Here is a 72,089-nt window from a genome sequence, read left to right on the forward strand (position 1 = left end):
AATGTATAATACCACAAAAAAAAAAGAAAGATTTTCATATTGTAAATATCCAAAGTAAGCTCTGGCAGTATGTACATTGTTACATCATGCGGATAGAGAGAGAGAGAGAGATGTATTATATATATATGCAGGAGAGAAAGAGAACAGAGGACAGACTGCATGAGAGAAAGAGAACAGAGGACAGGCTGCAGGAGAGAAAGAGGACAGACTGCAGGAGATACAGAGAACAGAGGACAGGCTGCAGGAGAGAAAGAGAACAGAGGACAGGCTGCATGAGAGAAAGAGAACAGAGGACAGGCTGCAGGAGAGAAAGAGGACAGGCTGCAGGAGAGAAAGAGAACAGAGGACAGGCTGCAGGAGAGAGAGAACAGAGGACAGGCTGCAGGAGAGAGAGAACAGAGGACAGGCTGCAGGAGAGAAAGAGAACAGAGGACAGGCTGCAGGAGAGAAAGAGGACAGGCAGCAGGAGAGAAAGAGAACAGAGGACAGGCTGCAGGAGAGAGAGAACAGAGGACAGGCTGCAGGAGAGAGAGAACAGAGGACAGGCTGCAGGAGAGAAAGAGAACAGAGGACAGGCTGCAGGAGAGAAAGAGAACAGAGGACAGGCTGCAGGAGAGAAAGAGAACAGAGGACAGGCTGCAGGAGAGAAAGAGAACAGATGACAGGCTGCATGAGAGAAAGAGAACAGAGGACAGGCTGCATGAGAGAAAGAGAACAGAGGACAGGCTGCATGAGAGAAAGAGAACAGAGGACAGGCTGCATGAGAGAAAGAGAACAGAGGACAGGCTGCAGGAGAGAAAGAGGACAGGCTGCAGGAGAGAAAGAGAACAGAGGACAGGCTGCAGGAGAGAGAGAACAGAGGACAGGCTGCAGGAGAGAGAGAACAGAGGACAGGCTGCAGGAGAGAAAGAGGACAGGCTGCAGGAGAGAAAGAGAACAGAGGACAGGCTGCAGGAGAGAGAGAACAGAGGACAGGCTGCAGGAGAGAGAGAACAGAGGACAGGCTGCAGGAGAGAAAGAGAACAGAGGACAGGCTGCAGGAGAGAAAGAGGACAGGCTGCAGGAGAGAAAGAGAACAGAGGACAGGCTGCAGGAGAGAAAGAGAACAGATGACAGGCTGCAGGAGAGAAAGAGAACAGAGGACAGGCTGCAGGAGAGAAAGAGAACAGAGGACAGGCTGCAGGAGAGAAAGAGAACAGATGACAGGCTGCAGGAGAGAAAGAGAACAGAGGACAGGCTGCAGGAGAGAAAGAGAACAGATGACAGGCTGCAGGAGAGAAAGAGAACAGATGACAGGCTGCAGGAGAGAAAGAGGACAGGCTGCAGGAGAGAAAGAGAACAGAGGACAGACTGCAGGAGAGAAAGAGAACAGAGGACAGGCTGCAGGAGAGAAAGAGGACAGACTGCAGGAGAGACAGAGAACAGAGGACAGACTGCAGGAGATACAGAGAACAGAGGACAGGCTGCAGGAGCAGGTAGATCATCACTCAATGACCTGGCCTCACACAGCAGAGGAGCCCACCTCAACCAGCCAGACCTCCCCAGCCCTGCCTGCTGCTCACCTCTCCCCCAGCCCACAGAACAACCTCCCACTGACAGCGGCACCAGCACAGACCAGCCACACCCACCAGCCCCCCACCAGCCCCAGCCCCCCACTCTACCCCCTCCAGTCCAGAAGACTGTCTTTGAACTGGTGAGACAACAACAGCTAATCAGCTGTGCTAGCGTAGTAGCGACTACTCTGCGGCTTCCCTGTTCCATCAATTGCTGCCCCCTGCCCCCTGGACCCTATGATCACTCGGCTACATAGTTGATGCCTGCTGGACAGTTCATCACGGTACTCCATTCTGTTTATTTTTTTGTTTATCTGTCGGCCCCAGCCCAGTTATTTAGGTTAGTTATCTTTGTTTTAGTTTACAATGGAGCCCCTAGTTCCACTCATTATACCTCTGATACCTCCTTTGTCCCACCTCCCACACATGCGGTGACCTCACCCATTATAACCAGCATGTCCAGACATACAACCTCTCTTATCATCACTCAGTGCCTGGGCTTACCTCCGCTGTACCCGCACCCCACCATACCCCTGTCTGCACATTATGCCCTGAATCTATTCTACCACGCCCAGAAATCTGCTCCTTTTATTCTTTGTCCCCAATGCTCTAGGCGACCAGTTTTGATAGCCTTTAGCCGTACCCTCATCCTACTCCTCCCCTGTTCCTCGGGTGATGTGGAACTAAATTAGAGCTAGCAACAACCCAGGCCCTGCGTGTCCCCAGGCACCCTCATTTGTTGACTTCTGTGATCGAAAAAGCCTTGATTTCATGCATGTCAACATCAGAGGACTCCTCCCTAAATTTGTTTCACTCACTGCATTAGCACACTATGCCAACCCTGATGTCCTAGCCGTGTCTGAATCCTGGCTTAGGAAGGCCACCAACAATTCTGAGATTTCCATACCCAACTATAACACTTTCCGTCAAGATAGAACTGCCAAAGGGGGAGGAGTTGCAATCTACTGCAGAGATAGCCTGCAAAGTTCTGTCATACTTTCCAGGTCTATACCCAAACAGTTCGAACTTCGAATAAAAAAATTAATCCCTCTAGAAATAAGTCTCTCACTGTTGCCGCCTGCTATCGACCCCCCTCCGCTCCCAGCTGTGCCATGGACACCATTTGTGAATTGATCGCCACCCATCTAGCTTCAGAGTTCGTTCTGTTAGGTGACCTAAACTGGGATATGCTTAACACCCCGGCAGTCCTACAATCTAAGCTAGATGCCCTCAATCTCACACAAATCATCAAGGAACCCACCAGGTACAACCCTAAATCCATAAACATGGGCACCCTCATAGACATTATCCTGACCAACTTGCCCTCCAAATACACCTCCGCTGTTTTCAATCAGGATCTCAGTGATCACTGCCTCATTGCCTGCATCAGCTATGGGTCCGCAGTCAAACAACCACCCCTCATCACTGTCAAACGCTCCCAAAAACACTTCTGCCAAGCAGGCCTTTCTAATCGACCTGGCCCGGGTATCCTGGAAGGATATTGACCTCATCCCGTCAGTCGAGGATGGCTGGTCATTCTTTAAAAGTAATTTCCTCACCATCTTAGATAAGCATGCCCCGATCAAAAAATGCATAACTAAGAACAGATTTAGCCCTTGGTTCACTCCAGACCTGACTGCCCTCGACCAGCACAAAAACATCCTATGGCGGTCTGCAATAGAATAGTGCCAACGATATGCAACTGTTCAGGGAAGTCAGGAACCAATACATGCAGTCAGTCAGGAAAGCAAAGACTAGCTTTTTGAAGCAGAAATTTGCATCCTCAAATCAAATCAAATCAAATGTATTTATATAGCCCTTCGTACATCAGCTGATATCTCAAAGTGCTGTACAGAAACCCAGCCTAAAACCCCAAACAGCAAGCAATGCAGGTGTAGAAGCACGGTGGCTAGGAAAAACTCCCTAGAAAGGCCAAAACCTAGGAAGAAACCTAGAGAGGAACCAGGCTATGTGGGGTGGCCAGTCCTCTTCTGGCTGTGCCGGGTGGAGATTATAACAGAACATGGCCAAGATGTTCAAATGTTCATAAATGACCAGCATGGTCATATAATAATAAGGCAGAACAGTTGAAACTGGAGCAGCAGCACGGTCAGATGGACTGGGGACAGCAAGGAGTCATCATGTCAGGTAGTCCTGGGGCATGGTCCTAGGGCTCAGGTCCTCCGAGAGAGAGAGAGAAAGAAAGAAAGAGAGAATTAGAGAGAGCATATGTGGGGTGGCCAGTCCTCTTCTGGCTGAGCCGGGTGGAGATTTTAACAGAACATGGCCAAGATGTTCAAATGTTCATAAATGACCAGCATGGTCGAATAATAATAAGGCAGAACAGTTGAAACTGGAGCAGCAGCACGGCCAGGTGGACTGGGGACAGCAAGGAGTCATCATGTCAGGTAGTCCTGGGGCATGGTCCTAGGGCTCAGGTCCTCTCAGAGAGAGAAAGAAAGAGAGAAGGAGAGAATTAGAGAACGCACACTTAGATTCACACAGGACACCGAATAGGACAGGAGAAGTACTCCAGATATAACAAACTGACCCTAGCCCCCCGACACATAAACTACTGCAGCATAAATACTGGAGGCTGAGACAGGATGGGTCAGGAGACACTGTGGCCCCATCCGAGGACACCCCCGGACAGGGCCAAACAGGAAGGATATAACCCCATCCACTTTTCCAAAGCACAGCCCCCACACCACTAGAGGGATATCTTCAACCACCAACTTACCATCCTGAGACAAGGCTGAGTATAGCCCACAAAGATCTCTGCCATGGAATCCTGTAGCTCTAACTCCAAAAAGTTTTGGGACACTGTAAAGTCCATGGAGAACAAGAGCACCTCCTCCCAGCTGCCCACTGCACTGAGGCTAGGTAACACGGTCACCACCGATAAATCCATGATGACCGAAAATTTCAATAAGCATTCCTCAATGGCTGGCCATGCCTTCCTGCTGGCTACTCCAACCCCGGCCAACAACTCCGCCCCGCCGCAGCTACTCGCCCAAGCCTCCCCAGCTTCTCCTTCACCCAAATCCAGCTAGCAGATGTTCTGAAAGAGCTGCAAAACCTGGACCCGTACAAATCAGCTGGGCTAGAAAATTTGGACCCTCTCTTTCTAAAACTATCCGCCGACATTGTTGCAACCCCTATTACCAGCCTGTTCATCCACTCTTTCGTATCGTCCGAGATCCCTAAAGATTGCAAAGCTGCCACGGTCATCCCCCTCTTCAAAGGGGGTGACACCCTAGAGCCAAACTGTTACAGACCTATATCCATCCTGCCCTGCCTATCTAAAGTCTTCAAATGCCAAGTTAATAAACAGATCACTGACCATTTCGAATCCCACCGTACCTCTCCGCTGTGCAATCCGGTTTCCGAGCCGGTCACGGGTGCACCTCAGCCACTCTCAAGGTACTAAATAACCGCCATCGATAAAAGACAGTACTGTGCAGCCGTATTCATCGACCTGGCCAAGGCTTTCGACTCTGTCAATCACCGTATTCTTATCGGCAGACTCAATAGCCTTGGTTTTTCGAATGACTGCCTCAACTGGTGCCCCAACTACTTTGCAGACAGAGTTCAGTGTGTCAAATCAGAGGGCATGTTGTCCGGACCTCTGGCAGTGTCTATGGGGGTACCACAGGGTTAAATTCTCGGGCCGACTCTTTTCTCTGTATATATCAATGAGGCTGTTCTTGCTGCGAGCGATTCTCTGATCCACCTCTACGCAGACAACACCATTCTGTATACTTCTGGCCCTTCCTTGGACACTGTGCTAACTAACCTCCAAAATGAGCTTCAATGCCATACAACACTTCTTCTGTGGCCTTCAACTGCTCTTCATTCATTTCGACGGTGAACGTGAACGTCTGACGTCATTTCCGGTCACAACTTGCAGGCTTGTTTTCGAGTTGCTGTGCGTTTTGTTGCCAACTTGTTTTGCTACCTGACAACTTTACGGTTTTCACTTTTTAATTACTGTTCATATATTTATTTATTTTTTCCTCAACTTTTTCACTCCGGACGCTTTATCTGGACACGATTCGTCAGGACCTCCAACAGCCGAAGCTAAGTAGTAACATTAACATGATGCCTTCAGTGCTGCAAGCCCAGCTTCAGACGCAATCGTTAGGCAAGGGTAATTTCAGTGTAGGAAAGGATGAAACAGCGTCTGTGGCACCAGTAAGTACAGATAGTAGTGTAAATCCCCTGGCACAGTCCCCGCAGCCGGACAACTTTCTCACGGTTTCTGGAAGGAAATGCTGTAGGAATGCTCAACCGGTGTCGCTCATTCAGCCGACAGTAACTTTCAACCGGTTTTCCCCATTAAGCAGCGGGTCGGAGTCAGAGGCCGATTCTTCTCTGGTCTCTACTCCTCCCGTTACGGGGTCTGAGACGCCGAAGCTTCCCACCATTAGCTCTGACAAATTGAAAACTCTAGTCATTGGCGACTCCATTACCCGCAGTATTAGACTTAAAGCGAATCATCCAGCGATCATACACTGTTTACCCGGGGGCAGGGCTACCGACGTTAAGGCTAATCTGAAGATGGTGCTGGCTAAAGCTAAAACTGGCGAGTGTAGAGAGTATAGAGATATTGTTATCCACGTCGGCACCAACGATGTTAGGATGAAACAGTCACCAAGCGCTGCATATCAGCTAGAAAGATGTGTCGGCATCGAGTAATTGTCTCTGGCCCCCTCCCAGTTAGGGGGAGTGATGAGCTCTACAGCAGAGTCTCACAACTCAATCGCTGGTTGAAAACTGTTTTCTGCCCCTCCCAAAAGTTTGAATTTGTAGATAATTGGCCCTCTTTCTGGGACTCACCCACAAACAGGACCAAGCCTGACCTGCTGAGGAGTGACGGACTCCATCCTAGCTGGAGGGGTGCTCTCATCGTATCTACCAACATAGACAGGGCTCTAACTCCTCTAGCTCCACAATGAAATAGGGTGCAGGCCAGGCAGCAGGCTGTTAGCCAGCCTGCCAGCATAGTGGAGTCTGCCATTAGCACAGTCAGTGTAGTCAGCTCAGCTATCACCATTGAGACCGTGTCTGTGCCTCGACCTAGGTTGGGCAAAACTAAACATGGCGGTGTTCGCCTTAGCAATCTTACTAGGATAAAGACCACCTCCATTCCTGTCATTACTGAAAGAGATCATGATACCTCACATCTCAAAATAGGGCTACTTAATGTTAGATCCCTTACTTCAAAGGCAATTATAGTCAATGAACTAATCACTGATCATAATCTTGATGTGATTGGCCTGACTGAAACATGGCTTAAGCCTGATGAATTTACTGTTTTAAATGAGGCCTCACCTCCTGGCTACACTAGTGACCATATCCCCCGTGCATCCCGCAAAGGCGGAGGTGTTGCTAACATTTACGATAGCAAATTTCAATTTACAAAAAAAGAAAATGACATTTTCGTCTTTTGAGCTTCTAGTCATGAAATCTATGCAGCCTACTCAATCACTTTTTATAGCTACTGTTTACAGGCCTCCTGGGCCATATACAGCGTTTCTCACTGAGTTCCCTGAATTCCTATCGGACCTTGTAGTCATAGCAGATAATATTCGAATCTTTGGTGACTTTAATATTCACATGGAAAAGTCCACAGACCCACTCCAAAAGGCTTTCGGAGCCATCATCGACTCAGTGGGTTTTGTCCAACATGTCTCTGGACCCACTCACTGTCACAGTCATACGCTGGACCTAGTTTTGTCCCATGGAATAAATGTGGTGGATCTTAATGTTTTTCCTCATAATCCTGGACTATCGGACCACCATTTTATTACGTTTGCAATTGCAACAAATAATCTGCTTAGACCCCAACCAAGGAACATCAAAAGTCGTGCTATAAATTCACAGACAACACAAAGATTCCTTGATGCCCTTCCAGACTCCCTCTGCCTACCCAAGGACGCCAGAGGACAAAAATCAGTTAACCACCTAACTGAGGATCTCAATTTAACCTTGCGCAATACCCTAGATGCAGTTGCACCCCTAAAAACTTAAAAAAATGTCTCATAAGAAACTAGCTCCCTGGTACACAGAAAATACCCGAGCTCTGAAGCAAGCTTCCAGAAAATTGGAACGGAAATGGCGCCACACCAAACTGGAAGTCTTCCGACTAGCTTGGAAGGACGGTACCGTGCAGTACCGTAGAGCCCTTACTGCTGCTCGATCATCCTATTTTTCTAACTTAATTGAGGAAAATAAGAACAATCCGAAATTCCTTTTTAATACTGTCGCAAAGCTAACTAAAAAGCAGCATTCCCCAAGAGAGGATGACTTTCACTTTAGCAGTGATAAATTCATGAACTTCTTTGAGGAAAAGATTATGATTATTAGAAAGCAAATTACGGACTCCTCTTTAAACCTGCGTATTCCTCCAAACCTCAGTTGTCCTGAGTCTGCACAACTCTGCCAGGACCTAGGATCAAGAGAGACGCTCAAGTGTTTTAGTACTATATCTCTTGACACAATGATGAAAATAATCATGGCCTCTAAACCTTCAAGCTGCATACTGGACCCTATTCCAACTAAACTACTGAAAGAGCTGCTTCCTGTGCTTGGCCCTCCTATGTTGGACATAATAAACGGCTCTCTATCCACTGGATGTGTACCAAACTCACTAAAAGTGGCAGTAATAAAGCCTCTCTTGAAAAAGCCAAACCTTGACCCAGAAAATATAAAAAACTATCGGCCTATATCGAATCTTCCATTCCTCTCAAAATTTTTAGAGAAGGCTGTTGCGCAGCAACTCACTGCCTTCCTGAAGACAAACAATGTATACAAAATGCTTCAGTCTGGTTTTAGACCCCATCATAGCACTAAGACGGCACTTGTGAAGGTGGTAAATGACATTTTAATGGCATCGGACCGAGGCTCTGCATCTGTCCTCGTGCTCCTAGACCTTAGTGCTGCTTTTGATACCATCGATCACCACATTCTTTTGGAGAGATTGGAAACCCAAATTGGTCTACACGGACATGTTCTGGCCTGGTTTAGATCTTATCTGTCAGAAAGATATCAGTTTGTCTCTGTGAATGGTTTGTCCTCTGACAAATCAACTGTAAATTTCGGTGTTCCTCAAGGTTCCGTTTTAGGACCACTATTGTTTTCACTATATATTTTACCTCTTGGGGATGTTATTCGAAAACATAATGTAAACTTTCACTGCTATGCGGATGACACACAACTGTACATTTCAATGAAACATGGTGAAGCCCCAAAATTGCCCTCGCTAGAAGCATGTGTTTCAGACATAAGGAAGTGGATGGCTGCAAACTTTCTACTATTAAACTCGGACAAAACAGAGATGCTTGTTCTAGGTCCCAAGAAACAAAGAGATCTTCTGTTGAATCTGACAATTAATCTTAATGGTTGTACAGTCGTCTCAAATAAAACTGTGAAGGACCTCGGCGTTACTCTGGACCCTGATCTCTCTTTTGAAGAACATATCAAGACCATTTCGAGGACAGCTTTTTTCCATCTACGTAACATTGCAAAAATCAGAAACTTTCTGTCCAAAAATGATGCCGAAAAATTTATCCATGCTTTTGTCACTTCTAGGTTAGACTACTGCAATGCTCTATTTTCCGGCTACCCGGATAAAGCACTAAATAAACTTCAGTTAGTGCTAAATACGGCTGCTAGAATCCTGACTAGAACCAAATATTTTGATCATATTACTCCAGTGCTAGCCTCTCTACACTGGCTTCCTGTCAAAGCAAGGGCTGATTTCAAGGTTTTACTGCTAACCTACAAAGCATTACATGGGCTTGCTCCTACCTATCTCTCTGATTTGGTCCTGCCGTACATACCTACACGTACGCTACGGTCACAAGACGCAGGCCTCCTAATTGTCCCTAGAATTTCAAAGCAAACAGCTGGAGGCAGGGCTTTCTCCTATAGAGCTCCATTTTTATGGAACGGTCTGCCTACCCATGTCAGAGACGCAAACTCGGTCTCAACCTTTAAGTCTTTACTGAAGACTCATCTCTTCAGTGGGTCATATGATTGAGTGTAGTCTGGCCCAGGAGTGGGAAGGTGAACGGAAAGGCTCTGGAGCAACGAACCGCCCTTGCTGTCTCTGCCTGGCCGGTTCCCCTCTTTCCACTGGGATTCTCTGCCTCTAACCCTATTACAGGGGCTGAGTCACTGGCTTGCTGGGGCTCTCTCATGCCGTCCCTGGAGGGGGTGCGTCACCTGAGTGGGTTGATTCACTGTTGTTGTCATCCTGTCTGGGTTGGCGCCCCCCCCTTGGGTTGTGCCGTGGCGGAGATCTTTGTGGGCTATACTCAGCCTTGTCTCAGGATGGTAAGTTGGTGGTTGAAGATATCCCTCTAGTGGTGTGGGGGCTGTGCTTTCGCAAAGTGGGTGGGGTTATATCCTTCCTGTTTGGCCCTGTCCGGGGGTGTCCTCGGATGGGGCCACAGTGTCTCCTGACCCCTCCTGTCTCAGCCTCCAGTATTTATGCTGCAGTAGTTTATGTGTCGGGGGGCTGGGGTCAGTTTGTTATATCTGGAGTACTTCTCCTGTCCTATTCGGTGTCCTGTGTGAATCTAAGTGTGCGTTCTCTAATTCTCTCCTTCTCTCTTTCTTTCTCTCTCTCGGAGGACCTGAGCCCTAGGACCATGCCCCAGGACTACCTGACATGATGACTCCTTGCTGTCCCCAGTCCACCTGGCCATGCTGCTGTTCCAGTTTCAACTGACCTGAGCCCTAGGACCATGCCCCAGGACTACCTGACATGATGACTCCTTGCTGTCCCCAGTCCACCTGGCCATGCTGCTGCTCCAGTTTCAACTTCCACCTGACTGTGCTGCTGCTCCAGTTTCAACTGTTCTGCCTTATTATTATTCGACCATGCTGGTCATTTATGAACATTTGAACATCTTGGCCATGTTCTGTTATAATCTCCACCCGGCACAGCCAGAAGAGGACTGGCCACCCCACATAGCCTGGTTCCTCTCTAGGTTTCTTCCTAGGTATTGGCCTTTCTAGGGAGTTTTTCCTAGCCACCGTGCTTCTACACCTGCATTGCTTGCTGTTTGGGGTTTTAGGCTGGGTTTCTGTACAGCACTTTGAGATATCAGCTGATGTACGAAGGGCTATATAAATACATTTGATTTGATTTGATTTGATCTTAAACACTAGTAAAACCAAATGCATGCTTTTCAACCGTTCGCTGCCCGCGCCCGGTTCTGACCTAGAATATGTGGACAACTATAAATACCTAGATGTCTGATTAGACTGTAAACTCTCCTTCCAGACTCATATTAAACATCTCCAATCCAAAATTCAAATCTAGAATCGGCTTTCTATTTCGCAACCAAACCTCCTTCACTCACGCCGCCAAACTTACCCTAGTAAAACTGACTATCCTACCGATCCTCGACATCAGCGATGTCATCTACAAAACAGCTTCCAATACTCTACTCAGCAAACTGGATGTAGTCTATCACAGTGCCATCCGTTTTGTTACCAAATCACCTTATACCACCCACCACTGCGACCTGTATGCTCTCATTGGCTGGCCCTCGCTACATATTCGTTGCCAGACCCACCGGCTCCAGGTCATCTATAAGTCTATGCTAGGTAAAGCTCCGCCTTACCACAGTTCACTGGTCACGATAACAACACCCACCCGTAGCGCGATCTCCAGCAGGTATATCTCACTGGTCATTCCCAAAGCCATTTCCCTCACTAACTTTAAACATCAGCTATCTGAGCAGCTAACCGATCGCTGCACACGATCCAGCAGGTATATCTCACTGATCATCCCCAAAGCCTACACCTATTTGGCCGCCTTTCCTTCCAGTTCTCTGCTGCCAGTGACTGGAACGAATTGCAAAAATCGCTGAAGTTGGAGACTTTTATTTCCCTCACCAACTTAAAAAATCAGCTATCTGAGCAGCTAACCGATCATCTTAAATGATAAACAAATCACATTTGCTTGCATAATAAGACGTTACGTTAATTGATAAATCCTATTATAATAGTTATTGGATTGTGAGTGTTTGTCTCATTTTAAAGGTCAAGAGCAGAAACCTAAGACTTCCTGAAATAAATTGATGATGTTGATATTGTAGTATTACAGGAAACACGGTGCAGAGGTGATGTTTCCACTGGCTGTCCACTAGGTTATAGGGAGATAATCATACCATCCAGTAAATTAAAAGGAATCTGACAGGGCAGAGACTCAGGGGGAATGCTAATATGGTATAAATCTGAACTATTTAATTCGATCGAATTGATCAAAACAGGATAATTCTTTATCTGGTTAACAATCAAGGAGATAAACACCTACCAGGAAGCAACAACCTTTCAACCCCACATACCCCTCCAGAAACAACTATGACAAAGTGAAAACAAAAACAGAATACAGCTCCTGCATCTCTGTCGAACACTGGGTCTGTACATAGTCAATGGTAGGCTGAGAGGGGACTCTTTTGGTAGGTACACCTACAGCTCATCACTCGGCAGCAGCACTGTAGACTACTTCCTCACCGACGTAAACCCAGTCTCTCAGAGCCTACACAGTCAGCCCACTAACACCTCTCTCAGAGCCTTCACAGTCAGCCCACTAACACCTCTCTCAGAGCCTTCACAGTCAGCCCACTAACACCTCTCTCAGAGCCTTCACAGTCAGCCCACTAACACCTCTCTCAGAGCCTACACAGTCAGCCCACTAACATCTCTCTCAGAGCCTTCACAGTCAGCCCACTAACACCTCTCTCAGACCACAGTAAAATCACAGTGTATCTGAGAAGAGCGGAACCCAACCATGAAGGATCACGGCCCAATAAATTACATGGTACTAAACAGGCCTATAGATGGTGTGCAAACATTACAGACATTTGTAGACAAAAAATACCATCTCTCCTGGACAACTTTTTAGCCTTAACATTCTCCTTCAGCAATGAAGGTGTACATTTGGCTAATCTAAAGAAACATAAGAACAAACCAAAAACCATAGATAATGAAAAATGGTTTGATGATAATTGGAGAAATCTAAGAAAGTAATTGAGAAATATATCTCATCAAAAAACACAGAGAACCAGACAACAAAAATATAGGCCTTCAATATGGGGAAACACTGAAGCAATACAAACACACCCTATATGGAGAAACACTGAAGCAATACAAACACACCCTATATGGGGAAACACTGAAGCAATACAAACACACCCTATATGGGGAAACACTGAAGCAATACAAACACACCCTATATGGAGAAACACTGAAGCAATACAAACACACCCTATATGGAGAAACACTGAAGCAATACAAACACACCCTATATGGAGAAACACTGAAGCAATACAAACACACCCTATATGGAGAAACACTGAAGCAATACAAACACACCCTATATGGAGAAACACTGAAGCAATACAAACACACCCTATATGGAGAAACACTGAAGCAATACAAACACACCCTATATGGAGAAACACTGAAGCAATACAAACACACCCTATATGGAGAAACACTGAAGCAATACAAACACACCCTATATGGAGAAACACTGAACCAATACAAACACACCCAATAGGGAGAAACACTGAAGCAATACAAACACACCCTATATGGAGAAACACTGAAGCAATACAAACACACCCTATATGGAGAAACACTGAAGCAATACAAACACACCCTATATGGAGAAACACTGAAGCAATACAAACACACCCTATATGGAGAAACACTGAAGCAATACAAACACACCCTATATGGTGAAACACTGAAGCAATACAAACACACCCTATATGGAGAAACACTGAAGCAATACAAACACACCCTATATGGAGAAACACTGAAGCAATACAAACACACCCTATATGGAGAAACACTGAACCAATACAAACACACCCAATAGGGAGAAACACTGAAGCAATACAAACACACCCTATATGGAGAAACACTGAAGCAATACAAACACACCCTATATGGAGAAACACTGAAGCAATACAAACACACCCAATAGGGAGAAACACTGAAGCAATACAAACACACCCAATAGGGAGAAACACTGAAGCAATACAAACACACCCTATATGGTGAAACACTGAAGCAATACAAACACACCCAATAGGGAGAAACACTGAAGCAATACAAACACACCCAATAGGGAGAAACACTGAAGCAATACAAACACACCCTATATGGAGAAACACTGAAGCAATACAAACACACCCAATAGGGAGAAACACTGAAGCAATACAAACACACCCTCAGAACAAAACAGGAAAAGCACATTAGAAATCGGCTGGATGGAATTGAGGAATCCATAGAATCAAACCACTTCTGGGAGAATTGGAATAACTTAAACAAACCTCATCAGGAGGAACTGGCTTTCCAAAATGGGGATATGTGGAGAAATCACTTTGGAAACCTCTACAGCAATATATCAAAGAGCCCAGAACAAAAAGATATACAAGACCAATTACAAATCCTTGAATCACCAGTCAAAGACTATCAGAATCCTGTGGATACCCCAATTACAGAAGAAGAATTATTGGAAAAACTATGCACGCTCCAACCCAAAAAAGGCCTGTGGTGCTGATGGTATTTTAAATAAAATGATCAAATATCCAGACCACAAATTCAAAGTGGCTATACTCAAATTCTCCAACATTATACTCACTACAGGTATTTTCTCTGACATTTGTAACCAAGGATTGATCACACCAATCTATAAAAATGGAGACAAATTTGACTCAAATAATTACAGAGATACGTATATGCATTAACAGCAACTTGGGGAACATTCTCTACAGTATTATAAATATCAGACTACATCATTTCCTTGACGAACACAACGTCCTGAGCAGAAGCCAGATTGTATTTCTAAAAACACATCGTACAACAGATCACATTTACACTCTCCACACTGTAAATGACAAACAAGCAAACCAAAACAAAGGCGGAATCTACTCGTGTTTTGTAGATTTCAAGAAAGCGGTACATTCAATTTGACACAAAGGTATTTTTTTTATAAACTAATAGAAAGTGGTATTGGAGGGAAAACATATGATGTTATTAAATCAATGTACACTAAAAACAAATGTGCGGTTAAAATTGGCAACAAGCAAACAGACTTCTTCTCTCAGGGATGGGGAGTGAAACAGGGCTGCCCAATAAGTCCAACACTATTTAACATCTACATTAATGAATTGGCAAAAACATTAGAAGAATCGGCAGCACCTGGTATCACCCTACACAACACTGAAATCAAGTGTCTGCTGTACGCAGATGACCTGATGCTACTGTCTCCCACTAAGGAGGGTCTGCTGTAGACAGATGACCTGATGCTACTGTCTCCCACTAAGGAGGGTCTGCTGTAGACAGATGACCTGATGCTACTGTCTCCCACTAAGGAGGGTCTGCTGTAGACAGATGATCTGGTGCTGCTGTCTCCCACTAAAGAGGGGTTACAGCATCACCTAAATCATCTGTACAGGTTCTGTCAGACCTGGGCTCTGACCGTTAACCTAAAAAAAACGAATATAATGATATTCAAAAAAAGGTCTGGAAATCAGGATGACAAATATAAATTCTATTAGGACACAGTTCTATTAGAACACACCAAAAACTACACGTAACACAGGTAGCTTTCACATGGCTGTGAAGGAGCTGAGAGACAAAGCAAGAAGAGCATTCTATGCCATTAAAAGGAACATCAAAATCGAAATTCCAATTAGAATCTGGCTCAAAATGTTGGTTCTAGAACCAGTTGCTCTATATGGTACAGAAGTATGGGGTCCACTCTCTAACAGTGAATATACCAAATGGGACAAACATCCAAATACTGCATGCAGAGTTTTGCAAGACTGGATTGCAAGTGCAAAGAAAAACTCAAAATAACACATGTAGAGCAGAATTGGGCAAATACCCCCTCCTCATTCAAATAGAAAAAAGAGCCATCAAATTTTACAACCATCTAAAAACAAGTGACCCCATAACATTCCATCGCACAGCTCTACAATGTGAAGAGATGAAACAAGAGAAGAGTCCCCTCAGCCAGCTGGTTCTGAGGCTCAGTTCACCAACCCAAACCAAACCCATAGAGCCTCAGGACAGCACTCAGAAAATCTGGCCCAACCAAATCATCACAAAGCACAAATATAAATATATCACCTATTGGAAAGACACCACAAAGAATCGAAGTAAACTTCAATGCTATTTGTCTCTAAACAGACTGTGGCAGACTATTTCACCACCGTGACTGATAGAAAACTGAGGATAACACTGACTAGGTACAGACTCAGTGAGCACAGTCTGGCTCTAGAGACCGGTCGTCACAGACAAACCTGGCTGCCCAGAGAGGACAGGCTGTGCTCACTCTGCTCCAGGGGAGAGGTAGAGACAGAGCTACATTTCCTATTACACTGTGATAAATACTCAGACCTAAGAGAATATTTATTTCCCCAAATTATAATTCAATACAATGAATTTGAAACTATAAAAGATGAAGAAAAATCTAATATTTATTGGGTGAAAAGCCAAAATGTGCAGTTTTGGCAGCCAAATATGTGTCCTCCTGCCACAACCTGAGGGACAACCAGTGAAAAATGCAACATAATGTCAATAATATTTCCCATTTAGCTTTGTTTTGTCTTTCATACCATGTCATGTCTTCTCAGTCATGTTGAGACTGGTCTACTACTATATTATTGTTATACTATTATACTATTGTATTGTTATACTCATTAATATTGTTGTTGTAGTTGCTGTTTTTGTAGTTGCTGTTAATTGTTATTACTACTATATATATATATATATATATATATATATATATATATATATATATATATATATATATATATATATATATATATATATTTATATGTATACTTTGACAATGAAAGTAATGAACTTGCCGTGTCAATAAAGCCAATTGAATTGAAAGGAGAGAAAGAGGAAAGGAGAGAGGGAGAAAGGAAGGAGAGAGAGGAATGAAGGAGTGAGAGGGAGAGATGAAGGAGAGAGGATAGATAGAGAGGAAGGATGAGGAGAGAAAGAGAGAGAGAAAGAAAGAAGAGAGAGAGAAGAGAGGAGAGAGAGAAGAATAGAGAGGAGAAAGGAGAGTGAGAGAGCGAGAGAGAGAGAGAGGAAGGAGAGAGAGAGAGGAAGGAGAGAGAGAGGTGAAGGAGATAGAGAGAGAGGATGGAGAGTGAGAGAGGGAGAGAGGAAGGAGAGAGGAGAGGGAGATGGTGTGGAAGGAGAGAGGAAAAAGAGAGAGTGGAAGGAGGAAGGAGAGAGGAGAAAGAGAAAGAGGAAGGAGAGAGAGAGAACGAGAGAGGAAGGACAGAGAGGAAGGAGAGAGAGTAAGGAGAGAGAGAGAATGAGAGAGAGGAAAGACAGAAAGGAAGGAGAGAGAGATGGAGGGGAAGGAGAGAGAGTAAGGAGAGAGATAGAACGAGAGAGAGGAAGGAGAGAGAGAGAATGAGAGAGAGAGAAAAGACAGAGAGGAAGGAGAGAGAGAGAAGGAGAGAGAGAGAAGGAGAGAGAGAGAAAGGACAGAGAGGAAGGAGAGGGAGATGGAGCGGAAGGAGAGAGAGAGAAGGAGAGAGAGAGTAAGGACAGAGAGGAAGGAGAGAGAGATGGAGGGGAAGCAGAGAGAGTAAGGAGAGAGAGAGAACGAGAGAGAGGAAGGAGAGAGAGAGAATGAGAGAGAGAGAGGAAAGACAGAGGAAGGAGAGAGAGAAGGAGAGAGAGAGTAAGGACAGAGAGGAAGGAGAGAGAGATGGAGGGGAAGGAAAGAGAGTAAGGAGAGAGAGAGAGGAAGCATAGAGAGGAAGGAGAGAGAGAGAACGAGAGAGAAAGAGAAGGAGAGAGAGAGGAAGGACAGAGAGGAAGGAGAGAGAGAGAGAGAGAGAGAGCGCACAGGGGGAGTATATTCACTGCGTGACAGACTGAAAGGACAGTTACTGAAAGAACGCTCACAAACATGGACTTAAAACCAACTGACCAGCGAGATTTCACTCTGTAGGAAATTACTGATTAAGAGCTGTAGAGTCATTACTTAAGAAGATACTTGTGTGACATCATAGGAATATAAGGTGGGAAAAGCAGAAAAATTAGGAGGTAAGACTATTCTTGCTGAGAAACTTACATCGATGTATTTTCTTAGATTCTTTCAAATGTATTTAGGAGTTTTTATGATGTCGGCATGATAACATTTGTAGAGATTTTTTTGTGTCAAAAGTATGGTACATTAATACAGTATAAATCGTACATTAATTCAGTATAAATATATCAATGTTTACTGTGATACAAACAATCTATTTCATACATTGTTCATAGCTTTAATTGTATACCACATTATTCATTACATGACACATTCATTACGTTATTTTATCAGAGCTTTCATAAAAACCAGTCATGGCATTACAATTAATACACGATGACATCATATCGAGATCTCATGCCCTTTACAAACTGACAACAGTTTCTTCAAGGATTAAAAAAAAACATTGCCTTGCCTTGATTTGAACTCAGAAGCTGAAAGGTTTTGCTGATTTGGTTTGTGAGTGCTCTATCGCCTTCAATTAGTCAACCGTTCACCCCAGGGTACAGTACAGTTAAGTCAAGCTCACTATGACAACTACTCGTTTTATTACTGGTAAATGTGAAATGATGTTTTCCCAAACCAAGTCAGCAGTCTGTGAATTCACTTGATCTTTGGCACTCACACAAAGTCTTGAAACGCAATCCAGAATTTGTACAGCTACTAATGTTACCATGTCACATTTCCCAGCAGTTATTTTAGTCCCGGAATTCAGGGTTTTACTACTCTTGGATTGAGCTGGATTTTCAGCCTAGTTCAATGGTTCTGATGATCAAACCTTTCAGTGACGTCTAAACTATTATGTTGGTTTAGGGGCCAAAGGTACCTATAGTCCCTCTGAACACTGCACTTTGTAGCACTTGTTGACTATAGCGCTATTTATTGAACTGCATTGTTGGTTTTCAGGGCTTGTAACCAAAGCATTACACGGTAAGGTCTACACTTGTTGTATTCGGCACGTGACAAATAACATTTGTTATTTGATTTGATTTTGATTTTGACAGAGATGGCAGAGCTATTCCTATGTTTAAATAGCAGAACAAAAAATTCAGACTACAGGGATTGGATGACGGGACTACAGGGATTGGATGACGGGACTACAGGGATTGGATGACGGGACTACAGGGAAAGGATTCCTTGGGCAGTTGACTGATATTGTGGAGTGGATTCCTTTGGCAGTTGTCTCATATCGTGGAGTGGATTCCTTGGGCAGTTGGCGGATATTGTGGAGAGGATTCTATGGCAGTTGTCTCATATTGTGGAGAGGATTCTATGGCAGTTGTCTCATATTGTGGAGAGGATTCTATGGCAGTTGTCTCATATCGTGGAGTGGATTCCTTGGGCAGTTGGCTGATATTGTGGAGTGGATTCCTTGGTCAGTCGTCTGATATCTTGGAGAGCATTCCTTGGGCAGTTGGCTGATATTTTGGAGAGGATTCCTTGGGCAGTTGGCTGATATTTTGGAGAGGATTCCTTGGGCAGTTGTCTGATATTTTGGAGTGCATTCCTTTGGCAGTTGTCTGATATTGTGGAGAGGATTCCTTGGGCAGTTGGCTGATATTTTGGAGAGGATTCCTTGGGCAATTGGCTGATATTCTGGAGTGCATTCCTTTGGCAGTTGTCTGATATTGTGGAAAGGATTCCTTGGGCAGTTGGTTGATATCGTGGAGTGGATTCCTGTGATTAAAAAGGGGTAGTTCAGATAAAGTATGTGTGTCATTGGCAGTTTCCTGTGATTAAAGGGTTAGTTCAGATAAAGTATGCTATCACTTTACATTTCCCTTGGTTTTGAAATGGACAATCAACTCAAAAAAATATATATATTGCCTTGGGTGGTGGAAGCATTGATTGACTCTTTTTTTCAGTAGGTTTAACCTGCTAACTGATTCTGGGGTGGAATACATTTCCACATCCAAATATAAGATTCATTTTTGTTATTAGTTTTGTCGTGTCTTTGGCTATGCCGGATTAATTGATATGACATGCTATTCTATAAAATAATTTATCCGTAATTAATATCACCTGATTGAGCTAATCATGTAAATGTAATTAACTAGAGAGTCGGGCACCACAAAATAATATCTATAGAGCTCTTATCTTTCGAATAAACTCTTAAAGACCTAGTAATATTTTACATCAATAGCAGTCAATATCAATCGTCATCTTAATTCAGTCTCATCTGAAAGTTGTAAAATATTTTATCTGCATGAACCCTGGCTAACAAGTTGAATCAGCAATACAAAATTGGGTTTAATTATTTATTTACTAAATACCTAACTAATCACACAGAATTACACATACACACAATTAATCATAACTTGATTACAAATTACGTCATAAAGGAAAACGTCCCTAGCGGGCGGAACAGATATGACAGCTTGTTACACAAAAGGGGCTGGGTTGAGTGAAAGAGCGGGAAGACTGAGGAACAAAGGGAAGAAGCTGGGCTATCGTAAATACAGTATCTTATGCATTCTAAATTACCGCCAATTTGGAAAAGGAAAATACAATAAATATTTACTCTGAGCTGCGCTTCAGTAGGTTGGTGGTAGATGGAAGAGCGTGTTGCCAAACCGAGTCCTTTGTCCTTTGAAGAATGTCTCTGGTGGTCAATTATATACGTTGTAGTAATGTCGTTGTGTGGTAGACGGGATACTCTGTCTGTTCCTTCCTAACCTGCGTTTGCAGCTGCGGTTGCCAACTCAACGGCTAGGAGGTATCACTTCTGTAGTGAATAAGAGTTCAAAGTTCATACCATTCGCAACCAAAGCTCACGCTGATGTTGGCTTCGTTCTGTAGTTATTATCTGAACCATTCTGACATAGGACTGTTGTCCTACATCCCCGGAACAGGAAGTTCTATTGTCGTCAAGGCTTTATATAGGAAGGGAGAGGAGGGCGTGTTTGAAAAGTTTTATAGCCCATGTCCCTTCACAGGGCGGGCCACTGATTGAGCAGCCCTATCTTATGAAAACCCACATCTCACATTGTAGAAGCTAAAATCACATTTCATCCCATCACAAATAATTTCATATTCAAACATTTAAATTGAACAACAATTCCATGTGAATCCGATAACTCTGATGTGTAGACTTTCCACTGTAGAGTTTATGTCATCTTATCATTGATGAGAATGTCTCAGATGACAACCGAACTGACGTCATATTCATTAAGTACCACCGCATATGTTTAATTGTTCAGATTACCAGAATATAGTTCATTTCCCCCCACCTTCTGAAGTTCCCAGAATCTCTATGTTAAAACCAAGGGTTTTGCAAATGTAACATCAGTAGGGTAGAGAGAGGAAAAGGCGGTGAAGAGGTATTTATGACTGTCATAAACCTATCCCCCAGGCCAACCTCGTGACAGTTTATATTTAAGTCAGAAGTGGTAATATCTTGACCTATTGATGTAAAGTCTAAGAACTCTGTCGTGGAAATTTAGTCTATTTACCAAATCATGGGAGCAAACCACACACACACGTCAGAGTTAGTTATAAAAGTCCATCTTTAATTATACGAGCTCTATCACAATCCTGTGACTCTCAGATAAATTCAGTGTCTCCCCCTGAATTCTCTGAGAGCCCCCTTACAATGCAACTGAGTTCCTTTAATAGCAAAGACACACATAGTCAGACAGCATAGACATAATTCATCGTTCAGCTTTGTCTCCTTTCCCAAACCCTAGAACCATAAACCAAATCCTCCATATCAACAGGCATATATCAAATTGTCATTTAGATACAACCCACTCTAAACACAAACTCCTGGACAAACTCACGGAGAGGAGGGTGAGGCTATAGGTTAAGATAGAAACAACATAAGAGGGAGAATCGAATGATTCCAGACACTGCAACCCTTCTTTCCCCACTAGAAAAGGTAGGGAGTAAAAGATATGTTTACACATGATGACACTTTGACCTCTCCCCTCTCAGCGGCCCATGCAACTTAGTCCTGACATAGAACAGATAACTGCCAATGGCCACCACTATAGTACAACAAAATACATTCTTATGAGAAATAACTCATAAGAATATCATGAAAATAACACATCTTATCTATGTTACTCAACTAATTCTGATAATTCCACAACAACTCTCTTGAAAGAAACTAGATTAAAGTAACTGTTCAGTGTTTCCATGTCTATGAAATATGACCTCCAACTCATTACAATGTAAATAGTTGTCCTTCCAAAAAAGGATTTGACTGTTTTAAAAAGCAGCTTTTCTGTGTTGGAATCAGAGGATGTGAGCAGAGTGGGTTTTAGTGAAAATGTGGAGTGGATTTGGAGAGGGTACTTTTTTAGGGAGGGGGTTCAGCTTTCTCTCCTGCTCCAACTTCGCTGGCAATGCTCTGCCCACCATCATTGTTCTTTTCATTAGGCCTATTGCATGTACAGTGCATTCGGGAAAGTATCCAGACCCCTTGAATTTTTGTTACAGATTAAATAACAAAAATTCCTCATCAATCTACACACAATACCCCATAAAGGCAAAGCAACAACAAAAAAAGGTTTTAGACATTTTTGCAGATTTATAAAAACACAAAAAAACTGGAAAACCTTATTTATTTAAATATTCAGACCCTTTGTGACACACAATGGAGCTCATGTGCATCCTGTTTAAATATTCAGACCCTTTGTGACACACAATGGAGCTCATGTGCATCCTGTTTCCATTGATCATCCTTGAGATGTTTCTACAACTTGATTGGAGTCCATCTGTTGTAAATTCAATTAATTGGATGTGATTTGGAAAAGCAGACACCTGTCTTTATAAGGTCCCACAGTTGACATTGCATGTCAGAGCAAAAACCAAGCCATGAGGTCGAAGGGATCGTCCGTATAGCACCAAGACAGGATTGTGTCAAGGCACAGATCTGGGGAAGGGTACCAAAAAATATCTGCAGAATTGATTGTCCCCAAGAACACAGTTGCCTCCATCATTCTTAAATAGAAGAAGTTTGGAACCACCAAGACTTTTCCTAAGGATGGCCGCTAGGCTAAACTGAGCAATCGGGGGAGAACGGCCTTGGTAAGGGAGGTGACCAAGAACCCGATGGTTACACTGACAGAGCTCCAGAGTTCCTTTGTGGAGATGGGAGAGCCTTCCAGAAGGACAACAATTTCTGCAGCACTCCACCAATCAGGCCTTTATAGTTGAGTGACCGGACAGAAGCTACTCCTCGGTAAAAGGCTCATGACAGCCCACTTGGAGTTTGCCAAAGGCACCTAAAATATTCTCTTTTTTACCTCTATTTAACTAGGCAAGTCAGTTAAGAACAAATACTTATTTTCAATGACAGCCTAGGAACAATGGGTTAACTGCCTTGTTCATGGGTAGAACAACAGATGTTCACCTTGTCAGCTCAGGGATTCAATCTTGCAACCTTTCGGTTAGTAGTCCAATGCTCTAACCACTAGGCTACCTACAAGACTCTCTGGTCTGATGAAACCAATATGGAACTCTTTGTCCTGAATGCTCAGTGTCAGATCTGGAGGAAACCAGGACAATGACCCTAAGCACACAGCCAAGAAAACGCAGGAGTGGCTTCGAGATTTGAACCCGATCTAACATCTCTGGAGAGACCTGAAAATAGCTTGAGATGATCTGCAGAGAATAATGGGAGAAACTCCCTAAATACAGGTGTGCCAAGTTTGTAGTGTCATACCCAAGAAGAGTTGAGGCTGTAATCACTGCCAAAGGTGCTATGACAAAGTACTGAGTAAAGTGTCTAAATACTTCTGTAAATATATTTCAGTAGTTTTTGTTTATAAATTAGAAAAAATTGCTAAACCTGTTTTTGCTTCGTCATTATGCGGTATTGTGTGTAGATGGATGAGAAAAAAATAATTGAATCAATTTTAGAATAATTCTGTAACGTAACGAAATGTGGAAAGAGTGAAGGGGTCTGAATACTTTCTGAATGCCCTGTATTTAGATTATCCCTATGTACAGAGGTGTTGGTATGAGTCGACAAAGTCATAGGTCACAAAGCCTGTGTAATCGATGGCAAGACAACAAATCAAATATAGTTTATTCGCCATTAGTCAGCACCTCTATATAAAATAATTTTCTCTGGGTGTTCGACAGCTCATGTGTTTCGGCTATTTCAGCCACACCCATTTATGACAGGTATATAAAGTCGAGCACACAGCCATGCAATCTCCATAGACAAGCATTGGCAGTAGGATGGCCTGTACTAAAGTGCTCAGTGACTTTCAATGTGGCACCGTCATAGGATGCCACCTTTCCAACGAGTCAGTTCGTCAAATTTCTGCCCTGCTAAAGCTGCCCCGGGCAACTAAAAGTGCTGCTATTTTGAAGTGGAAACATCTAGGAGCAACAACGGCTCAGCTGCGAAGTGGTAGGACACAGAAGCTCACAGAATGCAACCGCCGAGTGCTGAAGCGCGTAGCGAGTAAAAATCATCTGTCCCCGGTTGCAACACTCACTACCGAGTTCCAAACTGTCTCTGGAAGCAAAGTCACTACAAGAACTGTTTGTTGGGAGCTTCATGAAGTGGATTTCCATGACTGAGCAGCTGCACACAAGATCACCATGTGCAATGCCAAGCGTCGGCTGGAGTGGTGTAAAGCTCGCCGCCATTGGACTGTGGGGCAGTGGAAACTGGAGTGATTTATAAGACTTGACCATCTGGCAGGCCGACGGACAAATCTGGGTTTGGTGGATGCCAGGAGAATGCTACCTGCCCCAATGCATAGTGCCAACTGTAAAGTTTGGTGGAGGAGGAATAATGGTCTGAGGCTGTTTTTCATGGTTTGGGCTAGGCCACTTAGTTCCAGTGAAGGGAAATCTTAACGCTACAGCAGACAATGACATTCTATACGAATCTTTGCTTCCAACTTTGTGGCAGACGTTTGGGGAAGGCTCTTTCCTGTTTCAGCATGATAATTCCCCCGTGCACAAAGCGAGGTCCATATAAAAAGGGTTTGTCGAAATCGGTGTGGAAGAACTTGACTGGCCTGCACAGAGCCCTGACCTCAACCCCATCAACAACCTTTGGGATGAATTGAAACTCTGACTGCAAGCCAGGCCTAATCACCCAACATCAGTACCCGACCTCACTAATGCTCTTGTGGCTGAATGGAAGCAAGTCCCCTGCAACAATGTTCCAACGTCTAGTGGAAAGCCTTCCCAGAAGAGTGGATGCTGTTATAGCAGCAAAGGAGGAACCAACTCTGTATTAATGCCCATGATTTTGGAATGAGATGTTCGACGACCAGGTGTCCGCCTACTTTTGGTCATGATGTGTAGGTAGATATTAAAGTGAATGAAAGGCACGAGAAACTTGAATGGAATAATTCATGCGACAGTGTTGGTCAGATTTGTCTTCTCTTATCATCAAAAGCCTATAGGATATGACCCACAGAACATAATGTACATATTCATGAAAACATGTTATTGCTCAGAATCTTGTTTGCGCTGGAGTTTCGAACGGCTTTGTGTCTGTCCTGAGCCGTTGATGCCTGCCTCTCTTAGCTTTTTATCTACTACGACAGTAATGTCAACGGATTTACAGTATAAAATATGAAACATGAAGACATCACTCTTTTATGATGCTGGATTCTCCGGACACTAAGTGAAACATCTGGTAGCCTGATGGACACTGCTCTGCTGTCTCCTCGTGTTGTCTCCTCTGTAGCGCCCAGGCAATCTTGTGTCTTTCAACAGCAGCAGCAAGCAATAAGGGCTTGTTAGAGGCATGATGGAAATGCTGTAATGTAATTGAAATGCCAAGGACAATTGACATGGCCATGGTTTGGCTTGATTTGGCAGCCAGCTAAATTTCTTTCTCCAGCCTGGTTCCACACAATGTGCTGCTGATAGAATGCATATGATTCCCTGCAAGAGAGGGGGAAACTCGTTAAACTGGCTAATGTATATGTATAGCCTATTACAGTCAACAGACGTTGTCTGTAATAGGCTATAGGAGTCTGTTTTTTGAAGTAGTTTTCTATTTTCTTCATTTTCTTGCAGAATAAAGAACAGAAACTCATTAACATTAACATAAATTCTGTTCACCTGACTTAGAATTCCTCACAATCAAATGTCGACCGCATTATCTAACAAGAGAATTCTCTTCGATTAGAATCACAGCCGCATATATTCCCCCCCATGCAGACACATCGATGGCCCTGAACGAACTTCATTTGTCTCTATGTAAACTGGAAACCACATATCCTGAGGCTGCATTCATTGTAGCTGGGGATTTAAACAAGGCCAATCTGAAATCAAGACTCCCTAAATTCTATCAGCATATCGATTGTGCAACCAAGGCTGGTAAAATCCTGGATCATTGTTATTCTAACTTCCACGACACATATAAGCCCCCCCCCCCCTGCCCTCCCTTCGGAAAAGCTGACCACGACTCCATTTTGTTGCTTCCAGCCTATAGACAGAGACTAAAACAGGAAGCTCCTGCGCTCAGGTCTGTTCAACGCTGGTCCGACCAATCTGATTCCATGCTTCAAGATGGCTTCGATCACGTGGACTGGGATATGTGTCAAACAACAACATTTACGAATATGCTGATTCGGTGAGCGAGTTTATTAGCAAGTGCATCGGCGATGTCGTACCCACAGCAACTATTAAAACATTCCCAAACGAGAAACCATGGATAGATGGCAGCATTCACGTGAACCACTGCTTTTAATAAGGGCAAGGTGACCGGAAACATGACCGAATACAAACAGTGTAGCTATTCCCTCCGCAAGGTAATCAAACAAGCTAAGCGTCAGTATAGAGACAAAGTAGAGTCGGAATTCAACGGCTCATACACAAGAGGTATGTGGCAGGGTCTACAGTCAATCACGGATCCATGAGGTCTTGTTCCCAGACAGACTAAACAACTTCTTTGCTCGCTTCGAGGACAATACAGTGCCACTGACATGGCCCGCTACCAAAACCTGCGGACTCTCCTTCACTGCAGCCGATGTGAGTAAAACATTTAAACATGTATGGCTGCAGCATGGCTGCAGGCCCAGACGGCATCCCCAGCCACGTCCTCAGAGCATGTGCAGACCAGCTTGCTGGTGTGTTTACGGACATATTCAATCAATCCTTATCCCAGTCTGCTGTCCCTACATGCTTCAAGAGGGCCACCATTGTTCCTGTTCCCAAGAAAGCTAAGGTAACTGAGCTAAACGACTATCACCCTGGGTCTCGACCCCACCCTGTGCAACTAGGTACTGGACTTCCTGACGGGCCGCCCCCAGGTGGTGAGGGTAGGTAACAACATCTCCACTCTGCTGATCCTCAACACTGGGGCCCCACAAGTGTGCGTTCTGAGCCCTCTCCTGTACTCCCTGTTCACCCAAGAGTGCTTGGCCATGTACGCCTCCAACTCAATCCTCAAGTTTGCAGACGACACTACAGTGGTAGGCTTGATTACCAACAATGACGAGACGGCCTACAGGGAGAAGGTGAGGGCCCTAGGAGTGTGGTGTCAGGAAAATAACCACACACTCCACGTCAACAAAACAAAGGAGATGATCGTGGACTTCAGGAAACAGCAGAGGGAGCACCCCCCTATCCACATCGACGGGACAGGAGTGGAGAGGGTGGAGAGTTTTAAGTTCCTCGGCATACACATCACGGACAAACTGAATTGGTCCACCCACACAGACAGCGTGGTGAAGAAGGCACAGCAGCGCCTCTTCAACCTCTGGAGGCTGAAGAAATTTGTCTTGGCACCAAAAGCATTCACAAACTTTTACACAATCGAGAGCATCCTGTCCACAACCGTAAGGCTCTCCAGAGGGTAGTGAAGTCTGCACAACGCATCACCGGGGGCAAACTACCTGCCCTCCAGGACACCTACACCACCCGATGTCACAGGAAGGCCATAAAGATCATCAAGGACAACAACCACCCGAGCCACTGCCTGTTCACCCCGCTATCATCCAGATGGCAAGGTCAGTAGAGGTTCATCAAAGCTGGGACCGAGAGACTGAAAAACAGCTTCCATCTCAAGGCCATCAGACTGTCAAACAGCCACCACTAACATTGAGTGGCTGCTGCCAACATACTGACTCAACTCCTGCCACTTTAACAAAGGAAAAATGTATGGAAAAATGTATCACTAGCCACTTTAAACAATGCCACTTCATATTATGTTTACATACCCTACATTACTCATCTCATATGTATATACTGTACTCAATACCATCTACTGTATCTTGCCATCTTGATGTAATACATGTATCACTAGCCACTTTAAACAATGCCACTTTTATATGTTTACGTAACCTACATTACTCATCTCATATGTATATACTGTACTCTATACCATCTACTGTATCTTGCCTATGCCGTTCTGTTCCATCACTCATTCTTGTATTTTTATGTACATATCCTTTATCCCTTTACACTTGTGTGTGTATAAGGTAGTTGTTGTGAAATTGATAGGTTAGATTACTCGTTGGTTATTACTGCATTGTCGGAACTAGAAGCACAAGCATTTCGCTACACTCGCATTAACATCTGCTAACCATGTGTATGTGACAAATAAAATTTGATTTGATTTTCATGTTTTGTTTTCAAACACCTAAAACCAAATCATTCATGTCTAATCGGATGTTAATTGATTATTTAATGGGATCATGGACATGTGGACTCTCTCTTCGACGTCTATTCACCATGTCCTTAATCTTCCTCTGTTTATACCCATCTCCTCCCTCTCTTTGATGTCGTCCTCAAACGCATTGGATTAACTTCCTCTGGGTTGTCATTTCAAAGGGGCTTGATAATGGACTTTCCTTGATCAGATATGAGTCACTGCAGGGGGATCGTATGTTTGTTTTGCTCCTTGCTCTGACTTGTCAATATAGAGCCAACTCCAACCCCCCCAGCTATTAACAAGTGCATTATATTGTATTGTATACATTATATGCTGTAGATTGGCCAGCTCCTAGACGGAGCAAGTCTCTATGATCCTCTCTGGAATGTTATATGACATCTATTGCCTGGCGCTGACCTCAGGTGACGTTCAGAGACACCCCTGAGTGACGTTAACTTTGGTGGTTTGTGCTCATCTGGCAAGCCATTCAAAACCAATATACCCAGGAAGAGTAGTGGAAAAACCTGGGGTGAGTGTCAGGTGCATGGTGCAGGGATCACAGTCACGCTCCGTTGGGCTTTCATCAAACCCACATGTATTGACACAGATGAGACTTGGATAGCTGTTGTTGTCCAAGCAGTTGATTGTGAGTAGTTGGCCAGACCACCCGAACACTTACAGCTCATTTGTATTCAATGAACTCACATGTAGTAATGTAGTACAATTACTGACTAATATACTTTAATGCCAGGCCTGGTTTGGATCAAAGCACCTTGTTTCCCTTGCACTCTGAAAACATCATGGGTTAAAAACAACCCAGCACTTGGTAAATAGTGGACAGAACAAACACTGGGTTATATTTGACCCAGCCAGTTGGGTCACTTAGTTGGGTTATTGTTCTATGATCCGTCGGGTCAGATCAGAAGACTAGTGTGGCTTAGTATGGCCGTGGCTTTCAGATAGTTATTCTTGGCCACCCGTGAGAGTTCAATGTGCAGTGTACAAACATAACATGAACAGGAAAGACATTTACTCTCACGGGTGGACAAACATACCTATCTGAAAGCCAAACCCCATATTTTAATCTAAACTTATAAAAAATATAGATATTATAACAAAGTGGTTACTATCCCAACATTGTGATATGCATATGCACTTAAGGAACTCATACACTTGTGTAAGCCTTATTAAAGCTACAAAAGAGTCAGTGCTCAACCTTAACATGTTTTGACAATACAACAGAACAGATTAATAGGAATTATATTAACGGGGTGCCAAAAATAACTATCTGAAAGCCACTTCCCTACTAAGCCACATCTCCAGTGTTCTGATCTGACCGGTTGGATCATAACTCAATAAACCAGCATCAACAACCCAACTTAAAGAAAACAGTGGGTTGTTTGTGACCCAAATGGCTGAGATCAAATATCTCAACGTGTGTTCTGTCACATATTTTCCCAAATTGGGTTGTTTCTAACCCAGCAATTTTTGGAGTGTGGACAAGTCCTGATGGCAAACACATAATCAAACAAGCGCTATATAAAAAATACATGTGTTTTCATGGTTACTGCTTAATAAAGTAAATGAATTTCCATGTGTCCTGTATGTGCTTAGAGTAATAAAAAGAAGACATTAAGCTAGCAGTGTTATTAAGTCTTATTGAAACCACTCTGTGAAAGTTTTAAGGAAACTTCTAAATAACCAAGAATTTCTGTTCTCAGTGCATTAAATTAAAACATTCAAGTAACCAGAGTAAAACGTTCTCAGAACATCCCTCCAACCTAAAAATAAACGTCCCCAGAACAGGGAAACGTACGTTCAGGACGTGTATGGCTTCGTTCCCACAACCCAATGTGAAACCAAAAACGTACGTTGAGGACGTGTATGGCTTCGTTCCCACAACCAATGTGAAACCAAAAACATACGTTCCCACAACTGCCAAGGAACCAAATGTGCTAGCTGTGTCTTTTTTTAAATTTAAGATTAACAAAAAATTATAATTCTGTGTAATTTATGTTCATTGGGGCATGGTTTCCCAAACTCGGTCCTGGGGGCCACATGGGTGCACATCGATTTTGTTGCCCTAGCACTACACAGCTGATTCAATTAACCAGTTCACCATCAAGTTTTGCTTGATGGAAGCCAAAATGTGCACCCATAGGGGGCCCAGGACTGAGTTTGGGAAACCCTGCAATACAGGACAAAGGTCAAGTTTCTCAGAAACTTTAAATCGCCCCCACTGAGCTTTAAACAGCCGGTAATTAGAGTTTAGCCACTCTCAGTTTTCACCCTGTCTGTTTCGGGAAAATCCTTATAGCAAAATGCTGGGAACATTATTCTGTTCAACATTAATAATCACACATTCAGACACTATCAACAGAGAGCAGCCATTTACGTCCACATATACTACCAACATATTCATTTGGATTTTATAACCTTTTATGATCCTGCATATTTTACTAAATAACTTTTTGCTTAGTGCAGGGACTCTAACTTGTATTATCACTACAAGAGTTACAGAAAACAAGATATAAATATAAATAATATAATATCAAATATAAATGTCTTGCCTCTGCAGGCTTCATATCCCACCAGGATGACATCCAGGTACAACTGCTCCTCCGCTGACAGCTGGGACTGCCCACAGGAGGGGATGTGTGGCAACCTGACCTCTGACCTGAACGGCAGCGCGGGGCTGGTAGATGCATGCCTGACACAGGAGGAGTATCTAGAGAAGTACCTGGGCCCTCTGCGCTCCTCTGTCTTCCTCCCCATCTGCCTCACCTACCTGTTCATCTTCCTGGTGGGCGCGTTTGGCAATTTGCTAACCTGCATCGTCATCGCTCGCAACAAGGTTATGCGCACGCCCACCAACTACTACCTGTTCAGCCTCGCAGTGTCTGACCTGCTGGTGCTGCTGCTGGGCATGCCACTGGAGCTCTACGAGATGTGGCAGAACTACCCATTCCTCCTGGGCAAGGGCGGTTGCTACTTTAAGACTTTCCTGTTCGAGACGGTCTGCTTCGCCTCCATCCTCAATGTGACGGCGCTCAGCGTGGAGCGCTACATCGCTGTGGTGCACCCTCTGCGCGCCAAGTACGTGGTGACGCACACGCATGCCAAACGGGTCATTATGACCGTGTGGGGGATCTCGGTGCTATGTGCCGTGCCCAACACCAGCCTGCACGGCATCTTTACCCTGCAGTCGGCAGAAGGGGGCACCGCCAGGAAGGAAATCCCAGAGTCAGCCATCTGTACGTTGGTCAAGCCCCGCTGGATGTACAACTTGACCATCCAAGTGACCACCCTGCTTTTCTTCATGCTTCCCATGCTGACCATCAGCGCTCTCTACCTGCTCATCGGCCTGCAGCTCAAACGTGAGAAGATGCTCCAGGTGATGGAGGCTGAGACAAGCCGCAACAGCTACTGCAACGTCCGCAGCCAGCAGCAGAAAGCCCGGCGACGCCAGGTCACCAAGATGCTGTGTGAGTATTGCTGCTAACTCCTCCACTCCCCCCCCCCCCTCCCTCTCCAGGCCCTCCTGACATCCACGTAAACGTATTTAATTTACGCTCATCCACGATAGCAGAGGCCATGTATCTTGAATTCATTGACCCTTGACCCATCCCAGTATTTATTACACACTTGTGAGGTGTTTTTGTGATATATTTGTAAACCCGTGATAAAGCGACAAGCAGGGATGAATTCGGACCAAGACTGAGTTAAGTTGCTTGAGGAACTTGAACGTAAAGTATGTACGCAACAAGTACGCAATCAGTTTTTTTTGAGACTGAAGGGAACGTACAACTAAGTTAGTGAATAAAATAGTAGAGTAACTGTTCAAAGCAACTGCTCAAACATTCCCTATTGTACCTTGTTTGTTAACTCCAGTTGCACTTTTTATATCTTTTTTTTGCAATTGAAAACCTCAACAAGCATTTTATAAGATAAAAAATGAATTGTCGAAAGACAGTGTGACCATATCCTTCGTCAATATATTTGTGATCGTGTCTCTCGGGCATTGTAAAGAACAGCAAAAAAAAACAAAAAAAACAATGGTTGTGAAATGATCAAAGATAAAGACTCAAGCAAGACGGAGATAGATAAGACTAAAGACCTGACTAATATGCCCTGTGTAATCTCTTTGCTGATGTCTATTAAGCATCTTTATAGCTGTTCATTGAAAATACCCATCATATCCAGTACTATTCCTTATCATTTCCTTTGGGAAGTATTTAAAGTAAAGAGCCAATATCCAATATATGCTCTTCAAACAGACTAATCTATTGAAGATGAGATGGGGGGGGGGGGGGGACCACTGCTCTGATAGATTCATTCATTCATTTAGCACGGTAGTATCATTATGACAATACATTTGTCATTCAAAGTAATGTTAAGAAGGTTCTCCAACAACATTTTTATGTGCAAATTTAGTCGAATCATGACATACATTAAACAACAAAAATATAAACGCAACATGTAAAGTGTTGTTTCCATGTTTCATGAGCTGAAATAAAAGATCCCAGATATGTTCCATATGCACAAAAAGCATATTTCTCCCAAATTCTTGGAACAAATGTGTTTACATCCTTGTTCGTGAGCATTTGTCCCTTGCCATACTACCTCAATTGGCCCGACCAACCAGTGCTCCCGCACATTGGCTAACCGGGTTATCTGCATTGTGTCCCGCCACCCACCAACCCCTCTTTTTACTCTACTGCTACTCTCTGTTCATCATATATGCATAGTCACTTAAACCATACCTACATGTACATACTACCTCAATCAGCCTGACTAACCGGTGTCTGTATATTGACTTGCTACTCTTGGTTTCAAAAGTCAAAAGTGTTTTTACTTCTTCACACACACACACACACACACACACACACACACACACACCTTGTTTTCGCACTATTGGTTAGAGCCTGTAAGTAAGCATTTCACTGTACGGTTATGTGGGCAAGCAGTTTGCTGATGTCAACGTCGTGAACAGAGTGCCCCATGGTGACAGTGGGGTTATGGTATGGGGCAGGCATAAGCTACAGACAATGAACACAATAGAATTTGTTGTATTTGGCGCACGTGACAAAGATAATCCATCCACCTGACAGGTGTGACACTATCAAAAAGCTGATTAAACAGCATGATCATTACACATGTGCACCTTGTGCTGGGGACAATGAAAGGCCACTCTAAAATGTGCAGTTTTGTCCCAGTACAATGCAACAAATGCAGTTGGGTGAGCAGTTTGCTGATGTCAACGTTGTGAACAGAGTGCCCCATGGTGATAGTGGGGTTATGGTATGGAGCAGGCATTTTTTTATTGATACCCCTTTTAGATGCACAAAAATACTGTGAGGCCCATTTTTTAAGGTATCTGTGACCAACTGATGCATATCTGTATTCCCAGTCATGTGAAATCCATACATTAGGGCCTAATGAATTTATTTCAATTGACTGATTTCCTCAAAATGAACTGTAACTCAGTAAAATCTTTGAAATTGTTGCATGTTGCATTTAGATTTTTGTTCAGTATACTTTACAGCTGTGTTGATATTACAAAAATTTGATAATGAGGGTGAGGAAGATGATGAGGACAAGGATGAAGATGATACGGGGGATGATGAGGAGGAAGATGATGATGACATGGAGAAGGATGATGAGGATGATGATGACAAGGAGGAGGATGAGGATGATGAGGAGGAAGATGATGATGACATGGAGAAGGATGATGAGGATGATGATGACAAGGAGGAGGAGGAGGATGAGGAGGATGAGTATGGTGAACAGTAAATGCACGCCATAAAGCTCTAAACTTTGTCCCTTTCAGCCAATTTATGTGAACTCAGTGTGGTTTGCTGAATTTTTTGTGTGCAGTGTGAACACCCCAAAGGAACTCAGACCCATCCAAAGAGCCCCCTGAAGTGAACCGAACTCAGACACATCCAAAGAGCCCCCTGAAGTGAACCGAACTCAGACCCATCCAAAGAGCCCCCTGAAGTGAACCGAACTCAGACCCATCCAAAGAGCCCCCTGAAATGAACCGAACTCAGACCCATCCAAAGAGCCCCCTGAAGTGAACCGAACTCAGACCCATCCAAAGAGCCCCCTGAAGTGAACCGAACTCAGACCCATCCAAAGAGCCCCCTGAAGTGAACCGAACTGAGACCCATCCAAAGAGCCCCCTGAAGTGAACCGAACTGAGACCCATCCAAAGAGCCCCCTGAAGTGAACCGAACTCAGACCCATCCAAAGAGCCCCCTGAAGTGAACCGAACTGAGACCCATCCAAAGAGCCCCCTGAAGTGCACCGAACTGAGACCCATCCAAAGAGCCCCCTGAAGTGAACCGAACTGAGACCCATCCAAAGAGCCCCCTGAAGTGAACCGAACTCAGACCCATCCAAAGAGCCCCCTGAAGTGAATCGAACTGAGACCATCTCCAGAGGTGGTGTGAGTTTGGTTCGCTTGAATTCTGCAGTTTTGTTCCATTTTGCAGGACAATGTGAACGCAAAGCGGCTATTTAATTTAATTTAATTTATTTCACCTTCATTTAACCAGGTAGGCCAGTTGAGAACAAGTTCTCATTTATAACTGCGACCTGGCCAAGATAAAGCAAAGCAGTGCGAAAAAAACAACAACACAGAGTTACACATAAACAAACGTACAGTCAATAATAACGCAATAGAAAAAAAATCTATGTACAGTGTGTGCAAATGTAGAAGAGTAGGGAGGTAGGCAATAAATACGCCCTAGAGGAGAAAATGATTACAATTTAGCATTAATACTGGGGTGATAGATGTGCAGATGATGATGTGCAAGTAGAGATACTGGGGTGCAAAAGACCAAGAGGGTAAGTAATAATATGGGGATGGGTGTGCTATTTACAGATTGGCTATGTACAGGTACAGTGATCGGTAAGGTGCTCTGACAGCTTATGCTTAAAGTTAGAGAGGGAGATATAAGACTCCAGGTTCAGCAATTTTTGCAATTTGTTACAGTCATTGGCAGCAGAGAACTGGAAGGAAAGGCGGCCAAATGAGGAGTTGGCTTTGGGGGTGACCAGAGCAATATACCTGCTGGAGCGCGTGCTACGGGTGGGTGCTGCTATGGTGACCGGTGAGCTGAGATAAGGCGGGGCTTTAACCAGCAAAGACTTATAGATGACCTGGAACGAATAGCACTGTATATCCAGTTTGCTGAGTAGAGTGTTGGGGGCTATTTTGTAAATGACATTGCCAAAGTCAAGGATCGGTAGGATAGTCAGTTTTACGAGGGTATGTTTGGTGGCATGAGTGAAGGAAGCTTTGTTGCGAAATAGGAAGCCGATTCTAGATTTAATTTTGGATTGGAAATGCTTCATGTGAGTCTGGAATGAGAGTTTACAGTCTAACCAGACACCTAGGTATTTGTATTGGTCCACATATTCTAGGTCAGAACCGTCCAGAGTAGTGATGCTAGTCGGGCGGGAGGGTGCGGGCAGCAATCGGTTGAAGAGCATGAACTTAGTTTTACCAGCATTTAAAAGCAGTTGGAGGCCACGGAAGGAGTGCTGTATGGCGTTGAAGCTCGTTTGGATGTTTGTTACCACAGTGTCCAAAGAAGGGCCAGATGTATACAGAATGGTGTCGTCTGCGTAGAGGTGGATCACCAGACTACTGTAACACTGTTTGTCCTGATATAACCCTTCACAGTAGACTACTGTAACACTGTTTCCCCTGACATAACCCCTCACACTAGACTACTGACATAACCCCTCACACTAGACTACTGACATAACCCCTCACACTAGACTACTGACATAACCCTTCACACTAGACTACTGCCATAACACTTCACACTAGACTACTGTAACACTGTTTCCCCTGACATAACCCCTCACACTAGACTACTGACATAACCCCTCACACTAGACTACTGACATAACCCCTCACACTAGACTACTGCAACACCGTTTCCCCTGTCATAACCCCTCACACTAGACTACTGACATAACCCCTCACACTAGACTACTGACATAACCCCTCACACTAGACTACTGACATAACCCCTCACACTAGACTACTGACATAACCCCTCACACTAGACTACTGACATAACCCCTCACACTAGACTACTGACATAACCACTCACACTAGACTACTGACATAACCCCTCACACTAGACTACTCAAATCAAATCAAATCAAATTTATTTATATAGCCCTTCGTACATCAGCTGATATCTCAAAGTGCTGTACAGAAACCCAGCCTAAAACCCCAAACAGCAAGCAATGCAGGTGTAGAAGCACGGTGGCTAGGAAAAACTCCCTAGAAAGGCCAATACCTAGGAAGAAACCTAGAGAGGAACCAGGCTATGTGGGGTGGCCAGTCCTCTTCTGGCTGTGCCGGGTGGAGATTATAACAGAACATGGCCAAGATGTTCAAATGTTCATAAATGACCAGCATGGTCGAATAATAATAAGGCAGAACAGTTGAAACTAGAGCAGCAGCACAGTCAGGTGGAAGTTGAAACTGGAGCAGCAGCATGGCCAGGTGGACTGGGGACAGCAAGGAGTCATCATGTCAGGTAGTCCTGGGGCATGGTCCTAGGGCTCAGGTCCTCCGAGAGAGAGAAAGAAAGAGAGAAGGAGAGAATTAGAGAACGCACACTTAGATTCACACAGAACACCGAATAGGACAGGAGAAGTACTCCAGATATAACAAACTGACCCCAGCCCCCCGACACATAAACTACTGCAGCATAAATACTGGAGGCTGAGACAGGAGGGGTCAGGAGACACTGTGGCCCCATCCGAGGACACCCCCGGACAGGGCCAAACAGGAAGGATATAACCCCACCCACTTTGCCAAAGCACAGCCCCCACACCACTAGAGGGATATCTTCAACCACCAACTTACCATCCTGAGACAAGGCTGAGTATAGCCCACAAAGATCTCCGCCACGGCACAACCCAAGGGGGGGGGCGCCAACCCAGACAGGATGACCACAACAGTGAATCAACCCACTCAGGTGACGCACCCCCTCCAGGGACGGCATGAGAGAGCCCCAGCAAGCCAGTGACTCAGCCCCTGTAATAGGGTTAGAGGCAGAGAATCCCAGTGGAAAGAGGGGAACCGGCCAGGCAGAGACAGCAAGGGCGGTTCGTTGCTCCAGAGCCTTTCCGTTCACCTTCCCACTCCTGGGCCAGACTACACTCAATCATATGACCCACTGAAGAGATGAGTCTTCAGTAAAGACTTAAAGGTTGAGACCGAGTTTGCGTCTCTGACATGGGTAGGCAGACCGTTCCATAAAAATGGAGCTCTATAGGAGAAAGCCCTGCCTCCAGCTGTTTGCTTAGAAATTCTAGGGACAATTAGGAGGCCTGCGTCTTGTGACCGTAGCGTACGTGTAGGTATGTACGGCAGGACCAAATCAGAGAGATAGGTAGGAGCAAGCCCATGTAATGCTTTGTAGGTTAGCAGTAAAACCTTGAAATCAGCCCTTGCTTTGACAGGGAGCCAGTGTAGAGAGGCTAGCACTGGAGTAATATGATCAAATTTTTTGGTTCTAGTCAGGATTCTAGCAGCCGTATTTAGCACTAACTGAAGTTTATTTAGTGCTTTATCCGGGTAGCCGGAAAATAGAGCATTGCAGTAGTCTAACCTAGAAGTGACAAAAGCATGGATTAATTTTTCTGCATCATTTTTGGACAGAAAGTTTCTGATTTTTGCAATGTTACGTAGATGGAAAAAAGCTGTCCTCGAAATGGTCTTGATATGTTCTTCAAAAGAGAGATCATGGTCCAGAGTATCGCCGAGGTCCTTCACAGTTTTATTTGAGACGACTGTACAACCATTAAGATTAATTGTCAGATTCAACAGAAGATCTCTTTGTTTCTTGGGACCTAGAACAAGCATCTCTGTTTTGTCCGAGTTTAATAGTAGAAAGTTTGCAGCCATCCACTTCCTTATGTCTGAAACACATGCTTCTAGCGAGGGCAATTTTGGGGCTTCACCATGTTTCATTGAAATGTACAGCTGTGTGTCATCCGCATAGCAGTGAAAGTTTACATTATGTTTTCGAATAACATCCCCAAGAGGTAAAATATATAGTGAAAACAATAGTGGTCCTAAAACGGAACCTTGAGGAACACCGAAATTTACAGTTGATTTGTCAGAGGACAAACCATTCACAGAGACAAACTGATATCTTTCCGACAGATAAGATCTAAACCAGGCCAGAACATGTCCGTGTAGACCAATTTGGGTTTCCAATCTCTCCAAAAGAATGTGGTGATCGATGGTATCAAAAGCAGCACTAAGGTCTAGGAGCACGAGGACAGATGCAGAGCCTCGGTCCGATGCCATTAAAATGTCATTTACCACCTTCACAAGTGCCGTCTCAGTGCTATGATGGGGTCTAAAACCAGACTGAAGCATTTCGTATACATTGTTTGTCTTCAGGAAGGCAGTGAGTTGCTGCGCAACAGCCTTCTCAAAAATCTTTGAGAGGAATGGAAGATTCGATATAGGCCGATAGTTTTTTATATTTTCTGGGTCAAGGTTTGGCTTTTTCAAGAGAGGCTTTATTACTGCCACTTTTAGAGAGTTTGGTACACATCCAGTGGATAGAGAGCCGTTTATTATGTTCAACATAGGAGGGCCAAGCACAGGAAGCAGCTCTTTCAGTAGTTTAGTTGGAATAGGGTCCAGTATGCAGCTTGAAGGTTTAGAGGCCATGATTATTTTCATCATTGTGTCAAGAGATATAGTACTAAAACACTTGAGCGTCTCTCTTGATCCTAGGTCCTGGCAGAGTTGTGCAGACTCAGGACAACTGAGGTTTGGAGGAATACGCAGGTTTAAAGAGGAGTCCGTAATTTGCTTTCTAATAATCATAATCTTTTCCTCAAAGAAGTTCATGAATTTATCACTGCTAAAGTGACATAACCCCTCACACTAGACTACTGACATAACCCCTCACACTAGACTACTGACATAACCCCTCACACTAGACTACTGACATAACCCCTCACACTAGACTACTGCAACACCGTTTCCCCTGACATAACCCCTCACACTAGACTACTGACATAACCCCTCACACTAGACTACTGCAACACCGTTTCCCCTGACATAACCCCTCACACTAGACTACTGACATAACCCCTCACACTAGACTACTGACATAACCCCTCACACTAGACTACTGACATAACCCCTCACACTAGACTACTGACATAACCCCTCACACTAGACTACTGCAACACCGTTTCCCCTGACATAACCCCTCACACTAGACTACTGCAACACCGTTTCCCCTGACATAACCCCTCACACTAGACTACTGACATAACCCCTCACACTAGACTACTGACATAACCCCTCACACTAGACTACTGCAACACCGTTTCCCCTGACATAACCCCTCACACTAGACTACTGACATAACCCCTCACACTAGACTACTGCAACACCGTTTCCCCTGACATAACCCCTCACACTAGACTACTGACATAACCCCTCACACTAGACTACTGACATAACCCCTCACACTAGACTACTGCAACACCGTTTCCCCTGACATAACCCCTCACATTGGATATTGATTAGCGATTGTCAAGGACACACAGAAATTCCAAAAATGTGTGTAGTTTTTTTTTGTTCAGATTATTTGTTTCCAATATGTGAACTATAGGCTAAGAGAGCTTCATTGGCTGTGTATTGATTGTGGTGGTTGGATAGTGTGAGAAGACAACATCACAACATGGGGTACAAAATCTATTCTAGCTCTTAAAGGGACGGCAGCCTATATTGGGTGGACAATTTTCAATTACAGCATTATTTAATCTGCAGTTATTCTATTGCTATTTATTATGTTAATCAAACAGTTCATTGTTAATAGTATCTTCTGATTACCATTATTTATGTCTCATATTTTAACTAAATGCAATCTATTAGCTTCTCAAAGGGATGTAGGTATATCTACAGTAGCTGTCCGATAACACATTCTGATTGGTTCTGTATTTGTTTTTATTATGGATCCCCATTAGCTGCTGCCAAAGCAGAATTAAGCCAGTTTATATCATTTTGAAAGATTACAATACATTCACAGATTTCACAACACACTGTGTGCTACCAGCCCCCTACTGGCTTGTCCTGCACTTTGTAAAAACCCAGAATGCATTTAGGAAAAAGATCTTGGTTCCTTTCTAAACATAGCAATGTGAATGAAAAGAGGACTCGGACCACAAACTAGGTTATGTGAACTAGCAAAAGAGAGTTGAGTCCTCATTGAAAAGCAGTATGAATGCAAAGACAACTGAGATTTTACGCTCTTTTTTATTTATTTTTTTACACCAAATTTCCCGTTAAATAGGACTAAGATCGTTTCTTTTAAAGATATACTATATATGAAAACACCTCAAACACGGGGAATCTTTTCAACCATTATCTGCTCCGTGTTTACTATAAAAAACACGGAGCAGAGATTTCAGTGGCACCAGGGGTGCTGTATATTTGTGTGTGTAATGTGGATTAAATTCAAATAGGTGGGGGAGGGGGGGGTTATGGTGCTTCTAGGAACGTTCCAGAAAGAACTCTGAACAAATAGGGATTTTTTTTAACAAATCTAATGGAAAATGTTGTTAGTGAATGATGTCTTAAAGCGCAAGTTTGGAGGAAATCTCACAGCCAATTTACATCTTTGCGTACGCACAGTACAAAACAGCTACAGGACACCTCATCTTAAACAGTGCATTGTTATCACCCGATGAGCTACCAGTGGATCTAGAAAACCTCTGTTTACGTCCGATATCGGATCTTTCAGTCACACTCACAACCCTGGTAAAAGATGCCGTGGACGCGGCCTTGTCTCCCATCGTTACCACCCTGGCCGGAATGCAAACTACAATACAGGAGCAAGGTACGAAAGTAACAGAGTTGGAGATCGGCTTGTCTGGTTGCAGTGACCGAATAGTTAGAAAAAGGCTATGAAACTGTAAAAACAGAAAATAAACCATTGAAAGAGAGAGTGGACATGGTGGAGAATTATTCTCACATCTCAAACATAAGCATTATTGCAAATATACCATATATCCAGTTAAGTTAATCACCCGTTTTTCGAGGAGGTCCTGGGTAAAAAAAAATATTCGACACTCCTCTGGCCTTGGAACGGGCTCACCGCCTAGGCCGTGAATTCACTGGAATAGGAAGAGAGATCTCCAAATCACGACCTTTCGTTGTACGTTTTGGTGACTTTCAAGATAAGGAGCGTTTCATGCAGAAAGGGAGAGAACATACAGTGCCTTCAGAAAGTATTCAGACCCCTTGACTTTTTCCACATTTTGTTACATTACAGTCGACATTACGCTGACTGCGAACCAGGCCTAATCGCCCAACATCAGTGTCCGACCTCACGAATGCTCGTGGCTGAATGGAAGCAAGTCCCCCTGCAGCAATGTTCCAACATCTAGTGGAAAGCCTTCCCAGAAGTCTGTTATAGCAGCAAAGGGTGGACCAACTCCATATTAATGCCCATGATTTTAGAATGAGATGTTTGATGAGCAGGTGTGGTCACGATGAGAAGGCGTGGTCACGATGAGTAGGTGTAGTCATGTAGTATCGTTAAAAAACCCGACCTACTGGCTGCTCTTTCCCTAGCCGAAAAATCCTATAGGATTCCAATAATTAAAAATCCTATCGAAAATCCTATCAGATTTTGGAACCTATCCTATAGGACAGGCCTGGGCAACTCCAGTCCTCGGGGGCTTGATTGGTGTCACAGTTTTGTTCCAGCCCCAGCGAACACACCTGACTTCAAATAGTCAACTAATCATGATCTTCGTTTTAAAATGCAATTACTTTAAATCAGGTGTGTTTAGTAGGGAAGGAGAAAAAGTGTGACACCAATCAGGCTGGAGTTTCCCAGGCTTATGACTACAATAGCACTGGTTCCAAAATCTGATAGGATTTTTCTATTGGATTCTTATATTGGAATCCTATAGGATTCTATATAATTAAAACCTATTGGATATAATTCCATAGGAGTCCAATAGGACTGGATCCAAAATTAACTTGCATCCTTTGAATCGATCTCATATTTTGATGGTGAGTTGAAGAAGTTGAGAACCTCAGGGAATTATGTGGTAGCTTTTCCAGTCATCTGGTGATTCTCAGTAACTATACTGTTCTCTTTGAAGTAGAAAGAATAATCAATATAAGGTTAAATGTTAGACATGTGTAAGCAGAATGAAGGCTGAAGCCCATGTGAGTGTACAAAGCTAGATCAACATCGAATTGACCATTGGACGTAAAAAAAAACAGAACGTAAGTAGAATCTGTGTAGATGAGGCAAGGTAAACTAACAAGATGTGACTGGTCTGGGCCATATCGGCGGCAGGGTAGCCTAGTGGTTAGAGTATTGGACTAGTAACCGGAAGGTTGCAAGTTCCATCTCCCGAGCTGACAAGGTACAAAATCTGTCGTTCTGCCCCTGAACAGGCAGTTAACCCACTGTTCTTAGGCCGTCATTGAAAATAAGAATTTGTTCTTAACTGACTTGCCTAGTTAAATAAAGGTAAAAATAAATATCTGATCTTGTGAAGGCTACTTGGACACGCATATGAGTAATCATACATAGATAACCTCCTTGTAAAGACCTTTGGACAGGGACATTTGCTAAGGGGTATGCATGTCATGCTACCAATAGAATCTATGCCCCAATGTCTGAGCCAATAAGAGAATGGAAACTAAGTAAGACAACATGATTTGTAAAATGGAGTGAGGTGATTCTGTATAAAAGCCAAGAATGAGGAGGCAGTTTTTCCATGGAAAGGCTCAGCCAGTGTTTTTCTGGATCAAACGCGCCAAATAAATGGACATTCTGGATATATATTGACGGAATTAATCGAACAAAAGGACCATTTGTGATGTTTATGAGACATATTGGAGTGCCAATAAAAGAAGCTTGTCAAAGGTAAGGCATGAATTATATTTAAATTTCTGTGTTTTGTGTCGCGCCTGCAGGGTTGAAATATGTTTTCTCTCTCTGTTTACGGAGGTGCTATCCTCAGATAATAGCATCGTTTGCTTTTTCCGAAAAGCCTTTTTTAAATCTGACATGTTGGCTGCATTCACAACAAGTGTAGCTTTAATTTGGTATCTTACGTGTGTGATTTAATGAAAGTTTGATTTTTACAGTAATTTATTTGAATTTGGCGCTCATTTGGCGCTCATTTTCCCTGGCTTTTGGCCAGGTGGGACGTTAGCGTCCCACATATCCCAGAGAGGTTATTAATCTTGATTGCAGTTTAACATACATGTTCAGGTTTCTGTGTGGTATTTAGCTGAGAGATTGTCCAATAAAGATGTATGTTTCCAATTGTAAATGTTGGAGTGCTCTCTGTATAGAAGTTGCTGGCCTCACACCTATATATGGATTTGAGTCAAACTATCACTTAAATAACAGCCAACCCTTGTCACTGTTGATATCTTATGGCGGGTTGTGATTCGTCGAAGTTAAATAACAATGCAACTGATTTGTTCCCTTTTTACGTTTCGCCAGCCTCACGAAACTTCCACCCGACGTTCCAGAAGTTCAGATGACCGTCTTCAGCAAATTCTCTTCTAACCACTGATATAAAAAATTATTATCAGATTCAGTGTGGCCTTTGTGTTAGTTTAACCAGCGCATACACCCCAAACGTTTGCCCCCGCTCAATTGATTTCAAATTGATATTGATATGAGTGATTAACAAAATAGTGTTGCGTTTAACCTTTTTTCGTTTTGACCCTCCCTAAACACTTGAAAAAAACAAAAAAAACAAGTGACCCTCCCCTATAGCCAAAATAATTATTAAAACAAAGTGGATAGCAGAGAACATGTCTACCATTTACCCTCACTCTTAGGACAGACAGACAGTTTAAGAAATGCTTCTCAGTTTTTGTAGCCTAACCACAGCCAGAAGGTTGTGGATTCCCAAACCAGTGTGGACAAGGGTGAATAGATCTCCATTATAATAAAATAACTGCATGAATCTATCATCTTAATTCCGGGTCCGAGAAAAACAAATGTATTTTTATATAATCGCTTTTCATTCAATTCTACGTCATTTAACCTGACTAGAGACAACCTGACTAGAGACAACCTGACTAGAGACAAGCAGAATATTTTATAATAGCACAACAGAGTATGACAATGAATGAGCTGCATGCTGCAGCACCAGAGACTTTTTGATTTCTATACAGGCTATTGTTTAAAAAAAAGAGGATAGTCTAAGTTTGGAACCGTGGTAGATATGTGGTAGTGGTGTATGGGTCTGAGTGTGCGTTGTAAATTCTGTAATGAATGTATTGTAATGTTTTTAAAATTGTAAAAACCCAGGAAGAATAGCTGCTGCCTTGGCAGGAACTAATGAAGATCCATAATAAAACCCAGGAAGAATAGCTGCTGCCTTGGCAGGAACTAATGAAGATCCATAATAAAACCCAGGAAGAATAGCTGCTGCCTTGGCAGGAACTAATGAAGATCCATAATAAAACCCAGGAAGAATAGCTGCTGCCTTGGCAGGAACTAATGAAGATCCATAATAAAACCCAGGAAGAATAGCTGCTGCCTTGGCAGGAACTAATGAAGATCCATAATAAAACCCAGGAAGAATAGCTGCTGCCTTGGCAGGAACTAATGAAGATCCATAATAAAACCCAGGAAGAATAGCTGCTGCCTTGGCAGGAACTAATGAAGATCCATAATAAAACCCAGGAAGAATAGCTGCTGCCTTGGCAGGAACTAATGAAGATCCATAATAAAACCCAGGAAGAATAGCTGCTGCCTTGGCAGGAACTAATGAAGATCCATAATAAAACCCAGGAAGAATAGCTGCTGCCTTGGCAGGAACTAATGAAGATCCATAATAAACCCTAGGAAGAGTAGCTGCTGCCTTGGCAGGAACTAATGAAGATCCATAATAAAACCCAGGAAGAATAGCTGCTGCCTTGGCAGGAACTAATGAAGATCCATAATAAAACCCAGGAAGAATAGCTGCTGCCTTGGCAGGAACTAATGAAGATCCATAATAAAACCCAGGAAGAATAGCTGCTGCCTTGGCAGGAACTAATGAAGATCCATAATAAAACCCAGGAAGAATAGCTGCTGCCTTGGCAGGAACTAATGAAGATCCATAATAAACCCCAGGAAGAATAGCTGCTGCCTTGGCAGGAACTAATGAAGATCCATAATAAAACCCAGGAAGAATAGCTGCTGCCTTGGCAGGAACTAATGAAGATCCATAATAAAACCCAGGAAGAATAGCTGCTGCCTTGGCAGGAACTAATGAAGATCCATAATAAAACCCAGGAAGAATAGCTGCTGCCTTGGCAGGAACTAATGAAGATCCATAATAAAACCCAGGAAGAATAGCTGCTGCCTTGGCAGGAACTAATGAAGATCCATAATAAAACCCAGGAAGAATAGCTGCTGCCTTGGCAGGAACTAATGAAGATCCATAATAAAACCCAGGAAGAGTAGCTGCTGCCTTGGCAGGAACTAATGAAGATCCATAATAAAACCCAGGAAGAATAGCTGCTGCCTTGGCAGGAACTAATGAAGATCCATAATAAAACCCAGGAAGAATAGCTGCTGCCTTGGCAGGAACTAATGAAGATCCATAATAAAACCCAGGAAGAGTAGCTGCTGCCTTGGCAGGAACTAATGAAGATCCATAATAAAACCCAGGAAGAATAGCTGCTGCCTTGGCAGGAACTAATGAAGATCCATAATAAAACCCAGGAAGAATAGCTGCTGCCTTGGCAGGAACTAATGAAGATCCATAATAAAACCCAGGAAGAATAGCTGCTGCCTTGGCAGGAACTAATGAAGATCCATAATAAAACCCAGGAAGAATAGCTGCTGCCTTGGCAGGAACTAATGAAGATCCATAATAAAACCCAGGAAGAATAGCTGCTGCCTTGGCAGGAACTAATGAAGATCCATAATAAAACCCAGGAAGAATAGCTGCTGCCTTGGCAGGAACTAATGAAGATCCATAATAAAACCCAGGAAGAATAGCTGCTGCCTTGGCAGGAACTAATGAAGATCCATAATAAAACCCAGGAAGAATAGCTGCTGCCTTGGCAGGAACTAATGAAGATCCATAATAAAACCCAGGAAGAATAGCTGCTGCCTTGGCAGGAACTAATGAAGATCCATAATAAAACCCAGGAAGAATAGCTGCTGCCTTGGCAGGAACTAATGAAGATCCATAATAAAACCCAGGAAGAATAGCTGCTGCCTTGGCAGGAACTAATGAAGATCCATAATAAAACCCAGGAAGAATAGCTGCTGCCTTGGCAGGAACTAATGAAGATCCATAATAAAACCCAGGAAGAGTAGCTGCTGCCTTGGCAGGAACTAATGAAGATCCATAATAAAACCCAGGAAGAGTAGCTGCTGCCTTGGCAGGAACTAATGAAGATCCATAATAAAACCCAGGAAGAGTAGCTGCTGCCTTGGCAGGAACTAATGAAGATCCATAATAAAACCCAGGAAGAATAGCTGCTGCCTTGGCAGGAACTAATGAAGATCCATAATAAAACCCAGGAAGAATAGCTGCTGCCTTGGCAGGAACTAATGAAGATCCATAATAAAACCCAGGAAGAATAGCTGCTGCCTTGGCAGGAACTAATGAAGATCCATAATAAAACCCAGGAAGAATAGCTGCTGCCTTGGCAGGAACTAATGAAGATCCATAATAAAACCCAGGAAGAATAGCTGCTGCCTTGGCAGGAACTAATGAAGATCCATAATAAACCCCAGGAAGAATAGCTGCTGCCTTGGCAGGAACTAATGAAGATCCATAATAAAACCCAGGAAGAATAGCTGCTGCCTTGGCAGGAACTAATGAAGATCCATAATAAAACCCAGGAAGAATAGCTGCTGCCTTGGCAGGAACTAATGAAGATCCATAATAAAACCCAGGAAGAGTAGCTGCTGCCTTGGCAGGAACTAATGAAGATCCATAATAAAACCCAGGAAGAGTAGCTGCTGCCTTGGCAGGAACTAATGAAGATCCATAATAAAACCCAGGAAGAATAGCTGCTGCCTTGGCAGGAACTAATGAAGATCCATAATAAAACCCAGGAAGAATAGCTGCTGCCTTGGCAGGAACTAATGAAGATCCATAATAAAACCCAGGAAGAATAGCTGCTGCCTTGGCAGGAACTAATGAAGATCCATAATAAAACCCAGGAAGAATAGCTGCTGCCTTGGCAGGAACTAATGAAGATCCATAATAAAACCCAGGAAGAATAGCTGCTGCCTTGGCAGGAACTAATGAAGATCCATAATAAAACCCAGGAAGAATAGCTGCTGCCTTGGCAGGAACTAATGAAGATCCATAATAAAACCCAGGAAGAATAGCTGCTGCCTTGGCAGGAACTAATGAAGATCCATAATAAAACCCAGGAAGAATAGCTGCTGCCTTGGCAGGAACTAATGAAGATCCATAATAAAACCCAGGAAGAATAGCTGCTGCCTTGGCAGGAACTTTTTATTAGATTTTTTTATTTCACCTTTATTTAACCAGGTAGCGACCTGACCAAGATACAGCAAAGCAGTTCGACACATAAAACAACACATAGTTACACATGGAGTAAAACAAACATACAGTCAATAATACAGTAGAAAAATAAGTCTATATACAATGTGAGCAAATGAGGTGAGATAAGGGAGGTAAAGAAAAAACGAAAAGGCCATGTTGGCAAAGTAAATACAATATAGCAAGTAAAACACTGGAATGGTTGATTTGCAGTGGAAGAATGTGCAGAGTAGAGATAGAAATAATGGGGTGCAAAGGAGCAAAATAAATAAATAAATACAGTAGCGGGAGAGGTAGTTGTTTGGGTTAAATTATAATTGAGCTATGTACAGGTGCAGTAATCTGTGAGCTGCTCTGACAGCTGGTGCTTAAAGCTAGTGAGGGATAAGTGTTTCCAGTTTCAGAGATTTTTGTAGTTCGTTCCAGTCATTGGCAGCAGAGAACTGGAAGGAGAGGCAGCCAAAGAAATAATTGGTTTTGGGGGTGACCAGAGAGATATACCTGCTGGAGCACGTGCTACAGGTGGGTGATGCTATGGTGACCAGCGAGCTGAGATAAGGGAGGACTTTAGCTAGCAGGGTCTTGTAGATGTCCTGGAGCCAGTGGGTTTGGCGACGAGTATGAAGCAAGGGCCAGCCAACTAGATCATACAGGTCACAGTGGTGGGTAGTATATGGGGCTTTGGTGACAAAACGGATGGCACTGTGATAGACTGCATCCAATTTATTGAGTAAGGTATTGGAGGCTATTTTGTAAATGACATCGCCGAAGTCGAGGACCGGTAGGATGGTCAGTTTTACAAGGGTATGTTTGGCAGTATGAGTGAAGGATGCTTTGTTGCGAAATAGGAAGCCAATTCTACATTTAACTTTGGATTGGAGATGTTTTATGTGAGTCTGGGAGGAGAGTTTACAGTCTAACCAGACACCTAGGTATTTGTAGTTGTCCACATATTCTAAGTCAGAGCCGTCCAGAGTAGTGATGTTGAAAGGGCGGGCAGGTGCAGGCAGCGATCGGTTGAAGAGCATGCATTTAGTTTTACTTGTATTTAAGAGCAATTGGAGTCCACAGAAGGAAAGTTGTATGGCATTGAAGCTCATCTGGAGGGTTGTTAACACAGTGTCCAAAGAAGGGCCAGAAGTATACAGAATGGTGTCGTCTGCGTAGAGGTGGATCAGAGACTTCACCAGCAGCAAGAGCGCGACATCATTGATGTATACAGAAGAGAGTCTGTCCAAGTATTTAACCCTGCCTAAATGACTACAGACCCGTAGCACTCACATCCGTAGCCATGAAGTGCATTGAAAGGGTGGTCATGGCTCACATCAACACCATTATCCCAGAAACACTAGACCCACTCCAATTTGCATACAGCCCAAACAGATCCACAGATAATGCAATCTCAATTGCACTCCACACTGCACTTTCCCACCTGGACAAAAGGAACACCTACGTGAGAATGCTATTCATTGACTACAGCTCAGCGTTCAACACCATAGTACCCTCAAAGCTCATCACTAAGCTAAGGATCCTGGGACTAAACACCTCGCTCTGCAAATGGATCCTGGACTTCCTGACGGGCCACCCCCAGGCGGTGAGGGTAGGTAGCAACACTTCTGCCATGCTGATCCTCAACACTGGAGCCCCTCAGGGGTGCGTGCTCAGTCCCCTCCTGTACTCCCAGTTCACCCACGACTGCATGCTCAGGCAGTGTCGTGTCACCGGGCAGCTCTCGGCTGTGCTTCCCTTTTGTAGTCTGTAATAGTTTGCAAGCCCTGCCACATCTGGTGAGCGTCGAAGCCGGTGTAGTACGATTCAATCTTAGCCCTGTATTGGAGCTTTTGCCTGTTTGATGGTTCGCCTGAGGGTGTAGCGGGATTTCTTATAAGCGCCTGGGTTAGTGTCCCGCTCCTTGAACGGCAGCTCTACCCTTTAGCTCAGTGCGAATGTTGCCTGTAATCCATGGTTTCTGGTTGGGGTCTGTACGTACAGTCACCGTGGGGGCGACGTTATCGATACACTTATTTATGAAGCCAGTGACTGATATGGTGTACTCCTCAATGCCATCGGAGGAATCCTGGAACATATTCTGTGCTAGCAAGTCCTTTCCGTTACTGTCCGTTACTGTCGCAACGCTCTAACCACTAGGCTACCTGCCGACTCTTTTCCTCTCATGTATGCTAAGTCATCTTGGAAAACAAATCAGTCAGTGTTCTAACTAGTTCTGTTGATATTATACATTGTTTCTATATCTATTTTGATGCACCTCTTCTGCATACCTCAGCGACCTTTGTATGACCTTGTGATCAAATACAATTTATTTAAAAAATATCTAAATAAAAAGACCTAGAAGACAACCAGGTGTTCCTAACAAGTCAATTACTTTAATTGACCAATCAATCACAAGGGAGTAGTAAAACCCCAGCAGACACTTGGTCCTCCAGGAATTAAGTTTTACACCCCTGCCTTACACATACAATACTACAGCCACAGAGAGTACAGGAATAGTATATTGTCGATGAATGGGCATTATTTGGCGGCAGGTAGCCAAGAGCATTGGGCAAGTAACCATAATGTTGCTGGTTCAAATCCCTGAGCTGTTCTACCGTTGAGCATTTAACCCCCAGCAACAATTACCACCTTCACCTTATTCATAGGGGTTGAGTTAAATGTGGAAGACACATTTCGGTTGAATGCATTAGGTTGGGCAACTGACTAAGTATCCCCTTTCCCCAGTTCGAATCCCGGGTCTGACGGGAAACATCTGGCACGAAGTCAGCATGCAAACCGAAGAGTTGCTGTTATCAAATCCTAGATGCCATTGCCTGCTGTTGTGCCTTTGAGCAAGTCACTTAACCCCCCACAACAGATATACTGAAACACGGGAACCGTTGCGCAATGATCATACCACGCTTAGTGTCACTTGTTTTGCCCATTCTAACATTCAGTCGAACAGTAACTGAACGCATCAATGCCTGTCTGCCTGCTTTATATAGCAAGCTACAGTCACATGATTCATTGTCTGTAGGAGTGAACCATTTTCTTGAACGGGGTGGTGTACCTAATAAACTAGCCACTGAGTGTATATAGTATGTAAGAAGGAACTGGGGTACAATGACCTTACAGCCCAGTGACAAGTGGTTTAACCCCTTTAAGAACACTAAACCTTTATTTCTAAGAGTGTTTGTTATTATCTATTTCTCTTCATCGTGATATAGTCTATCCCTCTTATTTAGCTCGGAGGTCCTTGGGTGTAAGTCTGCCTCAGATAGATAGTTGTAATTTAGCGGTGTATTTCAAGTCTTCACCCAGACTCCCAACTTGGTATTTATATATAAATTCATTAAGAGTGGATCTTCTCATAAATAATCCCTGAGACACTCTGTGTTTACCAAGACCATAAATTACACTGAGGTAAATAATAAATAATAGAATAACCTGAGATTAAAAAAAAGACATCTCTGTTCACATACAGCACGAGTCAAATGTTTGGACACACCTACTCATTCAAGGGTTTTTCTTTATGTTTGACTATTTTCTACAATGTAGAATAATAGTGAAGACATCAAAACTATGAAATAACACATATGGAATCATGTAGTAACAAAGTAGCCGCTTTTTGCCTTGATGTCAGATTTGCACACTCTTGACATTCTCTCAACCAGGATCATGAGGAATGCTTTTCCAATAGTATTGAAGGAGTTCCCACATATGCTGAGCACTTGTTGGCTGCTTTTCCTTCACTTTGCGATCCCAAACCATCTCAATTTGGTTGAGATCGGGTGATTGTGGAGGCCAGGACATCTGATGTAGCACTCCATCACTCTCCATCCTGGTTAAATAGGTCTTACACAGCCTGGAGGGGTGTTTTGGGTCATTGTTCTGTTGAAAAACAAATTACAGTCCCACTAAGCACAAACCTGATGGGATGGCATATCGCTGCAGAATGCTGAAGTAGTCATGCTGGTTAAGTATGCCAGCAAAGCAACTCCACAACATCACACCACCTCCATGTTTCACGGTAGGAGCCACACATGCAGAGATCATCCGTTCACCTACTCTGTGTCTCACAAAGACACGGCGGTTGGAACGAAAAATCTAACATTTGGACTTGTCAGGCCAAAGGAAAGATTTCCACCGGTCTAATGTCCATTACTTGTGTTTGTTGGCCCAAGAAAGTCTCTTCTTCTTATTGGTGTCCTTTAGTAGTGGTTTCTTTGCAGCAATTTGACCATGAAGGCCTGATTCACACAGTCTCCTCTGAACAGTTGATGTTGAGATGTGTCTGTTACTTGAACTCTGTGAAGCATGTATTTGGGCTGCAATTTCGGAGGCTGGTAACTCTAATGAACTTATCCTCTGCAGCAGAATAAACTCTGGGTCTTCCTTTCCTGTGGCAGTCCTCATGAGAGCCAGTTTCATCATAGCACTTTATGTTTTTTTCAACCTCACTTGAAGAAAGTTCTTAAAATGTTCCAGATTAGCTGACCTTCATGTCTTGAGGTAATGATGTACTGTCGTTTTTCTCTGCTTATTTGAGCTGTTCTTGCCATAATATGGACTTGGTCTTGTACCAAATAGGGCTATCTTCTGTATACCACCCTGCCTTGTCACAACACATCTGATTGGCTCAAATGCATTAAGAAGGAAAGAAATTCCACAAATGAACTTTTGACAAGGCACACCTGCTAATTGAAATGCATTCCAGGTGACTACCTCATAAAGCTGGTTGAGAGAATGCCAAGAGTGTGCAAAGCTGTCATCAAGACAAAGGGTGGCTACTTTGAAGAATCTAAAATACAAAATGTATTTTGATTTGTTTAACACTTGTTTGGTTACTACATGATTCCATATGTGTTATTTCATAGTTTTGATGTCAACAGAATATGAAAATACTAAGAATCTCTCTCTCTCTCTCTCTAGTTGTTCTGGTGGTGGTTTTTGGAATCTGTTGGGCTCCGTTCCACACCGACAGACTCATGTGGAGCTTCATCGACGAGTGGACCAGCATCCAGCTGGAGGTGTACAAGTATGTCCACGTGGTCTCTGGCGTCTTCTTCTACCTCAGCTCGGCCGTCAACCCGATCCTCTACAATCTCATGTCCACCCGCTTCCGAGAGATGTTCAAGGAAGTGATGTGTCATCGGCCACGGCACCCCGTGCCCAGGAAGCAGTCACTCAGTGTTACCCGGGTAACACTCCGCAGCATTCTCAGTGAGGCCACGCCCATTAATGGCATTGTGGGCCTACACGAAGACAAGGAGCATGAGACCACCTTTCCTTGAAAGGACTTCCTAAGCAGAGGAGAATTAATACACTAAACTGATCAGATGGACAATGATTCTGGGATGATTGAGATGTATTGTTATAAGGGATTACAAGGATCTAAGGATGTGCTTATCCAGTCTATGTTATTGCAAGCTTTGGTCACCATACCACAGTAGACTTCTCCTGTCACTAAACTCCCTAAACACAAGAAAACAAAACAAATTAAAACCTGATGCTTTGACGTATTATTTGAGCAATTTTATGAAAAAAAAATATCTCAGGAGATACAGACAAATCGATAATTCTCATCTAGAAGACCTGGTAGATTCTGCATCACTGCTTTTGCACTCCTGTTTAGCATTTCATGTTCAACAGCACAAAACTTTTGAACATCCAGTCTCAAGAGATGGCTTAAAGCTGATTTTCCTTACAGCTCAGATTGAAAACAGGCCCGAGATGCCCTGTCAAAAGCTCCTTCAAAGATGATGTCCAACGTGGTTGTTTGACGAATGTATATAGTTCTCAAATCACTGAGTGATTTAAAAATGGTGCAAAGGATTTGCAGTACGTACTAAATAGAACATGAGATGAGCAGCTTCAAATCAAATGCCATTTGTCACATGCGTCTAATACAACAGGAGTTATGGTGAAAGGTAACATCTACACCTGCTTTCTGAGCATAATAATACATATCTGGGTATTAAAAAAAGTTAACCTGTACCGGACTACAGTAAAAAATAAATGGCTTCAAAATAGATGTAGCTGCACCGTCAACTGCATATTTTCAGAAATGTATGTCATTGCATGAGTCGTTGGATATTGCTAATGAACTTGACGCCTCCATTCAGGAGAGTTTGTCACGTTATTAACAGAGGTATCCTGCTGCAGATGGCATTTTGGAAAAAATAAAAAAAAAGCGTTTAAAATTCCCCAGACACTGTATGTGTCCATCAACAATCTGGTGAATGATCTCTGATGATCTCTGATCTGTTTCACTAATGTAAAACGTACAATCATGAGCGTGACTATGTACAAAAACAATGTATAGATCCTCAGTAGATAAATACTTATTTATTTATTTATTTAACAATTAGATTTATTCATAAAAATAAAAAATTAATTGTAAAAACACCAGGAGCATTTGAATCTGAATCTCTGATCAAGGACTGATTTAGACCTGGGACACCAGGTGGGTGCAATTGATAATAAGTAAGTAATAGCCTTGCACGAGCTTTGGCTTGTGAGAGCCTGAACGGTTCATAATTATCAGGTAGAACAGAAAACCAGGAGAACTCCACACCTCCTGGATCGGATCTAAATACCACTGGTCTAAACTGATGAAAAGGAGACACTGTCTGGAACCTCCAAAACGATGGAGAATCATTAGGAAGTAAGAGCACTGACATAATGTGAATGGGGAAAGGTAATCTTTACAGCCGAGGGTATTTGGCTTCATGAAATAAAGGACCTCGTGCTAATTCCAAAATCTAACTTAATTGTTTTCACTTTTTTTTACCTTCATAATTATTTAATTGTATTATTTTGGCCTTTACATTTTGGACATTTAAGCAGACACTCTTATCCAGAATGACTTAGTCAGTGCATTGACTTATGCCTTTATCTGAAACTATTAAATCCAAGTCATAACTCTTAAAGATATTTTGTTAAGGAAGTCCTTTACCTACTTTCCCAGAGTCAGACGAACTCATGGATACAATGTTTATGTCTCTGCATTCAGTATGAAGGAAGTTAGAGGCCGCTTTGCGAGCCAATGATAACTAGCATTAGCACAATGAGAGGAAGTCTATGGTACAGCAAGCTAGCAGTTACCATAGACTTCCAGTCATTGTTCCAACGCTAGTTAGCAGTTGCGCTAATGCTAGTTAGCAATTTCCTTCAAACTGCACGCAGATATATATAAAAAAGGTATCTACAAGTTCATGACTCTGGGGAAATAGATAAAGGGCTTCATTGCCAAAATCCTGAAGTATCCCTTTAAGAGTTTAAGCTTCAGATTAATATGAAGCTTCTTTCCAGTCAAGTCAGTGTGTTGTGATTCTGGACAGCCAGATGACAAGAAAGTGGGGACTCGTAGGTAGGTCGTTTCAGCTAGTTTTATCTTGTTCTTGATACCATGTCTTGTTTTGAGTTGTTTTGACTGATGTCACTTCTATGCTAACGTTGCAACAAAAAAAATGCTAGCTAGCTTACCAACAACTGTAACAGTGTATTTCAGAGACAACAAGTGCTCATTGTGCAACTTAAATATTGGAGACAAAATATAGTTTACACGTTGTCAACAATCTAAGCCAACCCTGTCTGTTTTGCCCCATCGATACACACATGTTGTTTTTTGTTACTAAACAATTCATCTTTCTATTAAGGAGTAGTACTCCACTAAAGTCATGTTTGCATTTACCTTTATTTAACTAGGAAACTTAGTTAAGAGCAAATTCTTATTTACAATGACAGCCTAGGAACAGTGGGTTAACTGCCTTGTTCAGGTGCAGAATGACAGACTTTTACCTTGTCAGCTCGGGGATTCGATCTTGCAACCTTTCAGCTACTAGTCCAAGGCTCTAACCACTACCTGCCACCCCTGAATGTATACATTTTTACAGTATAAGATGTACAGGATAGCAAATGACAAGAAACGGGTATTGATTTTCTGAGAGTGTACACTGCCGAATGGGTGCTTCAGCAGAGCTGTGAAAAAAACGGGCCTTCTGAAGATGTGCACTGAAGTCCTGTGGGGAAAACATCAAATCTTCTGAATGCAATTTCACCAAACAAACCTTTTATCGAGGTTGGCCTCATTGAACTGTCATCCCAGCAGCTGCTAGTTCCCATCTACTCTTGGAGGTGGTGTGTGTGAGCCAGGAATGTGTAAATCTGTCAGTCCTTCTGCAAGGAGCTGTCGTACCACCTCATGTTCTCATCCATCATCGCCCGAGCGGGAACACCTGTGTCAGGCACAGTAAATGACCATTTCGCTGCTCTGACAAAACATGAACTGTACATGCAAACAGGCAGTTCCAGCTAACAAACTGATTCATCCCTCTGACCACACTATCTGATTGGGGGGGGGGTGTACATTTTCACAAACCAAAGGAGAGGGACCATCTGGTCAACAGTGGGTACAGACTGATCAACAATCTTGTACAGACTCTCACTGTTTGAGATTTTGACTGAATGCAACTGCATGATTCTATCTCTTTGCTTCTTGTTCTTGTAAATGTAAACCTGTGTGATAGCTTCAGTGTAGAAGAGTTTCTGGGGGGGTGGAACTACTCTCCAGTAAGGCGGAGATTTGTGCTGTAGTGCCACTACTGTATAAAGCTGCAAGAGAGGAATATTGTGCATTGGGAAACAATGGGTGAATACATATTATTATAATTTTTTTTTTTTAAATGCTTGAATTTTTACCGGTACCTAAAATATTCTACTGCTTGAGCACCTGTTCCTCTTTATAAAATATTAGCTCAAAAGTATTGTAGAGCGCCTGCACCTAAATATAAAAAGTACCAGCTTCCAAAATCAGTACCGGAATCTGTTTCAGTCCAAGTCATGCACTGTACTGAGTTATTATGTTCAACAGGGTATTTAATGAGGACAAAAAGGAATTAGTTTATTTTTGCTTGAAATATGCATTGTGCTTCTGTTTTGCTTATTAAATATGTAACTTATTAAATATGTAACGGAAAACATGTCATGGAAAAGCTTTACCAAAACAGGTTACGCCAAATATTATCTCAACTCATACAATGTAATGTCACATTTGTAAGATGAGTTCTGTGTTGGAATGCATTATATATACATTATATAAGTGATGTTGATCTAGTGGTAACGTCAGCAATTTCTGAGAACACATCCCCCTTTCAAACAATAATCATTACGTTAACTGTCAGTGAAATCGATACCTGCATTGACACAGTTTTGTTAAATAGTTGTTTTGGTTATGTCGAAACTAGTCTACAAATAATGTGTGGGTTGATTTGAACTGGATTTTAGTGTGCAAGTGACAGAGGTTATTATAAAGCAAGAACTTTATTTTAGAAATATTAAAAGTATGGTATTTTTCTGTCTGGGAAATAAAATGAATATACCTAAGTGTTCCTCTAATTCTTTTGTTTGAAAGACATTTTAATTGTACCTGACAAACTGTAAAAAGAGGGCTTTGACCCACACACACACCATTATTTTACGGATGACTAAATATTCTCCATATTTCTAAATTACAGACAATTAAATATGCATCTCTGCTGTAAGGCCTTTTTTTTTCGTCTCAGCAGTGATAGTTCAGATTTTTTTTTATGACCCAAGCACCAAACTGTACCCAAGGGGAATTTGTAAATCAATGTTAAAGGGCACAGAGAAAGGTTGCCTCTTTTCTTCAGACAAATTGTGTTTTTTGTTGTTGTTTGTTTAGTTTTTTTTGGGGGGGGGGGGGGGGGGGGGGGGGCAATGACTCAAGCTTCCACCATGTTTCTATATTAGGTGGACTGATGAGGTCAAGGCAATAGTATAGTAACCACTGGGACTTCATACTGAAGTATATGTAATAGTTCTAACTAACAACATTTTTATCTATAGTGGGTTTGACCATCTCATCTTCTACTCTCCCGTTGGACAAAGATGACTCAGGCCCACTGGAATGAAACCAACCAGATTCTTGCAACGCGATATTAAAAACAAAATCTTCAGAGACTGAGAAGTACTTACTCTTTTTAATAAATTTCATTGAAAAATAAGCTTTTACATTATGTGGAGTCACATTGGAGCCACATTATGTGGAGTCACATTGGAGCCACATTATGTGGAGTCACATTGGAGCCACATTATGTGGAGTCACATTGGAGCCACATTATGTGGAGTCACATTGGAGCCACATTATGTGGAGTCACATTGGAGCCACATTATGTGGAGTCACATTGGAGCCACATTATGTGGAGTCACATTGGAGCCACATTATGTGGAGTCACATTGGAGCCACATTATGTGGAGTCACATTGGAGCAACATTATGTGGAGCCACATGTGGAGGCGATTTGCGCACAGTGGGCCATATTCTGAAAAGGTACAGTATTTCAACAAACCACTTTAGACTGCTGAACATTGGCAGTCACGTAGACCCGATCCAAACGAAGGTCTGTCCTTGGGGGTTCTTCCTGTTTTCTATTCGTATACAAAGACTGCTAAATCCCTGTCATCCCGGGTTTCCTTTCAGGAACATATCAGTTAGTCATTCAGTGGTGATAACTATGAAAAAACATTTGTGCAACATGTCCATTCAATATCCCGTGGCACATATACAACATTCTCGATAGTGGCAACTGCTACAAGCCTAGTGCCAGAATATTAGCCAGAGTACACAAGTGGCAACAATAACCTTTACTTGATTTTCACAACGTCAGAGCAAGGTACATAGTTTATCCCCCAGGCTACCCTTTTTGCCCTACAGCCTGTCCTCTTATTGTTCCCCCTGAGAACCATCTCTCTGAACTGTATCCTACTGACAACTGCCCTTGTAAGGTCAGAGTGCAAATTTCAGTTCACACCAGCAGAAATTCAGTGAGTAATTTACTTTTCAAACGTTGCCTAAAGCTTCTTTTACATTACACCATTTTCTAAATCCGTCTTATCATATTTCACACTAGGCCAATCTTACAGTGTTCTAATACCAAATTCCAAAGATGGAGGTCTTTCACATTTAAGGACTTTCCAGAAGAACACATCATACGACCTTCGGGAACCCCTTTTAAAACCTTTCATATTTCACACATTTTTCCCCGACAGTCCTATAGGGGATGTCCCCACACTTCCTTAGTATATCAGGATGTCGTGGTGAATATTGTGTGAAGGCAGAACAGAGAACAGACTGCTTGTTTGTTTGTTTGTTTTGCAATATGGGATGTTTGCCAAGAAGTCAAACTGTGGAGTGTGGAATGCAAATTAATTAAATCACTAATGAAAATAAACACTAACTAACCAAGTTTCCATCCACAGATTTTATTAGAGTAAAGTCGTACCGTATATAAAAAAAAAAATATATATATATATCTATATAAAGACAGCTGTTATGGAAAGAGGAAGTTTCAGCACAAAATGTATTAGAGAAATGGCAATGGACACACCTTTATGTGCAAATATTGATATAATAGTTAAACAAATAAGTTAACATTATCTTCACAGGGGAGTGAAAGTGCACAATATTTTATTTTATTTAACCCTTATTCTACCAGGTAAATTGACTGAGAACACATTGTAATTTACAGCAACGACCTGGGGAATAGTTACAGGGGAGAGGAGGGGAGATATGAGCTTGATGCTCCTTTCCAATAAATGTTGAGGGTCTTCTTTCTGGTGACGTGATGATGATCGATGCTTGAAAAACACACATATTCTCGCTCTTTTCCATAATAATCTCATCATGTATTGTAGACTAGCCTACCCACACTGTAGCCAGGGTAGCTACAGGCTACAGGCAGGGTAGCCTAGTGGTTAGAGCATTGGACTTGTAACCAGAAGGTTGCAAGTTCATAGCCCCCGAGCTGACAAGGTACAAATCTGTCGTTCTGCCCCTGAACGAGGCAGTTAACCCACTGTTCCTAGGGCCGTCATTGAAAATAAGAATTTGTTCTTAACTGACTTGCCTAGTTAAATAAAGGTAAAATAAAAGTAGCCTATTTGCAATCTGTTGGCTAGAGAGTGCCGAGACAAGACACAGTTGTTATTTAACGCAACAGTTTTCGTGACAAAATGATTGGTAGAGTTGAAAATGCAATAGAAATACATTGAACATTAGATTTGAATTCGGGTTAAAAAAAAAAGTACATTGTGTGTACACTACGTCATCACGCACTGATTTTATCCGCAACAATTCAGTTTGGCGAAAAACACATCACTGGAAAATGTGCATATTTTCTGTCAGCAGTTGGATGGAAACCTAGCTAATGACATTAATATTTGCAGTTACGAATAACCTTTTCTCTTGTGTCTAATTACAATTCCACTTCTAATTTGATAAACAATGCAGATACAGATTTTGTCTCAGAGTAGTCCTTTGTAAGCTCAGTTGGTAGAGCAAGGCGCATGTAGCATGGCTACTTGTAAACGCCAGGCTAGTGAATTCGATTCCCGGGACCCACCCATATGTAAAACGTATGCACACATGACTAAGTGACTTTGGATAGAAGCGTCTGCTAAATGGCATATATTATGTATTACAATAATCATCTACAGTGTTTAGATAATCTGATTTCTATTAGAGAATGTATTCATGGAGGATGCATCACATTGTCACTGTGATAGATACTGAATATTGTAAGCTGTTAAAGATTAAGGGGTCAGTCAAGTGCTTTGCCAACATTTTCTGTGATATTTGCGGCATATGAGTGAAGATTAGTCCACCATTGATATCCCCCCCCTCCTGGCTACACCCCCCCTCCTGGCTACACCCCCCCTCCTGGCTACACCCCCCCTCCTGGCTACACCCCCCCCTCCTGGCTACACCCCCCCCCCCCCCCTCCTGGCTACACCCCCCCTCCTGGCTACACCCCCCCCTCCTGGCTACACCCCCCCTCCTGGCTACACCCCCCCCTCCTGGCTACACCCCCCCCCCCCCCTCCTGGCTACACCCCCCCTCCTGGCTACACCCCCCCCTCCTGGCTACACCCCCCCTCCTGGCTACACCCCCCCCTCCTGGCTACACCCCCCCCCCCCCTCCTGGCTACACCCCCCCCCCTCCTGGCTACACCCCCCCTCCTGGCTACACCCCCCCCTCCTGGCTACACCCCCCCCCCCCCCCTCCTGGCTACACCCCCCCCCCCCCCTCCTGGCTACACCCCCCCTCCTGGCTACACCCCCCCCTCCTGGCTACACCCCCCTCCTGGCTACACCCCCCCCCCTCCTGGCTACACCCCCCCCCCCCCCCTCCTGGCTACACCCCCCCCTCCTGGCTACACCATTAAAAACAACCTCTTGTGATGGACAACAAAAAAACATGGGTTGCAGTGTGTGAAGTTAATTAATGATGTGTGCTAATTTTCCATAACACGTTTTATAATGGTACATTGTACATAATGACGTTAGTGACTTGATATTCTAGGGATAAATAATAATTGATTCCATATGAGAAGTGAACACAGCATGCCATTAATTGATTTGCTTTTTCACACAACGATTCTTCCCAGACCAAACTAATGGGGCTTTTTTCCCCCCTTTGTGTAACCTCAATGGTAATGGCAATGTGTGAGAGGGCAGGCCGATGCCCTTCACATAAAGGGATTTACTAAAACAATTGGACCAGTTTCTTCCAAATTTGGAGATATTCAATAATATTGAAATACAAAAACAGGGTTCGGGAATGGCAAAAAGTTAAAAACAAGACCAAGAATAATTTTTGCCGGTCTATCCCTGCTTACCTCTCTTCCCACTGGCACTCTCCCACAAACACACATGTAGCTCATTATCTCATTTACAGTAGGGAGAGGGGCCTACAATGACCTCTTTAGCCAATACCAATTCAGACACAAACACTCAATTACTAGACACATAACTGGTTCAGATGAAATGTGATCACAACTGTGGCATGATAGGGATAACGTGTGTTAAACAGGAACATAATACAAACACAAATACAATATAAATAAGAAGAATGTTCAAAGGATTGTGTTGCATCACACATCATTCCCTTCTTCCTAGCTAGACAAAAGTGATGTGGACCTACTCTTAGCCTGTAACCAACAGGCCACACAATTACAACTTGGGGCGGCAGGATAGCCTAGTGGTTAGAGAGTTGGACTAGTAACAGAAAGGTTGCAAGTTCATATCCCTGAGCTGACAAGGTACAAATCTGTCGTTCTGCCCCTGAACAGGCAGTTAACCCCACTGTTCCTAGGCCGTCATTGAAAATAAGAATGTGTTCTTAACTGACTTGCCTAGTTAAATAAAGGTTAAATAAAAATAAACAATTTGATGGTATGGTGGTGATGACATGCACCTCTCGTGAGGCACGTTGAGCAAAACAACTACATTGTCCCGCGGCAGACAGCTCCTCACGCCAGACGACGAGTGTCAGCCCCATTAACTGGGGTTCCCCAAGCTGGGCCTCCAGACTAGACCATTAGGCTGCCTCCCTCTGGAGCCCCGGGAAACTGCCCCCATGGACCTTTGAGCGTCACCTGATGAAGCCGCGGAAGTAGCTCTCCTCCTAGCTCGCTTTAGCACCAGTGGACTCATGAACGGCTCACCCCTTGGGTACTGGCCACGCTCCATCCTCCAGACAAACCAGTCCTCAGGTCCAGCAACCTCCTGAATGAAGTCCTGTCACCCACCATATTGCTTTACACCGTCGAATAGCACACTGTTCCTTACAAACCTTTTCCTCTAAAAAATGTTACATCTTGGGCCTTGCCGTTGGGTAATAGTGAACCTGCTCCACTATAGCCTCATCGATGAGAATGGGAGCGTGCTCACCACGTGTGAGAGAGCTGGCCGATGCCATTCATGGTTAAAAATGGTTGAACTAAAAGAACTGGAACAGTTTCTTCTAAATTATGAGATATATTTTTCTGTATATAATGTACCAGTCAAAAGTTTGGACACACCTACTCATTCAAGGGTTTTTCTTTATTTTTACTATTTTCTACATTGCAGAATATTAGTGAAGACATTGAAACTATGAAATAACACATATGGAATCAAAAAAAGTGTTTAACAAATCAAAATATATTTTAGATTTTAGATTCTTCAAAGTAGCCGCACTTTGCCTTGATGACAGCTTTGCACACTCTTGGCATTCTCTCAACCAGCTTCATGAGGAATGCTTTTCCAACAGTCTTGAAGGAGTTCCCACATATGCTGAGAACTTGTTTGCAGATTTTCCTTCACTCTGCGATGAAGGAAACCATCTCAATTGGGTTGAGGTTGGGAGATTGTGGAGGACAGGTCATCTGATGCGGCACCATCACTCTCCTTCTTGGTCAAATATCCCTTACACAGCATGGCGATGTGTTGGGTCATTGTCCTGTTGAAAAACAAATGCACAAACCTGATGGGATGGCGTATTGCTGCAGAATGCTGTGGTAGCCATGCTGGTTAAGTGTACCTTGAATTCTACATAAATCACCAACAGTGCCACCAGCAAAGCTCCCCTACACAATCACACCTCCTCCTCAATGCTTCATGGTGGGAACTACACATGCAGAGATCCTCCGTTCACCTACTCTGCGTCTCACAAAGACACGGCGGTTGGAACCAAAAATCCCTCAGTTTGGAGTCATCAGACCAAAGGACAGATTTCCACCAGTCTAATGTCCATTGCTTGTGTTTCTTTGCCCAAGCAAGTCTCGTCTTCTTATTGGTGTCCTTTAGTAGTGGTTTCTTTGCAGCAATTGGACCATGAAGGCCTGATTCACACAGTCTCCTCTGAACATTTAATGTTGAGATGTGTCTGTTACTTGAACTCTGTGAAGCATTTATTTGGGCTGCAATTTGAGGTGCAGTTAACTCTAATGAACTTATCCTCTGCAGCAGAGGTAACTGTGGGGCTTCCTTTCCTTTGGTGGTCCACATGAGAGCCAGTTTCATCACAGCGCTTGATGGTTTTTGCTACTTTCGAAGTTCTTGAAATTTTCTAGATTGACTGACCATGTCTTAAAGTAATGGTGGACTGTCGCTTCTCTTTGCTTATTTGAGCTGTTCCATGAAACCACGAACAACAGTTTATATACAAAATATGACGTCATAGGTTATAAAATGTCCTTCCTCCTATCGACCAGAACCCAACAGGTTCAAAAGTGTATTCCCACCCCCCCGCTCGCTCATTCCAGACACACAGTTATATCAAGATTAAACTTCTGAAGTCTTCATCTATCACTATTCAACAGACAGTTCCAGATAATGGAAAATCTAGGAAAACACTCACTGCCTTATCTAAACATCCCATAGCTAAGTTGAGTCGGTTCAACCATAGGTTAACGATCCTTTCTGCTTACTTAAAACCCACAATTCCAGTCCTCTCCAACCTGGCTGGAATGGTATTTATTTAATTGAATTACCCCCTGTTTCATGCTCCACAATCCCTCCCTTATGAATTATTATTATTAATCAGATATAATAAAACAGAGTAGAGTTTTAATTAGTTATAGTTCTATTTAAAATTTAGATATTGTTTAGTCATTATTCATAAAATTCCTAACAATTCTGCAGCGATACGCCATCCCATCTGGGTTGGGCTTAATGGGGCTATCATTTGTTTTTCAACAATGACCCAACACACCTCCAGGCTGTGTAAGGGCTATTTTACCAAAAAGGAGAGTGATGGAGTGCTGCATCAGATGACTTGGCCTCCACAATCCCCCGACCTCAGCCAAATTGAGATGGTTTGGGATAATTCGGACCACAGAGTGAAAGAGTCATTGTGTTAATGAGTCGTGTTAATCAGTTGTGTTAATGAGTCGTGATAATGAGTCGTGTACTGTTTTATTGTATTTAACTGCCTTGGCAGCAGTTAATGGGGATCCGTAATAAAATACAAATTACAATGACAGCCTTCCCCATGTGAGAGTTGTCTTAGTTGTGCTGCCCTTCAATCAAATAACTGTCCTTATGCAGGTCCTGACGTACAGATCTCCTATATCTTAATTTGATAACTGCAGTGTATTCGAGGTTTAAAAAGGCTTGCACTTTAATATTTCAGACATTATTTTCCCTAATGAAAAATCTATCAACCCCTACAAAAATGTCCATTAATTACGATCCACATAATAATTCACATTTCCTGTTGCTGCAGATTCATTTTCGGGCTGTGAGAAACTGCTCTAATTAAAATATGATATCGGTAGGATTGTCCGAGCAGAATTGAGGCTCTAATCTGGAGGATTACTTCAGATTACTTGAATTCTTTATCTAGCCGCCCTAACCTTCACCCCCCCCCAACCTTCACCCCCCCCCCCAAAAAGCCATGTCAACTGTTCGTGCCTCAGTGAGGGATTAGATACAAAGTTGGCATCTACACTTTCTCCAAGGACCGGGACTGTCATTAAGGGGCCTTTCTCACCCCGTGACATCATATCGTTCACTCATGACTGCACGGCCAGGCACGACTCCAACGCCATCGTTAAATTTGCTGATGACACAACAGTGGTAGGCCTGATCACCGACAACGCCCGAGACATCCTATAGGGAGGAGGTCAGATACCTGGCCGTGTGAACAACAGGACAACAACCTCTCCCTCAACGTGATCAAGACAAAGGAGATGATTGTGCACTACAGGAAAAGGAGGACTGAGCACGCTCCCATTCTCATCGACGAGGCTATAGTGGAGCAGGTTGAGAGCTTCAAGTTCCTTGGTTTCCACATCACCAACAAACTAACATGGTCCAAGCACACCAGATTGCTTTTAATCTAAAATAAAGAGGGCATGACAAAACCTATTCCTCCTCAGGAGACTGAAACGATTTGGTATTTGGTCCTCAGATCCTCAAAAGGATTTACAGCTGCACCATCGTGAGCATTCTGACTTGTTGCATCACTGCCTGGTATGACAACTGCTCAGCCTCCGACCGCAAGGCCTACAGAGGATACTGTGTACGACCCAGTACATCACCGGGGACAAGCTTGGTGCCATCCAGGACCTCTATACCAGGTGGTGTCAAAGGAAGGTCCTAAAAATGGTCAAGATGCTCCTAAACAGCTTCTACCCCCAAGCCATACGACTCCTGAACAGCTAATCAAACTATTTTGATAAATAATTTGCTACTATTTGATAACCCCCCCACCCCACCCCTCCGGAACGCTGCTGCTACTCTCTGTTATTATCTATAATTTTAATATTTAATAACTCTATCTACATGAACATATAACCTCAATTACCTCGACTAACCGGTGCCCCCGCACATTGACTCTGTACCGGTACCCCCTGTATATAGCCTCCACATTGACTCTGTACCGGTACTCCCTGTATATAGCCTCCACATTGACTCTGTACCGGTACCCCCTGTATATAGCCTCCACATTGACTCTGTACCGTAATACCCTGTATATAGTCTCCACATTGACTCTGTACCGTAATACCCTGTATATAGCCTCCACATTGACTCTGTACCGTAATACCCTGTATATAGCCTCCACATTGACTCTGTACCGTAATACCCTGTATATAGCCTCCACATTGACTCTGTACCGTAATACCCTGTATATAGCCTCCACATTGACTCTGTACCGTAATACCCTGTATATAGCCTCCACATTGACTCTGTACCGTAATACCCTGTATATAGCCTCCACATTGACTCTGTACCGTAATACCCTGTATATAGCCTCCACATTGACTCTGTACCGTAATACCCTGTATATAGCCTCCACATTGACTCTGTACCGTAATACCCTGTATGTAGCCTCCACATTGACTCTGTACCGTAATACCCTGTATATAGCCCTGCTACTGTTATTTACTGCTGCTCTTTAATCATTTGTGATTCTTATCTTTTACCTTTTTGTTGTTGTTGGTATTTTCTTAAAACTGGATTGTTGGTTAAGGGCTTGTAAGTAAGCATTTCACTGCAAGGTCTACTACACCTGTTGTATTCACCGCATGTGACAGAATACAATTTGATATCGAGGGCGATCATCAGCAGCTCAGAGGATCATCTGGGATGACAACCTACAGCCTTTGACAGAGACTTAGGAGCTTCAGACAGGTCAACCTTCACCAAACATTCTCTGCTGTCACTGCAGAATCTATCCTTACCTCCCTGAACGTATTAAAGATTTCTGCCCCCTAGCTGGAGAAAACTGTATGCAACTATGCCCTCTTGAATGCAGACACATAGAGCTGAATGGGATCCGTCAGTTAAAAAAATAAAATAATAATAAATACGTAACAATATCAGGATTTGGGATGCTAGTGACAATCATCCTCCAGAGATCTCAGGAGTGCAACTACAAAAGTATACAAACCGTGTTTGGTTACCTGCTGGAAAACGCTGTGGTCTAAAAATGTACCAAAAACGTTCTGTTTTATAAATTAATTACACACAGCTGTCTGTTTATTTATATACACATTGGCCACTGACTTTCCAAATAAATACCAATACATTGTTATCATTGAGCTCTGACGACTTACATATTGTAGAATACCTTACTCTGGGAAATGTTTTATTTTCTATAGGCAACAATTCATACATGTTTATTTACATCGAGATGCTGCTTGTTCCAGTATGAAGTTGGGAGTAAGTAAAAACAACAGAGGGCTGGTTGAGTCCAAAGGGGAACAAAATTATAAGTGACACAGGTGAGGTCACCACATGAGCGGTTTCCGATTCAGGCCCAGCCAAAAAAATTTGCTAACAATCTTCCAACACAATTGAGACACCCTGATGAAGGAATAATTATTTTAATGATGTCTTAGGCCATACATTAAATACTTTTCCACTTTCAAACCCAAACGAGCACCTGGACTTTGTTATGCCACTTTTTGTAGTTTGAATTTTTCCTTCTGCTTTTCAATTCTGATTGGCCTCCAGAAGCACCTGTGGTTGTTTTGGAATGATTGAAGCACACCTCTGCTATTTCTTTTCTTCAAGAATCTGGCAACACAAAAGGCCACATGCACCAGCCATCTTGACAAAAAGAAACACTGAAATGTCCATCATCAAAGGGGCATGCTTCAGAAACAAACAAGTTGATTAAACCTTGTGCCTTGTGTACTTCGGCACCATGGTGATTTATTAAGGAGCCACTACAATGCAGTCCTCTGTGGCCCCAAGAGGTCTATTCATAGTACATTGGGATACATTGTTCAGTGTAGCGATGCTTTGTCTCTGCTCCTAGAAAGGTTGACTCACATCTATATAAATTAAAATTCACCCTGCTTGGCAATGACACACCCTGTTTAACAACGACATGGCAGACAAATATAGAGGGACAGAGGTCTCTGAGTGCTTTAACTCATACACTGCCAGTGCCTGCTTGGACAAACTCTTATGGAACCATAGGAAGATGACAGCAGGGTGGACTGGGCATCTGGTATATTGGGAAAATGCCAGATGGGCTAATACATTTTTAGCCCTGTGGGCCTGTCTAACAAATGATAATTCTCTGGCTCATAATGGAGGCCTCAAAGGGAAAAAAAATTGGTTGATGTGGGGGCCTCAAAAAACAAAAACAAAAAAGTGTCTGGTCCCAGTCCACCCCTGTCAGGGTGTATTTGTCATCATCATCACAACATGGAGGTTAGATGTGGGGCCAACTGTGATAAAGAGACAGCAATCTATCCCGATGCAGAGGCTTGGAGGATAGCGGGTGGTGATGTTTGGGGATAAGAGTTGCAAATGATCAGAATGACTTGAGGTGTGTACCAGAAGCTAGACTGAAAACAAATGTAAAGGTTAGCTCTTAAGCTTCCTAGGAGAACTCTTGCCTGATAAATAGCTAAGCGTGTAGTTCTCGACATGGCGTCTATGGTTCTTTAGAATTCTAAAAGGTTCTGGAAGTCTGCCGATGTGTCCCTTTCATAGCACACAGCAAAATGGCCAGTGTTAACTAGCGTTGATCAAATCAAATCAAATGTATTTATATAGCCCTTCGTACATCAGCTGATATCTCATAGTGCTGTACAGAAACCCAGCCTAAAACCCCAAACAGCAAGCAATGCAGGTGTAGAAGCACGTTGATCTTTCAGTGTAATATTTCTAGTGTTGATTCAAGAGTTAAAATAACACTGTAAAGAGTTCCAATTAACACCCAGTGGTGTAAAAGAACCCCAGTGTTGGTGTTAATAACCAAAGTTGAACCAGAACCACGCCCATCATATTTCCCAGCATGCTCTATTGCAGGTATATATTTTTTTTTAATTGCTTGTTTCAATATCTGTGTACATTGATTGATTCATTCATCTTCTACAACTCAAAAAATATATAACATATTTTTCTAAACTATTCCAATCAGTTACTTGGACGTATTGCTTCTGCTACTGAAATGGTTGGTCCAGTTTAGATTTAAGTTAGTCTTATATTGTAATCTTCCCAATCCTGGCAGTAATTATGAATGCACCTTGCGGGTGAATAAAAACATACGAAATGTTGGAGTGGAACTATTACACATCACTTTACAAACCAGCAGAATGTGCCTTGCAGGCCTGATGTGGCCTGTAAACTATGACTTTCAGGCCACTGTATTACTATAAAAACTAGTAGTGATGGGAATTTATTTTGACTTGTTCAGTCAAAATAACTAATCTTCTGTCAACTAATTTGGTTTATTTGAGTCAGTAATGCCCAGAGCATGCAGGAACGCCTACCGGCAAACGATGAACTGAAAACTCAAAAAAGTAATGATTCTACCAGTAGCGGCGTTTGGGTAAAATCCCTTAAGACAAGACAGTATAATAATAATATATAATATAATAATAAAGCAATATTACAACCTATGTTGTGTTGGTTGCTCTAAAATCTTTCATTAATTTATTGTTATTTAACTACGCAAGTCAGTTAAGAACAAATTCTTATTTAAAATGACGTCCTACCCCTGCCAAACGCTAACCCAGACGACACTGGGCGCCGCCTTATGGGACTCCTGCCAAACCGGCAGAGTAGCCTAGTGGTTAGAGCGTTGGACTAGTAACCTAAAGGTTGCAAGTTTGAATCCCCGAGCTGACAAGGTACAAATCTGTCATTCTGCCCCTGAACAAGGCAGTTAACCCACTGTTCCTAGGCCGTCGTTGTAAATAAGAATTTGTTCTTAACTGACTTAACTAGTTAAATAAAGGTTAAAAAAAATATATTAAAACCCGGACGACACTGGGCGCTGCCTTATGGGACTCCCAATCATGGCCGGTTGTGATACAGCCTGGAATCAAACCAGGGACTTTAGTGACACCTCTAGCACTGAGATGTAGTGCCTTAGACCGCTGCACCACGTTCATACACTGTGATATACAATAAGGCCCGTGACAACAAAAAGACAACAGTCACACAGTGGCAGAAAAAAATCAACAACACATACGTTTGTTTCATCACATTGTTAGTGTCAGCTATATATAGCTCCGTGTAGCGCTGTCTTAGGCGTCTCACAGTTCAGACATTGCAATTTATTACCCTGCCACATCTGCAGTCCTCATGCCTCCTTACAGCATGCCTAAGGTACATTCACACAGATGAGCAGGGACCCTGGGCATCTTTCTTTTGGTATTTTTCAGAGTCAGTAGAAAGGCCTCTTTAGTGTCCTAAGTTTTCATAACTGTGACCTTAATTGCCTACCGTCTGTAAGCTGTTAGTGTCTTAACGACTGTTCCACAGGTGCATGTTCATTAATTGTTTATCGTTCATTGAACAAGCATGGGAAACAGTGTTTAAACCCTTAACAATGAAGATCTGTGAAGTTATTTGGATATTTACGAATTATTGTTTGAAAGACAGGGGTCCTGAAAAAAAGGGAAGTTTATTATTTTTTTGCTGAGTTTATACTTTGGTTAATACACTGAAAACAAACTTGAAGATACAAAAAACGATTTAGTCCAATCAATGTTGCTAAAGGTTCTTATTTCTGTCTGTGTGTTTGTGCGTAAGTAAAACACTTTTTGGGGACTTGCAGACTAGTTGAACACCAATGCCATTCTCCTCTCTTTCATGTTGGCAAAACGGTCTGTGACTCTGTCATACAGTACACTTTTAGTTTTTGTTGTCCTTGGTTACCTGGCTAAAACCCTTGCTAGCCTAACTTCTTCGCATGGGCAACAATGAACCAGCTAAGTTAGCTAGCTAGTTAACGTGAGCTTACTAGACTACATATTGAACTTCAATCGTCTCAGGACAGTGGCACAATATGTGAATTGATGGTTAGATCAGAATCGCCGTCATAATCATTGGCCTGTACAGAGAATTAAGTCCAAATCCCCATCTCCATCCATGGCTTAGGAAAGGATTGATTTAGCAAATTAGCTACTGCTGCGCCTGGACAATCCACAATTGAGCTCAGCTCAACACTGATTGGCGTGTTCAAGACGACTGGGAACTCTGAAAAATACAAGGTTGAATCATGATGATGTCAGTGATCTTCAGTTCGCAGCTCTAGAAAGAGGCCTGAGGGTCCCATGATGATGTCAGTGATCTTCAGTTCAGTTCCCAATTTACAATTCCGAGTTGGATGATCGCTCAAAACGTATTTTCCCAGTCGGAGCTCGTCTCAGGCGAGTGACTGCATTGCAATGCTTGCAGTTAACCACTGATTCTTTCCAAAGCACTCATTGTTGAATTTACGATTTCCAACTAGTTGAGTAATGTTTATGTCCAATGGCCAAAGAGCACAGATACGTTTTATCTATAATTTCCCTTCGTTATTTCTCTTCACATGACAAGGATTAAAAAGGATTTGCCAGTAGATTGTCGATTTGATCATGATGATGACTGCTAGCTAAGATTTTTAGTGTGATGTTGACATACAGTCCAATCAAAGCTACTGTAGATATAATGTGATTTGATGGAATTTTATCTGTGGCCAATGATCTTGAAACTTCTTTGAGGGGCACTTCTAATGTAACGCTATGAATTTTCGAGCCATACCCTTGGTGGTGACGTAGTGTCCCCACGACTGACAGAACACTGAGCCAATCACAGCGCAACTATAGAATATTACCAACCCCTATGCTTCGTATTTTCCGCTGGCTGCCCCACCACCACAGAAAGCACCGAGCTAGGCTGAAACATCTGCATTTTGGAGCTGCCTTACTCATGAAAGCAAAAAAAAGACATCCTGTTTGTATGCGGCATTATTAACAGAATGACTGGAATGACTGGACCTCACAATGGCTGTCAAGCACCCAAGCTAACTGGCTAAAGTTGGCAAGCATGCTAGCTACTTCCAGACAGAAATTTGAGAACACCTCACTCTGACCATTTTACTCACCCTAGCAGAGCTGTTTAGACTGTGTTCATGTACATTAGTGACTAACTGTACTGCTAGGAAAAATGTCATTAAATGTTTTTTTTAAATTGAGACAACGGGGGTTGAG

The 72,089-nt window shown here is 43.0% G+C and overlaps 1 protein-coding gene across 1 annotated transcript; it reads left to right on the forward strand.

The window, feature by feature from the left end:
- The first annotated feature begins 17,469 nt into the window (after positions 1-17,469).
- nmur1a (neuromedin U receptor 1a) lies at positions 17,470-57,199 on the forward strand. Its single transcript, XM_020480161.2, has 3 exons — positions 17,470-17,669; positions 30,810-31,716; positions 52,733-57,199. The coding sequence occupies exons 2-3, from the start codon at positions 30,828-30,830 to the stop codon at positions 53,092-53,094; spliced, it is 1,251 nt and encodes a 416-aa protein (XP_020335750.1). The 5' UTR covers positions 17,470-17,669; positions 30,810-30,827; the 3' UTR covers positions 53,095-57,199.
- Positions 57,200-72,089: the final 14,890 nt, after the last annotated feature.

This window comes from Oncorhynchus kisutch, linkage group LG4 (assembly GCF_002021735.2).
Source record: "Oncorhynchus kisutch isolate 150728-3 linkage group LG4, Okis_V2, whole genome shotgun sequence".
Taxonomy (NCBI): domain Eukaryota; kingdom Metazoa; phylum Chordata; class Actinopteri; order Salmoniformes; family Salmonidae; genus Oncorhynchus; species Oncorhynchus kisutch.

Excerpts from the sequence above, each read along its gene's own strand:
- nmur1a (XM_020480161.2), top strand. The coding sequence starts at position 30,828 with ATGACATCCAGGTACAACTGCTCCTCCGCTGACAGCTGGGACTGCCCA. Across the intron at positions 31,717-52,732 it reads CCAGGTCACCAAGATGCTGT|TTGTTCTGGTGGTGGTTTTT; the intron begins GTGAGTATTGCT and ends CTCTCTCTCTAG.